The sequence below is a fragment of the Primulina eburnea genome, unplaced genomic scaffold (assembly GCF_022965805.1).
Source record: "Primulina eburnea isolate SZY01 unplaced genomic scaffold, ASM2296580v1 ctg507_ERROPOS390280, whole genome shotgun sequence".
NCBI classification, from domain to species: domain Eukaryota; kingdom Viridiplantae; phylum Streptophyta; class Magnoliopsida; order Lamiales; family Gesneriaceae; genus Primulina; species Primulina eburnea.
The window spans coordinates 260,221-332,073 of NW_027331309.1; the positions used below are offsets into that span (position 1 = coordinate 260,221).

At 33.5% G+C, this 71,853-nt stretch overlaps 9 protein-coding genes across 12 annotated transcripts; 3 read left to right on the plus strand and 6 right to left on the minus strand.

Moving 5' to 3' along the window:
* Positions 1-3,594: 3,594 nt before the first annotated feature.
* On the plus strand, positions 3,595-4,666 carry LOC140821318 (transcription factor MYB44-like). Its single transcript, XM_073181787.1, has one exon. The coding sequence runs from the start codon at positions 3,726-3,728 to the stop codon at positions 4,611-4,613; it is 888 nt and encodes a 295-aa protein (XP_073037888.1). The 5' UTR covers positions 3,595-3,725; the 3' UTR covers positions 4,614-4,666.
* A 17,032-nt stretch (positions 4,667-21,698) lies between these two features.
* Positions 21,699-23,507, minus strand: LOC140821283 (cytochrome P450 81Q32-like). The gene is made up of 2 exons (XM_073181724.1): positions 22,585-23,507; positions 21,699-22,475 (listed from the first exon to the last, which is right to left on the minus strand). Exons 1-2 carry the CDS (start codon positions 23,455-23,457, stop codon positions 21,858-21,860), a joined length of 1,491 nt encoding a protein of 496 aa, XP_073037825.1. The 5' UTR covers positions 23,458-23,507; the 3' UTR covers positions 21,699-21,857.
* Positions 23,508-28,129: 4,622 nt separating this feature from the next.
* On the minus strand, positions 28,130-30,016 carry LOC140821316 (cytochrome P450 81Q32-like). The gene is made up of 2 exons (XM_073181784.1): positions 29,078-30,016; positions 28,130-28,942 (listed from the first exon to the last, which is right to left on the minus strand). Exons 1-2 carry the CDS (start codon positions 30,008-30,010, stop codon positions 28,325-28,327), a joined length of 1,551 nt encoding a protein of 516 aa, XP_073037885.1. The 5' UTR covers positions 30,011-30,016; the 3' UTR covers positions 28,130-28,324.
* A 718-nt stretch (positions 30,017-30,734) lies between these two features.
* On the minus strand, positions 30,735-32,386 carry LOC140821317 (xyloglucan galactosyltransferase XLT2-like). The gene has a single exon (XM_073181786.1). It carries the CDS (start codon positions 32,273-32,275, stop codon positions 30,824-30,826), a length of 1,452 nt encoding a protein of 483 aa, XP_073037887.1. The 5' UTR covers positions 32,276-32,386; the 3' UTR covers positions 30,735-30,823.
* Positions 32,387-38,374: 5,988 nt separating this feature from the next.
* On the plus strand, positions 38,375-40,719 carry LOC140821314 (probable indole-3-acetic acid-amido synthetase GH3.1). Its single transcript, XM_073181782.1, has 3 exons — positions 38,375-38,762; positions 39,121-39,222; positions 39,342-40,719. Exons 1-3 carry the CDS (start codon positions 38,440-38,442, stop codon positions 40,717-40,719), a joined length of 1,803 nt encoding a protein of 600 aa, XP_073037883.1. The 5' UTR covers positions 38,375-38,439.
* A 4,046-nt stretch (positions 40,720-44,765) lies between these two features.
* On the plus strand, positions 44,766-47,836 carry LOC140821315 (metal transporter Nramp3.2-like). The gene is made up of 4 exons (XM_073181783.1): positions 44,766-45,640; positions 46,130-46,266; positions 46,344-46,996; positions 47,274-47,836. Exons 1-4 carry the CDS (start codon positions 45,087-45,089, stop codon positions 47,490-47,492), a joined length of 1,563 nt encoding a protein of 520 aa, XP_073037884.1. The 5' UTR covers positions 44,766-45,086; the 3' UTR covers positions 47,493-47,836.
* Positions 47,837-48,529: 693 nt separating this feature from the next.
* LOC140821307 (protein DWD HYPERSENSITIVE TO UV-B 1-like) lies at positions 48,530-52,826 on the minus strand. Of its 4 annotated transcripts, none has more exons than XM_073181771.1 (7): positions 52,710-52,826; positions 51,006-51,601; positions 50,271-50,708; positions 49,535-49,729; positions 49,300-49,356; positions 48,940-49,002; positions 48,530-48,851 (listed from the first exon to the last, which is right to left on the minus strand). In XM_073181771.1, exons 2-7 carry the CDS (start codon positions 51,555-51,557, stop codon positions 48,765-48,767), a joined length of 1,392 nt encoding a protein of 463 aa, XP_073037872.1. In that variant the 5' UTR covers positions 51,558-51,601; positions 52,710-52,826; the 3' UTR covers positions 48,530-48,764. The 4 variants fall into 4 exon arrangements, with proteins under 4 accessions (XP_073037872.1, XP_073037870.1, XP_073037873.1 ...); XM_073181769.1 differs by having other exon boundaries at positions 52,706-52,797; XM_073181772.1 differs by having other exon boundaries at positions 51,006-51,596; positions 52,706-52,762.
* Positions 52,827-60,713: 7,887 nt separating this feature from the next.
* LOC140821294 (uncharacterized) lies at positions 60,714-63,502 on the minus strand. Its single transcript, XM_073181747.1, has 2 exons — positions 62,489-63,502; positions 60,714-61,085 (listed from the first exon to the last, which is right to left on the minus strand). Exons 1-2 carry the CDS (start codon positions 63,422-63,424, stop codon positions 60,984-60,986), a joined length of 1,038 nt encoding a protein of 345 aa, XP_073037848.1. The 5' UTR covers positions 63,425-63,502; the 3' UTR covers positions 60,714-60,983.
* Positions 63,503-66,815: 3,313 nt separating this feature from the next.
* LOC140821293 (karrikin insensitive 2 receptor CA-like) lies at positions 66,816-68,915 on the minus strand. Its single transcript, XM_073181746.1, has 2 exons — positions 68,466-68,915; positions 66,816-67,418 (listed from the first exon to the last, which is right to left on the minus strand). The coding sequence occupies exons 1-2, from the start codon at positions 68,831-68,833 to the stop codon at positions 66,974-66,976; spliced, it is 813 nt and encodes a 270-aa protein (XP_073037847.1). The 5' UTR covers positions 68,834-68,915; the 3' UTR covers positions 66,816-66,973.
* Between the last annotated feature and the right edge of the window lie 2,938 nt (positions 68,916-71,853).

The following is a 71,853-nucleotide window of genomic DNA, read 5'->3' on the forward strand; positions in this document are numbered from 1 at the left end:
ACTTCGACATATATTTAAGTAAAATGGGATAAGGACAAAACTATAGTTGGGTCCCATGATTAACTTGATTACGTGGCAGTAGAAGAGAGAATTGGACACGTCTGAACTTGACGAAATTGTCTGTGGTTGAAGTGTCATCAGTCCCGTTGAAACTAAAACAATTCACTTTCCCTCTGTACCGCCGACTTATACGACTTTCTCATATTTTACATTTTTTATTATACATGTTATTTTTAAAATAATATAAGATATATTTTCCTAAAAACCAAGAACAAATTTAATCATAATTAACATATGAATTTTTTTAAAAAACTGCAGCACGCTTTATGCCATGTATGTCTGCAGTAACTATTTTCTTTAAATTGTTTACCAGATGATACTTCCAACTCTTACAACAATTCGAGCGAATTATTTTTATGGAGGAGCGATGGACATCGAACGACAGTTATGCAGCGTGGGTTTGTGCAGAGGCGAAGTCAAGATTCACAAGTACATGAGACTGGCTTCATCCTGTGTTAGACTATAATATGTTTAGTTAAAATCGAATTTTCTAAAATTGGATTAACCGAAATTTTTCAATAGATCGAACCGACTGAACTTTACTACGAAAACCTAACAAATCAAATCGAAAAAATCGATTATTTCAGTCAGTAACATATTTAACCGAAATTTTATAATTTTTTTAATACTCATATTTTAAATACAAAAAGTGAAATATAAAAAATTAGATTAAATAAATGTAAATTTATTTATTAAAAAAATAATTTTATTAGAAATTATAATATTTATATCTTTATAAACTTTATTAGAAAAATTTAACAATATTAATTTTATTTATAAAAGTTGAGTTTGTTAGTTAATCAAAGTTTTATATTAAAAACTGAAATCGAATCGAACTATATATATTTTAAAAAATTTAAACAGAACTTCAGAATAATTAATCAAATGTAGGACCAAATAATTGCTATTTTACCAAAAACTATAGCTGGTTGTAATGGTGCAACTCAAATATATTAAGTCGCAGAGCAGCCCAAACGTTATGGTTCGATTGCTTTACATATAGGGACAATTATTGTACCTCAACACTGAAACGAATTTTAAAATTAATTCATTTCATTCTGTTATTTTGGTTGAAACCAATATTTTATTCACTTATAACTGTAATTGATGTTCACTTTTATTTGTTGATATATTCTCTTTTGGTTTAAAAATAACTTGACAGTTTTTATTTTCTTCATTCTCTTAGTTACTTACTAAAAAAATTCAATATTTCCAAAAATTTACAACAAAGAATTATTTTTAAAATTTCATACGTATTCAATTTTCGAATATTATAAATAGACAAATCACAAAAAAACCCAATAACAATTACACAACAATAAATATCCAATAATTCTACTAACTGATTATTATTCCAAAATGTTGCAACAATATATTTTTATAGTAAAAACTAAAATTATAAAATTCATATATAATCACAATTAAATATTCAACATAATTTTAGATTCATTGAATTTTAATCTCAAAGTTACATAATTTCAGAACATACGACAATAAACCAACCTACAGTAATGTAATATTATTTGTGAGAGTTGTTTTATTTTTTATGCTTAAACATTATACTAAAAAAATAAAAAATAAAACCGACAAAAATTTGGTCTACTTTTAATATGGGCTTGAAAATATTTTAAATTTTTAAAAAAATTAAAATTTAGAAATACTAATTTTTTTTAAAAAAAAAAATTATGTTGGACCGGAGCCTACCCTAACTCAATGATGGCTCCGGCCTGGACTTGAGGCATGGCAAGGACGATAGTGTTAAACACTAATCGAATTTATAATAGATTTTATGATTTTGTAATTCTTTTCTCTAATTTTATGGATCGATAAATTTCAAATATATAAATGTTAAATATATTTTTATTATTGTAAAGAAGTAAGTACATAATTTGAAATTTATTATGTTTTGTATAAATAAGTCATATATATATATATATATTTAAAAATCAACATGGCGTTTCATTATTAACAAAAAAAATTATAATTGAAATAAATGAATTTCAATTTTATCTATCAAAATACAATCTAACTTGTTTGTATGGACAAAATTGAAAGTCGTATTCAGATTGTTTGCAAAATAAAATAACAAATCCATCAATCTGTACAATTCTGACATATTTGCAGCACTTAATTGTAGCATTATTGATGTACGTGAGAGGCGGCGAAGTATGATAGAGAAATGGACCGACCAAGTAAATAATGATTGATCGGATTGTTTTGTCTTTGTCTGAGATTATGTGTACTAAATTCTTTTAATGTGGTTTATTTTAAACGAAGAACATGTAATAAATAATATTAGGATTTCCTAATAATTGTGTTGTCGAACCTTCCTATCACATGGGCAGCCGCAGTGAGTCACTCCGTCGTACTTGGAGGTGCCTACACCTACACCTTAGGCAGCCATTATTTTACTAAGGGAATTTTTGTACGTGTGCAGATGGTTTCACTCCGAGGACATTATTATTCATTTATCGTCTACTTTAATTTGATTTCTGGTTTAAGTAATCAAATTTAAACAATATAATTTGTATATAATCCACGGATCGTCATATTTATAAAAGGTCGTAAATAATCACGGCAATAAGATTTTTTAGTATAAATCGACATGCGTGTCCATCTTATTTCATGATTTTAGAGCAATGTTTTTTTTTTATATCTTTTATGAGGATAGGATATAATTGAAATAAAGTTTAAATTAATTAATAATAAGATTTGCTTTTCTAATTAAAAGTAATCATATGAAGTCTATCAATCATAGTAACTATAATAACCCCACCTTTAATAAAATGATGATGTAATTATATGATATTTCATAAAAATTGCGTGCGGTTAAACAATCAATATACACCCGATTTTTTTTTTTTAACGTAAAAGACAATACATATGTATAAATTTGACAATATAATTCAATAATTCATCTACCATTTTGTCGCACGCGAGACAGGAACACGCGTTTATATTTTTTTAAAGCATTCCACAAAATTAGAATTGTTCAATTATTATATATTAATATTAAGTTTTTTAATTTTGTAACTATTTTTTTTATATACAGTACAAATATGATATTGTTCCAAACACAAAAATATAATGTAATTGTTTGTATTATTGATAAGATTTGAACAGAACTTGTTAAGCCGTAATCAACAAGACTCGAATATATGACTAATAAATTTCAAGCCCTCAACTTTAATAATTGAACCAAAGTCTCGACTGTTTTTTTTAACGATTTTTATTAATTAAAAGATGTGTAAGTTAAGGCGCATATTAATTAGACTGAACATTCAAGTTGCCCATACAATTAATTTTTTTATAAAAAAAAACGACAGATAGAGTGAAGCATACGCTAGGAAAAAGGGTGGGAGGTGTGCAGTAATGATGGGTATGCAAATCAGTGAAGATCTGGGAAGTGACGCGTGTCCTTTTGCCAGCTGTTACCCATTCCCAACCGCTTCAACTTTCCCTCAACCGGTCACATACCGTCCTTCCTCTCTCACCGGCTCCCTCGGTCACCCCATTTCCGCTCTCCTATATAATTCCCCTTCTTCCTCTATCGCCGAGGAAGAGATTGACAAAAATCGGAAATTTTAAAAACAAATAGAAATACATTTCAGTAAATGGTCGAATATGTTCTCCATACGATGTTTTATTAAAATCTAAACGTGAAAATGACAGGGATTCCTCGTGATAAGAAAATAGATTCGGATCGTATCAAAGGGCCGTGGAGCCCCGAGGAAGATGAAACTTTGCAGCAGCTGGTGCGGAAGTACGGGCCGAGAAATTGGTCTCTAATCAGCAAATCTGTACCGGGGAGATCCGGGAAGAGTTGCCGGCTGCGGTGGTGCAATCAGCTTTCACCTCAGGTGGAGCATCGGTCGTTTACGCCCGAAGAAGACCAGACAATTATCAGGGCCCATTCGAAGTTCGGTAACAAATGGGCCACCATAGCTCGGCTACTCTCGGGCCGGACCGACAACGCCATCAAGAATCACTGGAACTCCACGCTCAAGCGTAAGTTTGATGATGGCGATCGATTTCCGCCGCCGAGGCCGCTGAAAAGATCCGTTAGCCCTTCGGGTTCTGACGTCAGCGACTGCAGTCTGCCGGTGATGTCAACTTCGTTTTTATGCAAAACCGTGGCCGGTACCGGCGGTATCTCACCTTCTCGACGTGAAGCTGCGTCGTCTACGGATGATCCTCCGACCAGTCTCAGCCTCTCCCTTCCCGGAGTGGAGTCAGAGGAGTCAATGAACCGGAATAAAGAGTCGACTCTGTCGGAAACTAATCACACGCAGCTGCAGTCGATTCATCCAGCGCCATCACCGCCACCGCCGCCCGAGCAGATGCAGAAGCAAGACAAGGAATTACCGCCATTCAGCGCGGACTTGATGGCTGTGATACATGATATGATAAGGGCAGAGGTGCAGAATTACATGATGGGATCACATCAGCGGCAGCTACAGCAACAGATTGGGATGTGCATGCATCAAGCAAATGTGAACGACGGGTTCTGGAATGCAGCCACGAAACACATTGGAATCAGCAGAATAGATTAATTCAAGAGTCGAGCAAAGTCCTCTGTTTCTTGTTTAGTGTGGAAGTGTTTTTTTTTAAAACTCTTTTCATGTTAAAAATAGCCAAAAGATGTGATTTTGGTGCGGATGTACAGCTAGAAGAAAGGAGGGATGTGTCGAAGAGTTCAACCCAAAAAATAAAAAGAAAAGAAATAAACAAGAACATATCATCCAATGAAAGATTGAGGTTCTGGTGTATGTTTCCAAAATCTCTTAAAACTTTGAAATCCTCTGATTTGCCCACCCTCCCCTTATAAATAATCTCTTTGAAATCTGTATGCTTGTGGTTTTTTCCCACCAAGATCCAAATGACATCAATCCACTTTCCTTGACGACCCATCTTCGCAGTGCCTAAAGTGGGTTTTCTTTGTTCTTCAATGAGATACCATATGTGATAATCATCGAATTGAAGAGGCTCCATTTTTTGTCGTTTTTTACCTCTTATAAAAATCACCGATCTAAAGGTTAACACTTTAATTGATACATCAAACCGCAGAAACTTTAAGGTTTTTTACTTTATAATATAGCGTAATAGATAGTGTAGATTAAGTTCATTTTCGTATAATGACTAGGGGTGAGTATTCGGTTAATTCGGTTACAAACCGAACCGAATTAACCGAAAACCGATTTAACCGAAAATTTTTTGACTAACCGAACCGAACCGAACCGAATTTTCACAAAAACCGAATTAACCGAAACGAATTAAAATCGGTTATTTCGGTTGGTAACCGAATTAACCGATTTTTTTTTTAAAAAATAAAAATTTTAAAAATTATATATATAATTAATAATTAATATTCTAAAAAAATTAAAATTTTTAAAATTATATATAAAATTAATAATTAATATTCTATTTTAATCATAAGAAAACACTTTATTCATAAAAAAAATTAATTATAATATACAATATTAAATATAAAAATATTATAAATTATATTTAAAACATAATAAAATAAAATTAAAATTATTTATTTAATAATTCGGTTAATTCGGTTAAACCGATATTTTTTTACAAAAACCGAAACCGAACCAAATTAATCGAATTAACCGATATTTGAAAATTTCGAAACCGAATTAACCGATTTAACCGAACAGAATTTCCGAATTAATTCGGTTCGGTTGGTTAAATCGGTTTAACCTTATTTTTGCTCACCCCTAATAATGACAGAATAATTTTTTTTGTAGCTTTTGTGTGTGGATTCAAGGATTTTGGTTTTAGGGCTATTGAAATGGATGTTTTAAAATGATTTGATGAATTTGAAATCTAAGTCACATTAATGACAAAAATAATTTAATTGAGATTTGAAATTCAAAAAGATTCATTTCAAATTCTTTCTTCAAATATTTCTTAATATCTAAATATTTCAGTTCAAAGGAAATCATAGATTATGCTGGCTTGATGGATTTTAGATAATAAATTTCATATTTTTTGATTTGCATGGACATAAAAAATTGAAGTGAATTTTAAATATTAGGCAATGTATTTTTCAATAATAATTAGGATTAATTTTAAAGAACTAAAATTTATTAATCAAATCACCCGCTCTGAAACAAGTCCATCGATCTAAGCGCAAGTGACTGATAAGGTTATTGAAATGGATAAAATTTGAAAGAGTTTTTGTGTTCATATGTCGTAAAATGTGGCGTGCCTTTCACGGGTGTTTTTGGGAGATAGGAGAAAATATGTGATGATTAAGCAGAAACATGCAGCCACCCAATCCTAGGACGGTGGCTGCATCCGAGTAGTAAAGATCACCAGGTGTAACATAAAATCAGCCACGATCGTTTTCAAGATGTTTTAGATGTCAGAAATGGAAATCAATTCCCTAAATAACGATTTATTTTGCATCCAAACAAGAGGGAGAAATGTTTACTTATTTTCTTGAAAATGTGCATGGGGCGGCACTAAATTTCAAAAGCAATCTAGTCATTTGTGTAAAACCCAGGATTTTGAAGTATCGTGATCTCATCAGAATAATATTAGATTAATAATTTGATGGTGTAATTTTGGATATTAATATTTAAATCAGTCAGAATATAATATATTTTTGGGTTATCAATCTAAAGATTTATTAAGGAATTTCGAAGATTTCGCAGATAATGTCTAAGATTTGAGTTGATATGGAGGTACCGGGATAAAAGATCAAGCAAAAGATGATAAAATCCCTAGAATTCGAAATTAATCAGTGTATATATATATGCATGCATTCGAAATTTGTATGGAATAAAAGATTTAAATTTCGAACAAATCACGGATAGATATATCACAATTCGAGATAAAAGATTTGAGTCAGATTTCAACGCGATATCACTCGATCACGATAGCAGCCAACTCTTATAAATAAGAGAGCCACCTGACTCAAAAATCACACCTAAATTTCGAGAATCTCCCCCTAGTCCCCTTAGGAGTTTTCGAGCACAGCGAAGCGCTATCGCCGTCCAGCCAGGGAAGTAAGAATTTCGAAGAACCCTAGTTTTTCAAGAATTTAAGGTAAGTGGATTGTTTTAAATTTCGATTTTATGCATATTAAATTTTCGGTTTTTAGTTTAAAAATGCGGTCGAGTACCGTCGTTTTGTCTATACGTTTTTACGAAAGTTGGTACGTTTTTTATTGACACTGTGAGAATTCCCTGAAAATGGGTGGAATTCCAACATATGGCCCCTAACAGTGGGATAGAACTGTTTTACGGCCTCGCCCTCTTAGAGGATCAAAACTTAGGGACTGATATGAGTAATCCATAGAAGGTGGAAAAATCGCAATATTATTATGTTATGAATATGATGTTACGATTATGAAAAGCATGCTATGTTATGATTCGAAATTGTTATAAAATGTTATGTGGTATTCAAATTCCCCCAGTTGCTGAGTATTTCTCAAAATACTCACCTCTTACAATCCTCCCCAGATAAATCTGAAGAACAGGTTGAAGAAGAAGAATCTGAACAATTTTGGGGATGGTGAATTTTGTGATTTTAGTTTAGTCGTGTTATTTCTTTTTGAATTTTAGTACTTTTAATTTTATGTAAGACGCTTCCGCATTAGTTATTTCAGTTGTAAAGACATAAGTTTTTGAGAAATTATGAAATAAACTGGTTTTCGGTTTATACTGTGCTACGAGGCTGATTGTTTTTAATTGTGTGATTGATAACAACGCCGGTGTCTACTAACCCCGGTCTTGGGGCGTGACATTTTAGTGGTATCAGAGCCGCCAGGTTCATAATCCGAGTGGGAAAAATCGATTTTAAAAAAAAAATTCGGAAAATTTAGGCCAAACAGGCCCTTAGCACGCTCGCCGCTTCTCCGCCGATTCCGGCCGCTTCCGGTACCCTTCCTTCGATCGGAGACTAGTTCCAGAATTGTCTCGATGAAACGAACAAAAGCCCTCAAACAATTTTAGATTTCGCGTTAGGATGCAACAGGAATTTTAGACCTACGGATTTGGCGTATGAACCCTAAACCGAAAATTATTTTGTCCAATTACCCTACCAATCCTACACCGATTTTCAATTAAAGTTATCCAAACAATATACGATCCATGGGTAACTTTTAACAACGATCGATTTTTGAATCAGATCAACCAATCGGAAATGCCCAAATTCAAGTGAGCTAACCGAGTTTTAGTGAGTTCCGGCCAAATTAAGTAGCTTTCCGACCGATTCTAGCCGTGCCACCACCGGTTCCATGATCCTGACCCCTTCGCCGACATAGGCCTTTGCTCCGACCATAATCCGGCGAGTCAACCCGGCGAGTCAACTCGGTCGAGTCAACGAGTCAAACCGCAAGCTTGTGTCCTTCGATTTTTTCGTAGGAAACTACGAATTCGGTTCCGTCAACTGATCTGAAATCCTCTCGACATACTCTTCAAATTCATATGTCCATCTAGAAGCCACGTGGGAGCTAGAAGAAAGGATGAGAAACCAATACCCATACCTCCTCATAGACCAAGTCAACCTAAGTTTCGAGGACAAAACTTCCCATAAGGAGGGAGGGATGTAAAACCCGGGATTTTGAAGTATCGTGATCTCATCAGAATAATATTAGATTAATAATTTGATGGTGTAATCTTGGATATTAATATTTAAATCAGTCATAATATAATATATTTTTGGGTTATCAATCTAAGGATTTATTAAGGAATTTCGAAGATCCCTAGTTTTTCAAGAATTTAAGGCAAGTGGGCTGTTTTAAATTTCGGTTTTATGCATATTAAATTTTCGGTTTTTGGTTTAAAAATGCGGTTGAGTACCGTCGTTTTGTCTATATGTTTTTACGAAAGTTGGTACGTTTTTGATTGACACTGTGAGAATTCCCTGAAAATGGGTGGAATTCCAACATATGGCCCCTAACAGTGGGATAGAACTGTTTTACGGCCTCGCCCCCTTAGAGGATCAAAATTTAAGGACTGATATCAGTAAACCATAGAAGGTGGAAAAATCGCAGTGTTATTATGTTATGAATATGATGTTACGATTATGAAAAGCATGCTATGTTATGATTCGAAATTGTTATAAAATGTTATGTGGTATTCAAATTCCCCCAGTTGCTGAGTATTTCTCAAAATACTCACCTCTTACAATCCTCCCCAGATAAATCTGAAGAACAGGCTGAAGAAGAAGAATCTAAACAATTTTGGGGATGGTGAATTTTGTGATTTTAGTTTAGTCGTGTTATTTCTTTTTGAATTTTAGTACTTTTAATTTTATGTAAGACGCTTCCGCATTAGTTATTTCAGTTGTAAAGACATAAGTTTTTGAGAAATTATGAAATAAACTGGTTTTCGTTTATACTGTGCTACGAGGCTGATTGTTTTTAATTGTGTGATTGATAACAACGCCGGTGTCTACTAACCCCGGTCTTGGGGCGTGACATTTTAGTGGTATCAGAGCCGCCAGGTTCATAATCCGAGTGGGAAAAATCGATTTTAAAAAAAAAATTCGGAAAATTTAGGCCAAACAGGCCCTTAGCACGCTCGCCGCTTCTCCGCCGATTCCGGCCGCTTCCGGTACCCTTCCTTCGATCGGAGACTAGTTCCAGAATTGTCTCGATGAAACGAACAAAAGCCCTCAAACAATTTTAGATTTCGCGTTAGGATGCAACAGGAATTTTAGACCTACGGATTTGGCGTATGAACCCTAAACCGAAAATTATTTTGTCCAATTACCCTACCAATCCTACTCCGATTTTCAATTAAAGTTATCCAAACAATATACGATCCATGGGTAACTTTTAACAACGATCGATTTTTGAATCAGATCAACCAATCGGAAATGCCCAAATTCAAGTGAGCTAACCGAGTTTTAGTGAGTTCCGGCCAAATTAAGTAGCTTTCCGACCGATTCTAGCCGTGCCACCACCGGTTCCATGATCCTGACCCCTTCGCCGACATAGGCCTTTGCTCCGACCATAATCCGGCGAGTCAACCCGGCGAGTCAACTCGGTCGAGTCAACGAGTCAAACCGCAAGCTTGTGTCCTTCGATTTTTTCGTAGGAAACTACGAATTCGGTTCCGTCAACTGATCTGAAATCCTCTCGACATATTCTTCAAATTCATATGTCCATCTAGAAGCCACGTGGGAGCTAGAAGAAAGGATGAGAAACCAATACCCATACCTCCTCATAGACCAAGTCAACCTAAGTTTCGAGGACAAAACTTCCCATAAGGAGGGAGGGATGTAAAACCCGGGATTTTGAAGTATCGTGATCTCATCAGAATAATATTAGATTAATAATTTGATGGTGTAATCTTGGATATTAATATTTAAATCAGTCATAATATAATATATTTTTGGGTTATCAATCTAAGGATTTATTAAGGAATTTCGAAGATCCCTAGTTTTTCAAGAATTTAAGGCAAGTGGGCTGTTTTAAATTTCGGTTTTATGCATATTAAATTTTCGGTTTTTGGTTTAAAAATGCGGTTGAGTACCGTCGTTTTGTCTATATGTTTTTACGAAAGTTGGTACGTTTTTGATTGACACTGTGAGAATTCCCTGAAAATGGGTGGAATTCCAACATATGGCCCCTAACAGTGGGATAGAACTGTTTTACGGCCTCGCCCCCTTAGAGGATCAAAATTTAAGGACTGATATCAGTAAACCATAGAAGGTGGAAAAATCGCAGTGTTATTATGTTATGAATATGATGTTACGATTATGAAAAGCATGCTATGTTATGATTCGAAATTGTTATAAAATGTTATGTGGTATTCAAATTCCCCCACTTGCTGAGTATTTCCCAAAATACTCACCCCTTACAATCTTCCCCAGATAAATCTGAAGAACAGGTTGAAGAAGAAGAATCTGAACAATTTTGGTGATGGTGAATTTTGTGATTTTAGTTTAGTCCTGTTATTTCTTTTTGAATTTTAGTACTTTTAATTTTATGTAAGACGCTTCCGCATTAGTTATTTCAGTTGTAAAGACATAAGTTTTTGAGAAATTATGAAATAAACTGGTTTTCGGTTTATACTGTGCTACGAGGCTGGTTGTTATGAATTGTGTGATTGATAAACAACGCCGGTGTCTACTAACCCCGGTCTCGGGGCGTGACAATTTGGATTAAAACATCTGGTTCAAAGTGATATCAACTATGACAAAAACTTGTGTGAGACGGTTTCATGGGTCGTATTTTGTGAGACGGGTCTTTTATTTGGGTCATCCATGAAAAAATATTATTTTTTATGCTAAGATTATTACTTTTTATTGTTAATATCAGTAGAGTTGACCCATATCACAGATAAAGATTCGTGAGACCGTCTCACAAGAGACCTGTATACTCCTAAACTATGTACTTCAAATGATATCAATGTTAGTGTATATTGTGGAATCATTTGATTAAATATAAAATGACCCGTAAGGAATTTTCAATCAATTCAATTAAATTTTTCTAAATCTAAATGACTAAATTGCTTTTGAAATCTTAACTCAGTTCAAACACATCCTCGATATGCAATTTGGATGGGCAGATTTCAAATTTAATTATTTGACTCCTCGATCGGGTTACGTTTTATTCAGGTGAATTTAGAATCCACTCCCTATCAACGTCTCAACTATTTTCATTATATATCTCAAATATATATCTATAATTGATACGTGTTGGTTAGAGAGAAAATTCTTCAATTTCAGAAAGTCAAATGTGTATTGTGAAACAAGAATTTTGAACGTTGAAAATTAAAAATTAAATTACATTCATCGTTTTACAAAAAAATTACACAAATATATAAGACCTGTGTGTCACGTATTCCGGAATTCTCTACGTACCATGTACATTCAAAGTGTGAAACTCGAACAAATTTATTTGAATGACAAATGAAAAATTTAAAATAAATTACAATGAAATAAAATAAAATCAAAGAATTGAAATGGTTAAAACAATAAAATAACAATATAATAAATAGGATCGTTTCATTCAATGCATGCAATCTTAACTAGTGTCCATCTCCAGGGCTAGGACCTGAATTTTTAATTCCTCCAAGCGTTTGAGAATCCGTAAATTCATGTCCATCGCCGGGGCTTGGACCGGATTCCTTGATCCCTCCGATAGCGTATGCATTGGTCAATTTGTGTCCATCGCCAGGACTTGGGCCCTCCTTTATGGCATCAAGCGAAAATCGACCAAGTACTGGTGCATGAATGTTTGAGTCGTGGAGACGACGAGCCTCAATTCCGAAGGAAATCGACCCGAGTATGAGAAGGACAACGAAAAGATGTAGGGCTTTTGTTCCTATAATTGCCATTTGAGAGCTAGCAATAGCTGTAAGAAGGTGAAGAGAGATTAAGGGATTTGGATTTGATTTAGAGGGAGAAAGTTTAGTTAGTTGTTGAATTTGAGTTGATTGGTGAGGAATTTATAATGTGTGGATTCTTGACTAGCTATGGAGTTGAAATGGAGGCTAATTGCGCCATAATTCAAAGTTCAAACCAACAGAGTTAGAACATAGAAAACGGGTCGAACGAACTTGCATTGGAACTTCTCAATTTTTGAAATGCAAAAGGAATATTTGTCAAAAATTGCAGGTCTGAGTTGGGTAGCATTCGACCAATTCTATGCGCATATTTTTAAATAGTATATTGAACGACAGTACGTAGTCAAGGGTTTTTGTCGGATCAAACGTTTGTCACTTTACCAAAAGTTATAGTTAGTGGTAACAATGTAATTCAAATCTTTTAAACCGTACAATAACATTAACACCACAATTTTATCGCTCTCTCAACAAAGATAATGATTATACCTCAACAGTTTTTCTTTCACGTTTAATATTTTGTTGTTATTAGTTTGATTTATAGGTGGGTGGAGATAGAGTTAACTAAACATGTACATGGAGAAGGATCGAATCTGACTCGTATACTGCAAGACTACGTTGGAACAAACTGACATATGTAAACCATAATGTCTCAAAAAGCGTAACACCTTACCATATAAATTGTAATCATATTTAACATTATCTGATAGTCTATGACATAGAATTATTTACATGAAATCCCAACATTTGAATAATGATCCAAGATGCCGACGAAATCGAGAAACCCTCTACAAAGTAAAAGTAAAGTCCAACTCGAACCGACGAGTCGAGAGGATTGGAGATAGATTTGAAAGAAGCGAGAATTATCGTTCAAAACACGGTAATAAGAGGCACAAAGTCTTCGTATCCAAAACAAAATTATTTGTTCATGTTTCCATTCTCGTCGGTGTACCCATTGACAAAGTATTCAACTATAGAACTTAACCCTCCCTCCCATAGACTTTGACAAAAAAAAAATATTGAACTCTAGAAATTTACATTTTGTTGAAATATTATTTAAAATGTGAAAAATATTTTTGTTGAAAATGTGAATGTTGAATGTTGAAAAATAGGTGTTGAATATTGAAAATTAGTGTGTGATGATGTAGGTAATGATGTATTTTATTTTTGGATTATGTGTAAAGATTTCCTATAAATAGATCTCTCATTTGTGAAGAAAATCACAATTGAGTAGAGAGAAAAATATTATAAAGTGTGTAGTTTGGTAAATTTTGAGAGTTTGAGATTTTTACTTTTTACCATAAATTTTTACTTTTTCACAACACGTTATCAGCACGAAGCTCTAAAAGTCCTACATACTATTCCAAGCTCCAAACAGAAGAAAAAGGTAACAAAAGTAATAATATTTATTTTACTGTTATTTATTTATTGTGTATTTATTTAATATACAATATAATGTTATTATTAGAAATAATAAAAATAAATTTTTCATAAAACTTGTTATAAATCCTGGGAGGATGTTAAGACGACATCCCACACTCCCGGTAAGGGATACGACAAGTATAAAAGCCTATACGGTTTTTAAACAAAAAGTAATAATATTTATTTTACTGTTATTTATTTATTGTGTATTTATTTAATATACAATATAATGTTATTATTAGAAATAATAAAAATAAATTTTTCATAAACTTGTTATAAATCCTGGGAGGATGTTAAGACGACATCCCACACTCCCGGTAAGGGATACGACAAGTATAAAAGCCTATAAGGTTTTTAAACAAAATAAATTATGACACTCATTATAATATTATGATATGATATACATAATTATTTAAACATGTCTAATATTATATACATCATATTATTACCATAAAATTATATAAATACATACATTTATTTTTTTGTACACCAACGGTCATAAACGGTAACAAACGGCTAGTTTTTGCCCTATAAATATCATCTCACAAACACATTCAATCACTCCAACTTTCTTTTCTTCTCTAAAAATTATTCATCATCAAATTTTTCGAAGAAAAAAGAAGATGGCTTTCTCAAGGATATTTTTAATTATTTTGGTTATCATACTCACGAGTCTTGTATTTATCGGAGAATATCCTCCTCGTGCGTTTTCTTTATTTTTACAAATACTTGTACTTGTTGTTTATCCGTTACTTTGTATTGCAATATTTATTAACTAATAAAATGCATCGTAATTTTTTTTAGTACCACCATGTCAAATTTAACAAAGCTCGAATTTATTGCGCTCGACATCACGGGAAAGAATTATATGCCATGGACTCTAGATGTAGAAATGCATCTTGAGTCATTGGGTCTAAGCGAGACCATTAAAGAAAATGGCATATGCACGTCACAAGAAAAGGCAAGAGCCATGATATTTTTGCGTCGACATCTCGACGATGGATTGAAATGTGAATATCTGACTGAAAAAAATCCCATGGCTTTGTGGAAGGGATTAAAAGAAAGATTTGAACATATAAGGGAAGTTATACTTCCGACCGCCCGGGATGAATGAAACACACTGAGATTCCAAGATTTTAAAAAAGTCAGTGATTACAATTCGGCGATGTATAGAATAATCTCGCAATTAAAATTTTGTGGACATGAGGTCACAGAATCTGAGATGCTTGAAAAAACATTTTCCACATTTCATGCATCAAATATTACTCTACAACAACAATATAGAGTACGTGGATTTGCGAGATATTCTGAGCTCATCGCCTGTCTTCTTGTGGCGGAAAAGAACAACGAGCTATTAATGAGAAATCATCAGTCCCGACCCACTGGATCAACAGCATTTCCAGAAGTAAATGCTGTAAGTAAAAATGAATTTATACCTGGAAACCAAAATCAATTTCAAAGACAAGGTTTTGGTCGAGGTCGAGGTCGAGGTCGAGGTCGTGGACGTGGACGTGGACGTGGACGTGGAATTGGTCGTGGTCGTGGACGCGGCCGTGGTTTTGAAAATAATAGAGATAGTTATAACTCATCTCAAAAGAGCGTCCCAAACCATCCACAGAAAAGACATCATGAGAATACAAGTGTTAATGAGAATCACTCAAAAAGATATGAAAGTTCTTGTTACAGATGTGGTACTCCATGACATTGGTCCAAAGTTTGTCGAGCCCCTGAGCACCTTTGTAAACTTTATAAAGAATCATTAAAGGGGAAAGAAAAGGAGACCAACTTCACTGAACGCAGTGACCGTTTGAGTGATTCAACTCATCTTGATGCTGGTGATTTTATGAATGATTTCTCTGGAAATGATCAACATGTTGGTGGGATAGAAATGAACAATTTTGATGCTGCAGATTTTCTCAATGATTTTTCTGAAAATGAACAATATAGTGGTAGAATATAAATGTACAATAATTTGTTTTCATGTATTCATATAATAATGTTTTATTGTACAATTATGATATGTGTTATATTTATATATGTATTGTCAGTAATTTTATTTCATTGCATATTTTTTTGAAGTTCAAATATGGAAAATGCTATGAGCAAAGCTGAAGTTTGCATACCCGATAGTGGTACAATGCACACTATCCTCCGAGATAAAAGATATTTCTTGGAACTAAAACCAACAAAAACAACGGTGAACACAATATCAGGTCCTGTAGACTTGATTAAAGGATGTGGTAAAGCACAATTTTTGTTACCTAATGGTACAAAATTTTTGATCAATGATGCTTTATATTCACCCCAATCGAAAAGAAATTTGTTGAGTTTTAATGATATATATTCCCATGGGTATGATACTCAAACAATGAATGAAGGGAATGAGAAATATATGTGTCTTATCACATATAAATCAGGAAAGAAATATGTGATTGAAAAACTATCAATGCTCCCTACTGGATTGCATTATACACATATAAGTCCCATTGAATCAAACATGGTAGTTGATAATTCCTCGATATTAACCAATTGGCATGATCGATTGGGACATCTTGGTTCAACAATGATGCGAAGAATTATAGAAAATACACATGGTCATCCACTGAAAGACCAGAAGATCTTTCAGAATAATAAGTTTCAATGTAAAGCATGTTCTCTTGGAAAACTTATTATAAGACCATCACCAGTCAAAATCCAAACTGAATCACCAATGTTTCTTGAACGTATTCAGGGTGATATTTGTGGACCAATCCATCCACCATGTGGACCATTCAGATACTTTATGGTATTGATTGATGCCTCCAGCAGATGGTCACATGTATGTTTATTGTCAACTCGAAATGTTGCATTTGCAAGATTACTTGCTCAAATAATAAAATTGAGGAATCAATTTCCCGATTATACAATCAAGAAAATTAGACTTGATAATGCTGGTGAATTTACTTCCCAGACTTTCAATGATTATTGTATGTCTATGAGAATCATTGTTGAGCATCCTGTTGCTCATGTACATACACAGAATGGATTGGCTGAATCATTGATTAAACGTCTGCAAATGATTGCTAGACCAATGATTATGAAAACAAAGCTCCCTATTTCTATATGGAGACATGCAATTTTACACGCTGCTTCATTAATTCGCATCAGACCAAGTGCATATCATAAATACTCCCCATTGCAGCTTGCATTTGGTAAAGAACCAGACATTTCTCATCTGAGAATTTTTGGATGTATGGTGTATGTGCCTATTGCACCACCACAACGAAAGAAAATGGGACCTCAAAGAAAGGTTGGAATTTATATCGGTTATGATAGTCCATCAATTATTCGATATCTTGAACCTCAGACATGAGATGTGTTCACAGCACGTTTTGCTGATTGTCATTTTAATGAGGAAATCTTCCCAATGTTAGGGGGAGAACAAAAACATACCGAAAAAGAAATTACATTGTATGTATCATCATTGTTACATCTGGATCCCTGAACAAAACAATGTGAAAAAGATGTACAACAAATTATACACTTGCAAAGAATAGCAAATCAAATACCAGATGCATTTGCAGACACAAAAAGGGTAACTAAATCATATATAAATGCTGCAAATGCCCCTGCTCGAATTGAAATTCCAAAGAAACAAATGGAAGATACTCATGATGTCATTAAACGCCTGAAGCGTAGAAGGCCAGTCGGTTCCAAGGATAAAAATCCTCGAAAAAGAAAATTCATAGAGAAACATGATGATCACAAAATAGAGAATGTTGTTCCTGAAGAAACACATGATGATGAAAATGTTCTGTCAGAACCACAAACTGACGAGAATCATGAAATCTCTATCAATTACATTAATACTGAAAAAATATGGAACCGAAAAGATATAGATGAAATTGATGATATATTTTCTTATAATGTGGCAATCGACATCATAAATGATAATGAAGATCATGAACCAAAATCTTTTGGTGAATGTAAAAATCGGCAGGACTGGATAAAATGGAAAGAAGCCATCCAGGTTGAATTGGATTCGCTAAATAAACGTAATGTTTTTGGACCTATAGTCCTTACACCTGAAGGTGTAAAACCTGTTGGATACAAATGGGTTTTTATTCGAAAGCGAAATGAGAAAAATGAAATAGTAAGATATAAAGCTCGACTTGTTGCATAGGGTTTTTCTCAAAGGCCTGGAATTGATTATGAAGAAACGTATTCTCCTGTGATGGATGCAATTACGTTTCGGTATTTGATTAGCTTGGCGGTATCTGAAAATTTAGAAATGCGTCTTATGGATGTTGTTACAGCTTACTTATATGGATCACTTGATAGTAATATATATATGAAAATCCCTGAAGGATTTAAGATGCCTGAAGCACAAAGTTCAAAACCCAGGGAATGTTATTCAGTGAAATTACAAAGATCATTATATGGGTTAAAGCAATCAGGTCGAATGTGGTATAATCGACTAAGTGATCACTTGATGAAAAAGGGATATGTAAATAATTCAATATGCCCTTGTGTTTTCATTAAGAAAACAACATCCGGATGCGTAATTATTGCTGTATATGTTGATGATTTAAACATCATTGGAACGAATAAGGAAATTCAAGAAGTTGTGTCATACTTGAAGGAAGAATTTGAAATGAAGGATCTTGGAAAAACCAAGTATTGTCTGGGTTTACAAATTGAACAAAAAGAATGTGGAATGTTTGTTCACCAGACAAATTATACAGAAAAGATCCTTAAACGTTTTAATATGGATAAAGCAAATCCTTTAAGTACTCCAATGGTTGTTAGATCATTAAACATAGAAAAGGATCCATTCCGTCCATGTGAAGATGATGAAGATATTCTTGGTCCAGAAGTACCATATCTAAGTGCCATCGGTGCCCTTATGTACCTTACAAATTGTACAAGGCCTGATATATCTTTTGCCGTAAATCTGTTGGCAAGATTTAGCACATATCCAACAAAGAGACACTGGAACGGAATTAAACATATATTCCGTTATCTACGAGGAACGACAGACTTGAGACTTTTGTATTCAAAAGATGCTAATTCAAGTATGATTGGTTATGCTGATGCTGGATACTTATCTGATCCACACAAGGCACGTTCCCAAACTGGATATGTATTTACTCGTGGAGGCACTGCAATTTCTTGGCGTTCACAGAAACAAACGCTCGTAACTACTTCATCAAATCATGCTGAGATTATTGCACTACATGAAGCAAGTCGTGAATGTGTGTGGTTAAAATCAATGACCCAACATATCCAAATCTCATGCGGATTATCATTCGATGAGAAACCTGTGATACTATATGAAGATAATGCTGCATGTGTTGCTCAAATGAAAGAAGGATACATAAAAAGCGACAGAACTAAACATATTCCTCCTAAGTTCTTCGCATTCACCAAGGAGCTTGAGAAGAATAAATGTATTGATGTTCGTCACATTCAATCAAGTGAAAACTCATCAGATCTCTTCACAAAGGCACTTCCTACGTCAATATTCAGAAAGCACATATATAATATTGGGATGCGCAATCTACGAAATTTGTGAAGAATTGTTCATGTCAACATCAGGGGGAGTTTACGTGACTGCACTCTTTTTCCCTTACTATGGTTTTTATCCCAATGGGTTTTTCCAAGTAAGGTTTTTAACGAGGCAGTACAAAACACGTAATGAAGACATCATCGTATCATGATCATCATCACAAGGGGGAGTGTTGAAATATTATTTAAAATGTGAAAAATATTTGTGTTGAAAATGTGAATGTTGAATGTTGAAAAATAGGTGTTGAATATTGAAAATTAGTGTGTGATGATGTAGGTAATGATGTATTTTATTTTTGGATTATGTGTAAAGATTTCCTGTAAATAGATCTCTCATTTGTGAAGAAAATCACAATTGAGTAGAGAGAAAAATATTATAAAGTGTGTAGTTTGGTAAATTTTGAGAGTTTGAGATTTTTACTTTTTACCATAAATTTTTACTTTTTCACAACACATTTAATATTTATGAAATAAAATTTTTCGGGGTTTTTACTTTTTCCTAGCAAATTACATCGATGTATATATAAACTTTGAGTAGTTTTTTGTTTTGACAAGTGAATGCATGCGCAATGAAATTTGTTGAATTCAACTCGACTTTATGAATTTGAGCTGATAGACTGCACGTTGGCCCAAGTTGTCAATTTCACCTCGTGGCTACGCCACCCCTCAGAAGGCGTGTCTTAAAATTTAAAAGTCATATATGGAATTTTTTATGAGAAAAATATTTAGAGTAGACATTTTGTGAGATGGTCTCATAAATTTTTATCCGAGAGCTGGTCAATCCTGTCGATATTCACAATAAAAAGTAATATTCTTAGCATAAAAAGTAATATTTTTTCATAGATGATCTAAATAAGATATCTGTCTCATAACATACGACCCGTGAGACCGTCTCACACAAGTTTTTGTTAAATATTTAATGCATATTTTGTAGGGATGTGAAAATTTATTTTGAAGTGAAAAAATCATAAATTCTAAAAAAAAAGAAACCGAACAAAAAACAGATTTTTTAATTATTTTGGATTTAAATGTTAAAAACCAAGTTTGTATGATTTGGTTCGTATTACACATGTCAACCAAAACGATCGGAAAAAACTGAGGTCTAATTATATCGAGATTGTGGAAAAACTCCCACGAATATTAACTCCTCATTTCTTTAAATTTTTACAGTACATGCACTTGAAAACATGTTAATGACTAATTTAATAATTGTCCAAACTGAATAAAACAGAACTGTTTTAGAAATTTAGAGTACCCAATATTTTTTAAAACAAATTCTTCTTTATAAGGTGCTGAAACATCTATCCACATATGAATTTTCGATGCTTTTGTCCCCGATGTTATCTTATCATAACCAGTTAATCACCCCACCCTAAAAAATAAAAATAAAAAATTGAATACGTCTCAATTGAGATAAATTTCATTTTCCATCCAGGTTTCTTGAAACCAAAGCAGTTTTGATCTCTCTTATTTATGTTTTCTTTAGTTTTTAGTGATAAGTTATCATCGGACTAAAAGTGTCTAAAATTTTTATGTCAAGCAATACGATTTTGAGCCAAAATCGCAAGGACGAGCGATATAATTTTGATTTACGCCTCTCTCTAGTGATTTTATTCCGAAGAATTACAAATCAAATCTAATTTTGCATCTGTGAGTCGACATGACTTGCGACCAACCAAGTCCAAATTCTAGCCACACATACCGATATTATTTTTCTCTTTTCAGAATTCTAGATAAACTTTAGAAAATTCTTCTAATTCATTTTCGTGGTGAGTTTATCATAATTCTTAACTAATATTATTCGATTATTTGGCTAAACTGATTTTCACCAATTTAATTCCTGGTCAACATATTGATAGAAAAATTTCAAATGCAGAGAGTGACAGAAATTTGGATAAAATTTCTCCATTCATGCACCTAACACCTATGGACAAATTTTTTGTACATTCCTTTTTTTGCGGCAGAAAAAATTGAACAGTAGGCGAAGAGGATGATATATTTGACTATGAAGCTGAATCTGATGTGTTGATGTCATCGTAAAATTGGCTTTTGTTGGAAGATTTTTTTTTATAGATCGTGAGATCAACTTCGGGCTATGAAGACCCGAATGACGAATATATGGCAACCGGGCAAAGGGCGAACCCTAGTTAGGTCGTGATCATCAGCCATATGTCTCAGAGGAGAGAGTTGGCTCAATTTAAAGAGCTCGCGACCATTCTTGGTACTTGCATCAAGTCATCCAGCCGGCCAGGTAACCAACATCTCATAGATGCATTGGGCTGAGGTGCAAAAATATGATCACATGGCAGGAATGAGGAAATGGATACGTTTGGGGCATCATGTTTCAATTCCATGTACAAAAAATAAGATCCAACATAATATAAACCTCCTGAGAATTATTTCAAATTTATTATTTTATTTTACAAAAACAGACGATCCTAAGTTCAACAGGGCATGCAAATGGAGTAACTTCATGACCTGTAAGAACCCTTTTGGACACCTCAACCACTCATTTCAAGCAGCTGACGAGAAAACATTGTGCAGCACTTCGCGTGCTTTGCATTCCGCCTCAAGCGGTATAGCTTTGGGCATGGATATCCCTATCCCCTCATTCAAATCCACCATTTCCTCGCTTATTCTTTGCCACTCAAGACATTGAACAAGTGACCCTAAGGTCAATCCCACAACCCGTTGCGCCAGACCACTTCCTGGACACGACCTCCGGCCCATCCCAAAAGGCAGCAGTTTCGCGGGTCCAATCTCTTTGCCTTCAAACCTCTCGGGCTTGAAGCTTGCAGGATCATCCCAAGTCATGGGGTCTCTATGGATGGCCCACGCATTTACAAGCAAGATTGTTCCTTTAGGTATGTCGTATCCCCCGATCTTGCAATCGTCGGATGATTCATGTGGTACTAATAATGGTGCTGCGGGGAACAACCGAAATGTCTCGGAGATTATGTTTTGAAGATATGGTAGCTTGGGTACTTCTGATTCATCGATGAGGCGATTACTTCCCACGAAGCTGTCCAATTCAGCTTTAGCTTTCTCTAGCTTTTCTGGATGGTTGAGCAAAGAAGACATAGCCCATTCTATGGTTATTGATGTTGTGTCGGTTCCACCAAGTAGCATCACCTGAAAACGGAAAAAAATCATGAATATTCCTTAACAAGGGTAGATTTACTAGATTTAAATCATTTAATCTCATGTGGTTCCGTTTTAGGGAAATTGAACGCTAGCTCACCAATATAATGCCTTTGATTATTGAATCCGTGTAGTACTCGGGCTGTGACTCTTGCAGATCAAGAAAATGGCCAATCATGGTGGTCTTGATTTTATCACGGCGGTGCCCATCAATCAATCCTTGTAAGAAGGCATCCATTTCCTTACCCATCCTTTGCATACCTTTTACTTTACCGTTATAGTCTATCCATTTCAACACCGGAAAAAAATCGGCAGCATTCGATATACCACCGTACATAAAAGCCTTTTTAATAAGCTCTCGGTACTCCTTCGCCTGTTCATCATCCTCGGATACACCGAAATACCTCTTGCCCGCCACCATTCTCATGATCATATTGAAGGACAACTCAGACAACAGGGACTTGAGTTCCACTCTGCCAAAATCATGATGCGACTTTTGATAGAGCTTCCGCAGAAGAATCTTGATTTCATCTTGTCGTATGGACTGAAAAACGTTCAAGCGGGCCGAGGAGAATATCTCGATTGTAGTGAGGCGCCGGAGATTGCGCCAGTGCTCGCCGTATGGGCAAGTTGTTAGGCCTGTGTAGTTGTAGCCGATGTATTTGCCAATGATTAGCCGAGGCCTGTTGGCTAACACGATGTCGTTCTTGGTGAAGCATTCCTCTGCGGCGGTTGGGGACGAGACCACCACCACGAGGCGGTTTCCAAAGCGAAGGGAGAAGATGGGGCCTAAACTTTCTGAGAATTTATGGTAGATTCGATGCATAGGCGGCCTGAGGAGGTGGAGGTGGCCTATTACAGGAAAAGCAGGCACCGGACTCGGTGGGAGTTTTCGGTTTCTTGATTTTGATGGGAAGATCAGTGCCAAAAGAAGGAAGAGCGGAAGGAGGGCGTAGAACCAGGTTGCATCCATGGCTGATTCGTTTCTCTCCTGTATGAATACCTCCACAATATGCAAGAGTTATCTTTTTTTTTTTTTAATTATAAAGATAAGGAGGTCCCATTATTGTCATTCACGGGCAATTTTATCAAGGACACGTGTCTTTCTTGAAGGCCTTGTCTTTTGTATTTTTTGACAGATTAATTTTAAAAACAAAACACGCAATTATCTAATCTTGATTTTTTTTATAATTATGGTATTAGTTTGATCGAAAAATTGGTCTTCATTCTTCAGTCGTCGATTTTTTTTGTGTTCAGTCTCTGGGTATTTTTTTTATTACCACATTTCCACATGAAGTATACCACATTTTGTATGATATAATACCACAATTTTGTGGGTAAGGAGTGAATCCAAAAAAATATTTTCATTGAAAATTTTTCACCAACTTCCTCTAATTTGATAGACTATATATATAATTAATATATATATGTGTGTGTGAGACTTGAATTTTCATTTGTCTTTTATTAATTGTTTGTTTTAAATGTCTCCATTTATCTAATTATTTGGGCTTAAAATATGTGTGATTATTAGTATATATTTGTTCTTTTTTATGCCTATCAATATTACAATATGTTATTTTTTATCCAATGATTTAATTTTTTTTATTTATCTTTTCATTATGTAAATTAAATTAGTTAAAGTTTAAAAATAATTCATTTTTGAATTATGAATTTTCTTTGATGTCATATTAATTATTTTTTCGTGTCCTCGTTAATTAGTTAATGCATCGTTTATTTGGTTTTTCTTTACACTTTATCTTTATTTTCATTGCTTGTTTTTAAGATAAGGCTCGATTTATGAGTTTAAATGAAATTTATTTGTAACCAACATTTTTTTTTTGGTTTAACTTATAAATTACTTGAATAAAACATGGTAACAAATAATAATTGTGATATGTCTTTTTAAAATGTTGATACTAATATCTTTATTTAACTGAGGACTATTAGCCATAAATTATAAGTTTAAATAAAAGTTATATGACTTTTACATTTATATATTATTTGAATAAAACATGATAAAAATCATTGTGATATGCTTTTTTAGCGTTTATAATTTTCTGCTCTCTTTATTCTACTTGTAGCCTGTTTGATCATTTAACTTTGCTTATAACAAATAATAATTCATTGTATTAGAAAAATACGTCATTTTTCGTGTATTCGTACAGCTACTCAACCGTTCTGTTAAAACCAAAAAAACAAGGCTGACAAAATAATATTTTATGTTACATGTTACAAATTCCTAATAATTTGTTTTATCATATAACTTTCTATTAAATAATAATTTGTCTTTAAACCATGATTTTTTTTTTGCATATATTAAATATAAATAAAATAGACTCGCGCAAAATAATATCTTATATTACATAAAAAAATTTCAAGTAAAAAAATGATTAATAATTTATAAATATAGTTATATGACAAAATAATAAAGGCTAAATTTTTTACAGTCGATTAATGGAATGAAGTTATACAACAATTTCTTCCTATAAGTTATATATTATATAGACATGTATCAATGAATTAATTACTAATTAATTCATTAAATTGAATATAAAGTTTCAGTCAATATTTTTTGAATCAATACGTCAATAATTTTATATGCTGATAGATTGTTATAATAGTATGAACTTTTTATTTTATCAAATATAAGTGTTTAATAAATTAAAGATGACGAATATATTAGAAAAATTCAGTAGCAATGATTATCACTTTACATAAAATAGAATAACAACTAACACCGTTGTAAATAAAAAAATTACAGAGAATTGATTGTTCAAAAAATGTAATAATTGAGGACTATAATAAAATGTATGCATTGTAGAGATAATATATATACAAATAATAAAAGAAAATGATACGATAAAAATAGATCTTACAAAAAATTGAGTGTTCCAGATATTTTTTAAAAAATTGAACAAATTTTTTTTATTTTTTTTTATCTAAATTAGTTGGTATAAGTAATCAACTTGAATTGTCAAAATTTACAATACTATTGTCATTTTCTTTTGTTGAATTAAATAATTTTTTTTTTGAATTCTAATCATCCATCCAACATATGTTTCTGAAACAAGGCGTGACCACGGCTTGTGACTGCTATGCTGCTCTTTATGACTGCATATAGAGCTCGAAAATTATGATAAAAATATCATATTTTAAGAGTCCTAATTGTGATATTTAATTTATTTAAGAGTTTTGGAGAAAAAGCTTTATTAGTGAGATAAAGAAAGATTTGATATAGTTTTATTCCATAAAAACACAAGTAACGATAGATTAAGCATGTTGTTCTCTCATAACATATTTAGTCTAAATAAATCGATGAAATTAGATTTATCAATTGCAATTATCTCGATTGTTGATTTCAGGATTAATTGTTTTCACAAAGCGAAAATGCAAATTTTAATCAATGTTCAATGGTATTGTGTTCATTTAGTTACTGATAAGTTTTGACTCGATTCTAGGTTTAATCAATTAAATTAAGAAAACACAAGGATTTAATGGGTATCCATATATTTCCAAAGTTAATTGCTTGGAATTACATAAATAATTTGTTAGCCAATAATCAGTGTTAAAATTGAATAGTTGAACTCTATTGAATCAGAGAACTCAGTAAGATTGAATTTTTTACTTCGTTAATCATTTCTTTGCTGTTATTTAATTCTTGTTTTGAGTTATTATTATTTTGTATTACTTTCTAATTTTAATTTTATTATTTTATTTTTTCTTATCCAATAAAAAACCATATTATTTATTTTTTCTCGAAAGAAATAATCTTCTGTTCTTTGTGGATTCAACCATACTCATTATTATAATCATTTTGTTTGGAGAATATAAGTTTAAATTTGGAGGATTAACAATAGCACATCAGTACTTTCTTTGTGTAGATTTTTGACATGATGAGAAGAACTCAGGTGACTTGAGTTGAATTATGATTACTCTTGACAAAGTAACATGAGTTCGAGTACCCAGACCTTATATAATATGTACTATGAGATTTCATGATCAAGTAAAATGAGCTCTTTCGAAATTTGTTGGAGTCAAATTACCTCTTTTATTTGTTCGTCTCATTCTCTTTTGTTTTGAAGTATGGACAATTTTTTTTTTTGATTGATCGATCGATCTTGTAATCGAAAATATTTCTCTTTTTCAATAAATTATCAAAGTTTTCATCGTAAAAAAAAAAAAAAAAAAAAAAGAGCTCAGCTGGCCTGATATATATGGCCTATGAGTACTTTGGATTTGGTAGAGGATGAACTCAGGTCATTTGGAATAATCACGACTATTGTTGCCTCATTAGGAAGGAAAATGAGGCCTACACGTTAAGGTAAAGACACACTTGGTGACGAATGCAGTGAGCTAAGCACGGAACCTTCGAAGAAATGACCTCTTTTGCAAAACCTAGATGGTCCTCCGCAGCCCTAAATCCGAAAATCGAACTTCGCCTGTAGACCAGATATGACGTATTACTGTCACGTTACTACATATGATTGTTACTATCATATCATATTTTCAATTTTTTTTACTCATTTTCATCCAAAAAGAAACAAATCTATTTAATATCAACACTTAGCAGTACACATTTGAGTACTAAAAAATAATATATTGATATCAAATCTGAAATAGTTGGTATCTAAAATATCATATCTGTTATATATTTTCAATAAAAGACAAATGAGCCCAAAAAGTGTATAAACATTTTTTGTGATTAAAAACTAGAAACACATATTTTTTCTAATAATAACTTAATACAAACTTAAATTTAAGTTTAAAATTTAGTGCAAATTTACGTAATATATTCTCCCGCTTTCAATTTTTTTATATCTTTTTGTCGCCAGATTCATCGTGTCTGCCATTTATTTGTTTTTTGTTTTTAAATATTTGTATATAATAAATAGTGTTTAATAACCAATGAGTGGCATGTTTTCAAGCTTATCCATCCAGTTGACATGATATTAATATAAGATGCTTTTTCGTCTAACGTTATGCCTAAACTTATGTTGCACATTTGATATTTCTCCCGTGTAGTGTATTAATATGTCACATAAATAATCTAAAATTTGATGAGAAGAACATTACATTTTAAGTTGAGATATATAACATAGCAAGAATATGTTAGATTCAAAATAAAGATTTAAATGTAAACTTAATAAAAATATGTTTCAATAACGTTAGAAAGACAAAAAATTGTCTGATATGGTCTCACGGGTCGTATTTTGTGAGACAAATATTTTATTTGGATAATTAATGAAAAAATATTATTTTTTATTGTGAATATACCAGAGAAATTGTAAAACTAAGATTTACATTAAAACTCTTAACACACAATTATTAATTATTATAAGTATATTTAATATTCACAACGCGATTCAGTTACTAGTGTCCACATACTCAAAACTACCAAGCGAATCATGAGAAAACACAAATCACCGATGTTTTAAACAACAAAAATTAAAAAGGAAAGTGTATTATATATAATCAATTTTTTTTTAATGCAATATAAAAAAAAGTTGTGACATTGAAAACGGAGATCATCTGTTTGTTTGCTTTTCACCATTTTATTCAAATAAACCATACTATTATATTTTTTTATATTTATAATTAGAAGATAAAATTAATTTGAGTAGGAATCTGTTTTTCAACAAGTAAAATTATGTATTTAACAAAATATAATTAAAGTTGAAATATTTTTGGTAAAAAAACAAACCACGCACCTTTTTATTATAATACATGTTTCACAAAGTTTATTATCGATACAAAGAAGAGGGCATCCATAAAGATAATGGAGCAACTTTTCAAGGCTAGTAAGAACCATTTTGGACGTCACATAAAACCATTCCAATATTTCAGGCAGCTGACGAGAAAACATTGTGCAGCACTTCGCGTGCTTTGCATTCCGCCTCAAGCGGTATAGCTTTGGGCATGGATATCCCTGCCCCCTCACCCAGATCCACCATTTCCTCGCTTATTCTTCGCCACTCAAAACACTGAATCAGCGACCCTAAGGCCAAGCCCACGACCCTTTGCGCCAGACCACTTCCTGGACACGATCTCCGGCCCATCCCAAATGGCAGCAGTTTCGGCGGTCCAATTTCTTTACCTTCAAATCTCTCGGGCTTGAAGCTTGCGGGATCATCCCAAGTCATGGGGTCTCTATGGATGGCCCACACATTTACGAGCAGGATTGTTCCTTTAGGTATGTCGTATGCCCCGATCTTGCAATAGTCGGATGATTCATGTGGTACTAATAATGGTGCTGCGGGGAACAACCGAAATGTCTCGGAGATTATGTTTTGAAGATATGCTAGCTTGGGTACTTCTGATTCAACGATGAGGCGATTGCTTCCCACGATGCTGTCCAATTCAGTTTTAGCTTTTTCTAGCATTTCTGGATGGTTGAGCAGAGCAGACATTGCCCATTCTATGGTCACCGATGATGTGTCGGTTCCAGCAAGTATCATCACCTGAAAATTGGAATAGCTCCTGAATTCTTTTTCAAAAGGACTTTAGCTAGTGAATTTTATCGGTCTTGTTCATGTTATACTCAATTCCATTCCCCAGTACGTAAAAGCTGGGAAGAAAGAATTATGCTAACTCACCATTATAATGCCTTTGATTATTGAATCTGTGTAGTACTCCGGCTGCGCCTCTTGCAAACCAAGAAAATGGCCAATCATGGTGGTCTTGATTTTATCACGGCGGTGCTCATCAATCAATCCTTGCAAGAAAGCATCCATTACCTTACTCAGTCTTTGCATACCTTTCTCTTTACCATTGTAGTCTATCCATTTCAACGCCGGAAAAAAATCGGCGGGATTCGATACACCACCATACGTGAAAGCCTCTTTGATCAGCTCTCGGAACTCCTTCGCCTGTTCATTCTCCTCGGTTTCTCCGAAATACCTCTTTCCCGCAACCATTCTCATGATGATATTGAAGGACAACTCAGACAACAGGGACTTGAGTTCCACTCTGCCAAAATCATGATGCGACTTTAGGTAGAGCTTCCGCAGAAGAATCTTTATTTCGTCTTGTCGTATGGACTGAAAAACGTTCAAGCGGGCCGAGGAGAATATCTCGATTGTAGTGAGGCGCCGGAGATTGCGCCAGTGCTCGCCGTATGGGCAACTTGTTAGGCCTGTGTAGTTGTAGCCAATGTATTTGCCAATGATTAGCCGAGGCCTGTTGGCTAACACGATGTCGTTCTTGGTGAAGCATTCCTCTGCGGCGGTTGGGGACGAGACCACCACCACGAGGCGGTTTCCAAAGCGAAGGGAGAAGATGGGGCCTAATTTTTCTGAGAATTTATGGTAAATTCGATGCATAGGAGGCCTGAGGAGGTGGAGATGGCCTATTACAGGAAGTGCAGGCACGGGACTCGGTGGGAGTTTTCGGTTCCTTATGTTTGATGGGAGGATTAGTGCCAAAATAAGAAGGAAGAGTGGAAGGAGAGTGTAGAGAACAAGGTTGTATCCATGGCTGATTCGTTTCTCTCTTGAAAGTATCCGTATGAATACGTCCATAATATTCATGTTTATCCAGTCTCTAATTTATGTGGCCTATCATACTCTGCTGATATAATATATATATCCACTCACATAAGTTTTGATTATTGAAAAATAACATATCAAACTGTTTTATGTCTAATCGTTTTAAATATACTACAGATTTGGGGCCGCAGGACTAGATCAAACCATTCAGACAATGCTTAAGAAGATCAAGCCATTCAAGTCATAGGCGTAGAAGTATCTGAACTCGAGTTGTAAAGTTAATATATGTCAAGATTGGCCAACAGTCTAAATTATTCAAATTGTTTGAAATAAAGTCACATTGTCATCGGTCAGAAAAGAATTAAATCTAAAAAGATACTAGAGTCAATCTGTTCCAGTAGTTGTCTCAGTTGGAAAGATTGCACAATATTCTACCAACTCCGAATGACAGAAAACTATCTAATTCGGACATGATGTCTTAACTTTATGGAACAAAGAACATTAACGAGTATTTAATTATATGAAATGACATATCCATTCTATCACAAAACAGTAAAGATAATCATCGTTGTAAAGTAAATGAAATCTTTCAACTATAAAATACATATTTTAAAAATATGAAATATATCTCAACCAGCTGCAATTATTCTCAAGTCTGCAAATTTCAAAGATTTCGAGCACAATAAATCTTTCGATTTCTAGCTGCTCATTCAGTCACACATGAATCATGATACACTTTAACATAGAGATTTTTCACTTTTTTTTACAATTTGAACGTTACTTATGATATGCCAGACACACGATTTTGAACAATCTTAACGAGATAAATCATCTTGTTCACACCTATTAATTAATCTAGCTTTGAGCATGCTCCACCACTTTTTGCACCTTAAACCTCTTCAGTACTTCGTCAATAACAATATCAAAGGCGTCTTTAGCATACCCTATTTCTTGATCATTACGCATCGAACTATACAAGAAATTTGGTACAAGATTAATAACCATTTCTCTCATCTTTTTTACCTCATCTCTACTGTACCCTTCCAACACCTCCCTTATCGATGTCCCATTTCTTACATCTCTCCAATCTATAAAAATCGTGAATTTCTCCGGTTCATTGCCCAAGAACACCTCGTATTGATCGTATATACTTCTTTTCCAGAAGAAAACGGGAATTGAACCGGCCAACATGCAATCAAACATCGACTTTCTTGTGTATGTGTCACCCCTAGGCTGCAAACAGAAGTCCGAGTCCAAGAACCCTTCAAGAATTTCCGATGTCCCGTCAGAACACCGAGTCCCCGAGCAGTCGACCACACGACAAGACCCTGACTCGTTGTAACAATGATCCATCAACACTGTCCTAAAATCACCCTTTAAATTTCGTTTTGCACCAGCAAATGTGAACAAACTTGTCCTATTACGAGTTCGTACAAAATTAAGCCATTCATCCAATTCTGACCTTGACCTTGGATGAAATCCGGTGGGGTAGGGTACGCCGATCTCTAGCTTGTCCCACGGATCTCTTTCCAGAGACAGACGTAGGATGCGTTTCATCAACGACATGTATACAAAACCAGAACCCCAATCTTCATCAGTGGAACGTCGAAAATCCCAAGTCGGCCTACCGAGCATGATGAAGTGATCCGAACCATTGTATTTCTTGAAATGGGCTTGATTTTTGACCCACCCGAGTAGCTGCTCGCATTGCCGATCACGCTCTTTCGCCGAGTAATTCTTGAAAAAATACTTTGCCACCGCGAGTCCAGCGTAAAAAGGGATGTAGAATGCCGTAGCAGATTCCGGCTCCCTTGTCCTGCACTTGTGCTTCAGTATTCTATCATGGTAAATGACCTCGGCTGCAAACATGTCCGTCCAATACCAAGCCGGAGCAAGATTTTCCGGCACGACACGCGAGAGGCCAAAAGCTCTCGGGCCAAGCCCGGCATTGGAAATCGAACGGCAGCGGGATTGCCATCTGTTTAACTCTTGACAGTTTTCTAGCAACTCTTTGTTAAACATGGCGGGGAGTTCATATACATAAACGTAACCATAGTCGCATTCCTTCACTGGGGGCGGCGATGGCGTAATCTTTTCTTCTGTAATTTGCTGAACGGATATGGATATTGATGGAGCACGAAAAATAAAGTTCAGGATTAAAACCTGGATGACAAGGATTGCGAATAGCAGGAAAATTTTAAACAAGAAATGAACCGCTAATGAACACTTGGATTGCATGTTTCTCGGATAAAATAATTTCTTATCCTTTTTACGGAATTGGGATTCAGAGGATGATGGATCCGACATGGGATTATGAATCGAAGCATGTAATGAATTTTTTTGGAATATGAGATTAATTCGAAGGAGATGGATGTGTTGACTGTTGTATAACTAGGCGGCTGATAAATAAATAATCAAGCTAATTTAGAGATGAAAGCTCCAGCAGTTTGCTTGTAAATCTGGAGAAAGAATATTACATGGCTTTAAACGATAAAAGAAAAATCAACGTACATAAATAATTGATTTTAAGAGAAATTTTTTTTTTTGGTTTGTATTTTTTTTTTATATATTCTATATTATCAAATTTCAGTACTAATTTGATATTTTCTGATTTTTGCAATTTTTCATTTGGAGAATTGATGTGACACTGCACACAAAAATACCACGTCAAATTTATATATGTTACAACGTCAACACCACATCAAAAAATGAATAGAGTTGGAAAAAGGGATCAAAATATAAAAACAAATATACACTACCTAAACTTTCACATCGATTTTATTTATTGAAGCCAGTTTCAGTTTGATTTTTAAAAGTTTGACATGGACAAAGAGGTAATATAAATTATTACCAGCTACTTTTTGTAAGCGACAACTCAACTAATTGTCATGATACTTAAATTTTAAGGGAATGTAGAAATATATATAATATGTGATAGCTATATGTCAACAAATGTTCTCTACAATCAATATAATATAAATTTTTGAAAACTTTGTCGTGAGAATTACTCCACCGTTCAAAAATCTTAAAATAAATATTGTCGGTTGTAAAATTTATATTTTAAATATTATAAGCAATACATAAGTTGTAATAATAAACAAATTTTTTTTTTTTGCAGAAAAATAATAACCAATTTAAATGCACGAAACTGTGGCAATTTACTCCAAGTAATTGAGTACTCGCTTTTGTGTTTGGCTTGAGGAAAACAAAAAATCATTATCTCATGAGTTGTTTTGGTTGGACTTTTTGAGATCCATTTATAATCATCAGGCGTCGTGCAATTCACGGTTTTTGAAGATTAAATTTTCCTATGAGCCTATAATCATCAGGCGTCTTGCCATCTTGAGATTAAATTTTCCCCATGATCTTATCTTGTATTTAGATAGGAAGATTTGGATTTGAAGAAACATTTGTGAGTGAAAATTTGAAATTACTTAATATTGAGATGAATTTGAATACACTATAAGACATAAAAAAAAATAGTTAGTTGAGAATTAAAAATTTATTGTCAAATAGATTTATCGAAACAGACCAATGAATTTGTACATGTGCATTGAGATTAAGTAATTTGAAATAATGAAATTCAAATTCATTATTTATAAAAGCATTATATTTTTTGGCTAAATTTGATCAAGAAGATTTAACATTTACCTTTATGAGCCTATAATTATGTTTATATATCCTCAGTTTGATATTTTCCATTGATTTTAAGCATAAACATGATATAATATTAATTAGACAAACACTTGTGTGAGACGGTCTCACGGGTCGTATTTTGTGAGACGGATATTATTACTTTTTATGCTAATAATATTACTTTTTATTGTGAATATCGGTAGGGTTGACCCGTCTCACAGATAAAGATTCGTGAAACCGTCTCACAAGAGATCTACTCTATTAATTAATATTCATATTGTAAGAGAGTTTATAGGTTCCTCATCTCCTAGGGTTTATCTTGAGAAGGAAATTTACAAAATATGGAAATTAAGAGTTTTATTAAAAATAAACTTTTTCATGTAATCCTTATCATAAATATTATATCAAGACAAAATCTTTAATTCAATATTTCACACAATCTTATCAATAAGAAAATTAAATTTAAGGAAAATATTATTTCAAGGATTAAATTATATCTTGGAAACCAAGATTAATTTTCGTTTCAGCGAGGAACCGTCGGGGTTTTCAGGGACACGAACTATCATGTGATGATATCCTTGCAAGTGCCAATAAAGTAAGGAATATTAGCCATCAAGTGATGCTCATTGGTATTGCTATCAATGGTATACAACATACCGCCCGCAGATGGGATTCTCAAGTTGAACGTTGATGCTTCCATTATTAATTCAAAAAATAGGTTGGAATGGGTTTGGTGGGTGGAGACACAAACGACCACATTTTGTTTGCAGAAGGAAATTGCTTGTATGGGCGTTCCTCTCCTCATTTAGTAGAACTTATGGCAATTAAAGGAGTTTTGAAATCTTTAAACTCAAGCTGGACTACTTGGATTGTAGAATCGGATGCACTCGCCGCCATCCAGGCCATTCGTAAGTCTATCCCTTTCTCCATGTATGCACCGTTAGCGGAGGAACGCCGTCTATGTATGATATTCCAGGAGCTGCACTTTACCATGGTAGAAGGAATTCAAATCAGATGGCACATCTCATGGCTACAAAGGCTTTATGTTTTAGGAACGATATAGTGTACAATGACGTGATTCCTATCTTCTTCAAAGATATTAAATATTGTGATGTAACTCGGGTTTAATATTTCTCAATGAAATTCTGATTCCTCTAAAAAAAAAAAAATTGGAAGTTTACAATATTTTTCTTATTACAACTCTATTAACATAAAATTTTATCTGTTATTAGACACCATATTAGATCAGCCAACTACAACAGATTGTTTACGAATTCGTACCAAAAAAATCATTGTAATTGTACAAGTATAAATTCTGTACGGATGGATTTTCAAGTTTTTTTTTAAAAAAATCTATTTTAAGAAAGGGTATTTGATCGATGTTGAATTTTATATGTACAATAGTATAACACTATTAATGTCATAGAAGTTTCATTGAATTGATTACTTCTGAACAACTGGGATTTAAAAATTAATGGCTGGCCGACGACTTTTAACGTTTGAACTCCCCCCACGAACTATGGAATATCCTGACAATAAACTTGGAGGGAAAACAGTAAAATTGATCCCTAATTTGATCTAATTTTGATTTTTATCCTATAATAAATTTTAGTTTCAGTATAATAACATTTTATTCTTTTAATTTACTTTATGCAAACACACTAACAAAACTTGGCATATTTCTAGCAATGATTTACCGACTCTATGTCAGTAATATTCGGCATGCTTCAATTAGAATCACACAAAGATAGATTTGTTTAAATGTTTTTTCTTTATTCACAGACAATGAGTTTCGATATATTAGGTATATCTATATTTATAGAAGCTTTAATCTTCGTACTTATCTGGATCTTTATGAAATAAGATCATAAACCTTTATATCTTAATGCACCGACCAAGATAGACCAATCTGGTATTTCATAATAAAGTGATATTGTGTCAACATTCTGTAATTTGAATCGATGTATATTTTTTCTAGTAGGTTCAAGAAGTGGCTCGCTTTTGAAATCTAAAGATGGTTTATACATATTCAAAAATGAACTTTTTGTCTTGTAGACAAGAAGTGTCTCCCACACACATGTGCTCGAGCAACAGGCAGTACATAATTTCTTCGATGTAAACGTAAAGAATAACACATTATTGAATTTGAGACGTGATTTGTAACTCAAAATACACAAAAAGAAATTTTCTCCACGGTGCAATTGTACGGTGTGGAATCGATCTAAAGGAAACGAGAAAGAAAAAGAATAAAGAATATTAAGCTGATTCTCATTAACTAGGTAGCCTGTAGAATTAATCAGATTTAATTTAATATACAGGGTAATTAATTAATTAATTAAGCATGTGATTTAGTCTTTATAAGTCGGTTAATGAAGAATAAAATAAAATGATGCGTTAACAGGCATCCCACCAACCAGCTAGCGTTTAGCTGTTATACAAATTGCGAGGCGGCGTAAATTTTTTATTTGCTTTTCGATTTTTAAAGGAAATTTATAATAAACGACATGAACAATTACCTTGTCTTTTTTGTAATTTTGGTGTTCAATATTATTAAATTTAAGTTTCATTTGTTATTTTTTTCGATTTTAATGTCATACTGATGTAGTTCAACATCGTTATTTTCGATGAGAATGGGCTAAAATTGCCAAAGATACAGTATTAAAACTGAAATATGGCAACATAAAATACCAAATCGTAAAGATGTATATATACTGGACAAAAAATGCAATTGTAGGGGAAAAATATTTCGATTAAATTTTTCTTAGATATTGTATTATTACTAATATATTTTATTTTATTTTTTGGAAATAGAAGACGCGGAATCCTAGCCGGCTTAAGTTGGAGAAGGCAGCTTTTCGTCTCGAGTTTGTTCGTAGGTGATTTCGAAAATTTTACTTTTCGAAAAGGTAAAAGAACTGCAATCATTTCTTTTGGGCTTCTTTGTTTCTGGATTTTATGTCGTTAATTGGGATTTTTGTCGACTTTTGTCTATGTGCACATTAAATTTTACAATTTTGTTGGACCTTATTTGTCCATCGTTACGCTAATTTGCTATTTGACCTAGTTTTGTCGCCTAAAATGTCGAACAATGAGAGTAGGTGGGATTTGTCTTTGATCGAAATATTGTCCCCAGATTTTAAATGAAAACTTGATCGGTTCTTGAACTCGAAACTTCATCTCTTATTATTATGCACCGGATCAATGAAAACTTGTTTGCATAGCTTAGAAACTAGAAAGGATGAGAGATTTTTACTAAATTTTTTTCAAAATAAAAAACTCCGGAATTTTCGAAAATAAAATCAATCGCAGCACTAGAACTTTAACAAAATAATGATGCGCATAACTATATATTTTAAATGACACTTATTCTTGCTAATTTGTTGCATATCTAAAACTAATGTCTTACATTACCTTGGGGCACATACTCAGCTCATAACTCTCCCTCTTTTTTACGATCTTATTAATATTTTTTCATTTTTTTAGAATCTCTAAATCTCATCAAATTTCAATGGATGCAATAATTTTTCCGGCTGATAGTGCAATCGAATTGTGATACTTAAACTGTTTTATGATTTAAAATTTATAATTATTATTAATTATAATTTTTAATAAAACGATATACATACTCTCTAACACTAAACTAATTTTTTTTCATAATAAAAACTAGTATATCTATATTATTAGTGATAAAATCAAGGGATTAATTTAATTGGCGATGAAAACTAAGCAAATCAGGAAATCATGAGGCAATTGCCGGATAGCAATCTACCCGACATGGGAATATAAGCATGAATTGGACGTTTAGTGTCATTACAAAAACAAAAATCCTAACACCAACGTAAATTACCAAACTAAGGATGTCCACGCCATAACTGCATAATTAATATTTTAATTAACAATAATTAACCCTGATTAAATTATCTAAATATGTTTGGTTCAAGGTAGACAAGGTGACGTCACGTGGTCCCCGGGTGTCACCTCCTCGTGGTACATTACCTTGGGGCAGATATGTTTCTTACAAAAAAGAAAGTGAAGAGGGATATCCAGTCCGGCTGCCCGATGTTTAAAATAATCCTAGTATTATCCAATTATACTAGTGAGAAAATTAATTAATTAATAAGATTATATATGGTGTATAACCTCCAATATTTATAGTTAATTTTCATATGTTTTATTCTATATATGAAAGTCCTATAATATAAAAATATTTATTTATTTTCGATTATAGAGATATTTGAAACGAAGGTTTCATTCAATTCTAATTTAATGTCATCTTGAAATGGTCAATTTATCAATTTAAGAGATTCATAAAGTATTTATTTGAAAATTTATTAAAGAATATATTATATAATAAGATTTACAAATAAATTATGTGACCAAAAGACTAAAAAAGGATTATAATTAAATTTCAACTTTATGCTATAGTAAATACAATACTTAAAACAAACGAGGAATATAGAATATAAGATGACATAATTTGTAAGGCAAAAACTTATGTGAGACGGTCTCACGGGTTTTATTTGTAAGACGGATCTCTTATTTGGGTCATTCATAAAAAAGTATTACTTTTTATGCTAAGAGTTTTACTTTTTTTGTTAATATCGGTAGGATTGACCCGTCTCACATATTAAGATCCGTGAGACGGTCTCAAATGAGATCCACTCAATTTGTAATACATAACTTCCCATAAAATAGGTGAAAAGGACAAATCTTGCTTCCTATATAAAAACCATCGGTTGTTCCTCAAAATTTGCACCACAAACACAATCTTGAAACTCAATTCTCATCAAAGTCTACTACTCCTCAGCTTTCTTTCTTACTTACTTTCTCCGATCATGGCGGTTGATTCTTCGCTCTCTCCGGCGGCTGTGAGCCACCCGCCGAACGAGAAGTTCGCCAAGGCACTTCAGTTTATCGAAGAGATGACAAAAAACACGGATTCTGTACAAGCAAGGGTGTTGGCTGAGATTCTGAGCCAAAATGCTGAAACTGAGTACCTCCAGAGGTTCGATCTCGGTGGTGCTACTGATCGGGATTTGTTCAAGTCTAGGATCCCGGTGGTGACGTACGAGGATCTTCAGCCAGAGATTCAGCGTATCGCTGGCGGGGATTTCTCTCCAATTATTTGCTCTCACCCCATCTCTGAGTTTCTTACCAGGTAAATATATTGGAAAGGAAAGCGATAAATTTGTATATATTTCTTTCTTGTTGTAGCTAATTCTGATTCTGCGTAGTCTCGAGAAAAGGTGTTTTGCATGTCCCAGAAAGGGAAAAAATATTTTCTGAGATCCAATTTTATGCATATTAATGAACAAAATGAAATTAAATTAGTTTGAAAACAAGAAAATATATGTTTTATTACACAATTAAGTTATAAATATAATTAGTTTTAGAATGAAAACCTTGTAACTAGTAAAGAAATATTTGCCAAAAGATTCAGAAAATTCAATTTTATAAAATAAATGACTACTGTTTTCTTTAGGGTTTTCTTACCACTTTATTGACTGAATATGCAGTTCTGGAACATCGGCTGGTGAAAGAAAGCTTATGCCGACAATAAAGGAAGAAATGGACCGCCGACAATTGTTGTATTCTCTTCTTAACCCTGTAATGAGCCTGTAAGAATATTCTAACATTATTATTGACTCATAAATGCAATATTATTATGAATAATTCCCACATAAAACATGATTTGCTAGATTGTAACGAATATTCTTCTGTTAATTGTGATCACCAGATACGTTCCAGGTCTTGACAAGGGAAAAGGGTTATACTTTCTTTTTGTGAAGGCCGAAGCGAAAACTCCGGGCGGGTTGGTTGCACGCCCGGTGCTCACCAGCTACTACAAGAGTGATCAATTCAAGACCCGACCCTATGACCCGTATAACGTGTACACGAGCCCGGACGAAGCGATTCTCTGCTGTGATTCATTCCAAAGCATGTACACTCAGATGCTTTGTGGCCTTCTCATGCGTGAAGAGGTTCTCCGAGTTGGGGCCGTTTTTGCCTCCGGTCTTCTGCGAGCCATCCGGTTTCTCCAACTCAACTGGAGACAACTTGTGCATGATATCTCCACGGGTTCCTTAAACCCTAGAATTACAGACAGTTCTATTCGAGAATGCGTGGCTAAGATTCTTAAACCAAACACAGATCTTGCTGATTTTATTGTCAATGAATGTGAAGGCGAAAACTGGGATAGTATAATCCCAAGAATATGGCCGAATACAAAATATCTTGACGTTATTGTTACTGGCGCCATGGCACAATATATACCGCTTCTTGATTTCTACAGCGGAGGTCTGCCGCAAGCTTGCACCATGTACGCTTCCTCCGAGTGCTATTTCGGGCTTAATTTGAAGCCGATGACGAAACCTTCAGAGGTTTCCTACACCATCATGCCTAACATGGGATACTTTGAGTTTATTCCTCACGACCCGAATAATCCGATAACTCTCTCCCGGGATTCACCCCCACGGCTTGTGGATTTGGCGGATTTGGAGGTGGGAAAGGAGTACGAACTTGTGGTCTCCACCTATTCAGGTCTATGCCGATACCGAGTAGGCGACATCCTCCGAGTAACTGGTTTTCACAACTCCGCGCCGCAGTTCAAGTTCATAAGGAGGAAGAATGTTTTGTTGAGCATTGATTCTGATAAGACAGACGAATCTGAGCTACAAAAGGCAGTCGAGAACGCTTCGGTTTTGCTACGCCAGCACGATACTACCGTGGTGGAGTACACTAGCTATGCTGATACAAGTTCAATTCCAGGACATTATGTGATCTACTGGGAACTGCTCATCAAAGATCCAACTAATCCCCCTAGCGACGATGTCTTAGCCAACTGCTGCCTAGTTATGGAAGAAGCTATGAACACAGTTTACAGACAATGCCGAGTCGCAGATAATTCGGTCGGGCCTCTAGAAATCCGGGTTGTGAAAATGGGGACATTCGAAGAGCTGATGGATTATGCGATATCAAGAGGCGCGTCGATTAATCAGTACAAAGCCCCGAGATGCGTGAGCTTCACTCCTATCGTTGAACTACTGAATGCTCGAGTTCTATCCGTCCATTTCAGCCCTGCAGCTCCCCAATGGAGGCCAGAGCGGCGCGTTTGATCGCAGGAAGATTTTCGAGCAATGCTACCCAAAACAAACATGATCTGGAGACTGTCGACCAAAAGAATTCTTCTTTGAATGTGGACTATGTTTAAAGCTTTAGAAGTTTGTTGGGTTTCAAGTTTTGTTTTTGAATTTGATTGTATGCTTTTGTGTGTAAGATTCAAATAACGTGCACTTCGTGATTGTCATGTAATGTCTGAAAGTTGGGGGAAAGCTAGCTGTCTATAGTTGTAAAGTGTGATGTTGTAGGGTTGAACATATCTTTGTTTCGCATTGCAAGTAATTAATTATTCATCGTTGGTTAATTATCGATTATTTCGGAAATCCAATTGTGCATGATCTTCTCACATATTGAAGTCCTCGAATTCGCCTTTAGGGCACCATTGTTTCCTTTGCCTGTATATTGTTAGGCATAGTTTGGTACATAGAATAAGAGATGGATTGATAAATAATCCTCTTTATCTCATGTTTGGTACATTTTTAAAAAGCTCGTGATATTATCATGGGCCCTTGATAAATAATTTTTTAAAATGATAAAATGTCCCTTCTATTAGGCGTGATAATTTTTATTTAATGATAAAATACATTACAAATGAATTAATTACCCTCAATTTATAGATTTTTATAAATCTATGCTATTAGGTAGAAATTAAAAGCAAATAAATATTTTTATTTATTTTTATATATTATATAATATGATAATGATATAAATGAATTCAAGATAATTATATAAATAATTTTTATAAATCTCTATAAAATTATTAGTATCACTCGGTTAAGCTTAAAAATTGATATTTGACTTGACTCACAAAATCAAAAGCTCAATTATCATATTATATAATATATAAAATTAGGTGCAAGCACTATCGGTGCATGAACAGATAAAAAATATGAACTTAAGCAACAACTTTGAAATTATAAAATTTATTATGATAAGGTTAATTTTGTCATTACAATCTACTATATAAATTTAATCACTTTTATTAAAATCATACCAAACATTAGATATAATATCCTACATCTTATATATCATTAACATATCTTTATATTATATATCACGTGTTTATCCTATCATGTGTACCAAATTATGCCTTACAATACTCTTTTTCATAAATTTAAACTAGCTTCTAGAGGGCATTACCCCATAATTAAATATTCTTTCTAAATAATGTTAACTTCACTCAACTTTAATTTTCTATATTAAAATATAATATGAACAAGTCTATCCAATGAAATTTAAAAATTTTCATAAATTTCAAATAAATGCTACCAAATTCTTATATATTTAATTTACTAGCAAATTTTTAAGAATTTTTTTTTTATTTTTCTTTTACTTGTTTCAGTTACTCCATGATTAAAAATTTTGTCCTTATTTTATTTCAGAAGGAAATATTTGTAAGTAGAATTTTTCAAGTAACAAGTCCAATTTGATGAAAAAAAACAAGTAACAAGTCCAATTTTCTGATTTCATGTGAGTTTTAGTGTTATGTCGGTGTTTTTCAGAAGTTAACATTCTGGTAAAAATGACGAAAAATAAATTTCAAAAATACAAGTTAGTATGCTATAACTTTCAATTGACTAATAACATTATCAAAAATGAAAAATGTGCAAGTTAAATGACCATTAACTATATAATTTTCTTCTTTTTTTTATAAAATTTACATATAGCTATGCATCTAACTATATATGCTTCATATTTTCCAATATACCATAACCATCCCTTTTTTAAATTGAGGATATAGTTGTATTTTTTTTCCAGACAAGCTTTTGGGGAATATTTATTTGTGTAAATATATGAATATGTTTTTTGTAAGACGATCTATGTATCTATTTATATATTTCTGTGAGATGAGTCAATATGATCTATATTTAAAACGAAACTAAAAAGTAATATCTTTAATATAAAAAGTACTATTTTTTTAAGAATCAGGTCAGGTTGGAGGTCAAGTTCATAAAATTGACCAGTGAGTCTTTATCGTTTTAGCACAATTTACTTTTGTTTTCTTTTGGGATTCTCAAAAAAAGTAAGATAAAGTGTTGGATTATATTTAAAATGATATGTAATGCACCAGTGACGTACAACTTATATGGTGTGTTGGACTGGGCTTTAGTTCGGTCTAAGTCTCGATCCATATATGCTGTATACATATATATTCTTTTGGGTTTAAATGTCATATTTATAATGTTTAAATAGGTTAGAGAATATTTATAATTATATCATTATGTAGATTGGTGGTTATGAAATTATATTATAAATATATACCCTATCTTTAATTAAGAACCGGCCATTCACCTCTCCACATTTGGGGATTAGCCTACAAATAAAGCAAATTGAAATTATTTAAAATTCTAGTTTAATTGGTCCATTAATTATTTGTACATTTTTATGATATATATTGATTTCGATTTGATTGATTCATTAATCATTCGAGAGACTCACATGAATTAATGATTATCTAGAACATATGATGACGATCATCTCATACCATATAGCATGTGTTCATTTTGATTCATCGGATCTACCGGTGACGTTACTCATATTTGATAAGCAACAGAAAACAGACAATAACACCGATTGGAGAAGATTATTCTAAATACATTAACCAACGCAAACCAAATTTATATCTAAAATCTGCCTGTGTTAAAACCTAATCCACGCAGTATGTTAGGAGTGGTGATATAAAATTAAAATACACAGGCATGGCTGCAATAATATTCCGAGGTTGTTAATTGAATTTGCTGACATCTCCTGACTTTATCTGAAACCCGGGGAGTGGAAGAGATTCTCTTCCAAAAGAGCTTTGTCGTGAAACCCAACGAGAGGTGGGAAGCACATGGTAGTGACACACGAAAGCCCGTCGAGTCACGAACCAATATTAAATGCCATATGCGAACATACGAAGCTTCATGGCTGCTTGCTTTGGCTGACATTTGAGAGAGACGTGTGCCATTCTTGTGGTCCCACGAGAATGTTTGAGGTAAAAAGTAAAATCTTATAAAATAATAAATAACAATTGGGGTTCACGTGAGATTTTAAATAAATAAGATATTCTTCACTTTATTTTTTTGTTTTACTTTTATTTGTAACATACTAAATAAAAATCTTTTGATGTAAACGATGTTTAACCGTGATATTTTACGATGAATCTGTTACTCTTGGCTCATGTTTAGTCTAAATAAAAGACAGGTTCAGCACGTGTCAATGTATTTTCTTATAAATATCAGGTTCAGATGTATAATTGAGATATTCTATATATTATTATCCAGCAGCACCTTTAGTTGCTCCCCTTATATCCTCAGTCTAAGACCTTACATTTCATCATAGTTAAGCATCTTAAATATAAGGTTTATAAAAACTTATTCTTCAATTTTTATCTTAATATAAAAAAATAAAATTAAAAAGTTTCCTCTGATAATACGTTCTTTAGATCCAAAAGTTTTTGTTTCTGAACTCATCCCAAATAGTTGGTTTATGCTCTAAATAGTTCAAACATAATCGTCAAAATCTATTCAATGAAACACTACACGTTTAAACTTAAAGCCTGATCCATTCTCAAGGTTAATGGGTTTCAAATGATTATGTTTATAATATTGTTGATATTTTTAATCATTAATAAATAATATTTATATCACAGATCGAATAAAAAGAGTTTAAATGTCTGTTTTTTTTATGTCTTGTGATCTTGTCCAATAGTGTTTTCGATTTTTTTGTCCGAATTGTGGGTCATCCTTCGTTCTAAAACCTAAATTAAGACAATATCAAGAAAAATATAAACAAGTGAGGTGCTTTCCAAAATTGACACACTTTTTTTTGTTTCCTTATGATCAAGTGAAATCAACCCCACCATAAAACTCGTGCTTCATCTTCTTGGGAAACATCATACATAAATGGTGGAAATAATCCACCAATTGCCACAAATTCTGATTTAAAAAAATTTCCTGTAAGATCTCGATAATTTGGTATTTTTGCATGTTTTATGAAACTTGAAATGTTTAAAATTTTGTGACCCGTATCTAAATGACCCTATACGAAACATATAACCTACTTACACCTTTTTTTTCTTCCAAATTTAGAATAAAAATTGAATCTTTACAATAATAGCAATTGGCGTGGAATCTGTTTTATGACTTTATGACTCCCCCACAAGCTTTGTTTCATCTTTTATGCCTACAGGCACTCTGCAAAAAAGTTCGAGATTAATTAATATTAAAATTAGCGAGGAAGCCGATGACCCTAGCTTTGCGATCATTACATAAATGCACCCTCAAACTGTCCTCTCCAAGTCACTTTCCCAGAACTATTTCCTGTTAACCAGCATTAGCGTGAATTTTGGTCGTTCTTCGGTGATTTTTGTTCAAGAAACATGCCTTCACTCGAAGAAGACCAGCAGCAACCGTTGCTAACGAATCGGCCAACCGATTTATCCGATGAAGACGAAGAAGAACGAGCCTATGTCGCATCGGAGAAAATCCACGTCATTGGAGTGGACGAAGGGGCTGACACCGACGAGTATTCCACCAAGACGCCGCCTTTTTCGTGGCGGAAGCTATGGCTATTTACGGGTCCGGGATTCTTGATGAGTATAGCCTTCCTGGATCCGGGTAACCTTGAAGGGGATCTCCAGGCGGGGGCGATTGCGGGTTATTCTCTTCTGTGGCTGCTTTTGTGGGCCACCGCCATGGGCCTGTTGGTTCAGCTGCTGGCGGCTCGTCTCGGCGTGGCAACGGGGCGTCACTTGGCGGAATTTTGCAGAGAGGAGTATCCTAACTGGGCTAGACTGTTGCTTTGGATCATGACAGAGCTGGCCCTGATTGGGTCTGACATTCAGGAAGTGATTGGCAGTGCTATTGCTATCAGGATTTTGAGCGCTGGTTTCATTCCTCTCTGGGTTGGAGTCATTATCACTGCTCTTGACTGGTACATAATTGCACGTGAATATCTTTGGTTTTATCACTTGATGAGTTTGGCTACTTGTTGAAAATAACACTACCTTGAATGGTTGCTAAATTTATTTAGTCATTTTCTGTTTTTAATGTGTGTAAATTGGTGGGTGACAAATACCATTGATTGAGGTTGAATTGGTGAATGGTGATAGGTTCGATCAAATTCTTTACTTGGATTTGGACAAGCGAGTTTGAAGTATTTATTGCTTTTGGGTTTGTTTTATTATTCCTCATAAGTATTTGAAATAAGTAATCAGCGTAAATGAAGTTTCACTTTTGTATACGGTGTGTTTTCTGATGTCTGCCGTGGTTGAGATTTCATGATATTAAATTCCTAAAATTTGAGGATGTTTTTCATTTGTTTCTTTTTCAAATAACGTAATGTCCAGTAACGACTCGGACACTGGTTCAACATTTATATTTGACATCTGAACTGTTCAGTTTTGACACCTTCTTGATGCAGTTTCATCTTCTTGTTTTTGGAGAACTATGGTGTGAGAAAATTGGAAGCACTTTTTGCCGTCCTTATAGCAACAATGGCCGCCTCATTTGCATGGATGTTTGGTGAGACAAAGCCTAGTGGCCGTGAACTTTTACTCGGTGAGATTTTTTCTCCAACTGAATCGATAGAAGTGAACTTCTGGATAACATTTCTTTAATTTGATCTGTGAATATAGGCATTTTGGTTCCAAAACTCAGCTCCAAAACTATACAGCAGGCAGTAGGAGTTGTCGGGTGTATTATAATGCCTCACAATGTATATTTACATTCCGCCCTAGTACAATCTAGAGATATCGACAAAAACAAGATAGGCCGAGTTCGAGAAGCCCTCAAGTACTACTCGATCGAGTCTGGCCTGGCTTTATCAATCTCTTTCATGATAAATCTGTTTGTCATGGCTGTTTTTGCCAAGGCATTTTATGGTACAGAACAAGCCAACAATATTGGCCTCGGAAATGCAGGGCAGTATCTTCATGAAAAGTATGGAGGAGGAATATTTCCAATATATTATATTTGGGCTATTGGTTTGCTAGCAGCTGGCCAGAGTAGTACTATAACTGGCACTTATGCTGGCCAATTTATTATGGGTGGATTTCTAAATTTACGGTTGAGAAAGTGGATAAGGGCACTTATAACAAGAAGCTTCGCTATTATCCCGACACTTATTGTTGCTCTTGTTTTTGATACATCGGAGGACTCGTTGGATGTCCTAAATGAATGGCTTAACGTGCTTCAGTCTGTTCAGATACCATTTGCTCTCATTCCCCTGCTTTGCCTGGTATCAAAAGAGAGAGTAATGGGCATTTTCAAAATTGGCACTGCTCTGCAGGTATTTTCGTGTTCATAAATGTTCAGATTCCATATATATGCATCAATTGTTCCTTTGTTATGTGTAAAACGGGAGAGATTTTCTGTTTGGATTGGTTGGTCATTCTACGTAATGAACAAACTCTGCACTTCATATGTTTTGGAGGCTCTTGTTTATTCCGTTAGAAATACACTAGTTGTTTATGCACATATCTGAAGATATTGAATTCGCCCAGTTTTTCTTGTTCAGAAACAAGAAAAGAGACAAACTAAAACGTTCGTGTCCTTTTGGTTTGTAGATAGTTTCATGGCTTGTGGCTTCCCTGCTGATGGCTATCAATGGCTATCTTTTGGTTGATTTTTTCTCCGGCAAAGGGAAGAGTGGTGCTTTCTTCATTTCTGTGGTTTCCACATGTGCAGCTGCGTACATTTGTTTCATAATATATCTTGTTGCAAGGGAACTCAACTTTTCCTGTTTGTTTGTAAAAGCCAATAGGATGAAAAAATCAGAAACCTGATGGAAAATCGTTTGCACATTAATGCAAGAAACTTCATTCTTGGCAAAAAGGATTATTTTGCATGGAGGTTGCAAATGTCTCTTGCCGGTGAGGAAGAAGACTGACTCTTGATTTTTGTGCGGTATTTTAAACCACGCACCAGAGAACAAACGAAAAATGGCTGTGAAAATCAGCTTCTCAAGGATGTTAGAATTTGCTCCCCCCTTGAGGGCTGAACCCACGCCTGTATCAGTTTAACGCTTAATTATGATGTCCTGATAGGTAGTCAAGCGGGGTACTTGCCCTTTCTTGGGGGAATTGTATTAGGAACATTGTGAAATTATTCAAATGCTTCGTATTGTGCCTATTTATTCATGTGGATAATGTTCACCACGCCACTTTTCTTAAGCCTCCGAACTGCATTACAGATAGTTGCCAAGAATATTTATTAGAACCAGAATACAAAGATTCACTTATTTTGCAGATGTATTGTCGATCAATTTCAACTGCAAATCTCACTATTCAACCAGGGAACGAAGATTACAGTCACTGTAACCATATTGTTGACTTGTTGTAACGTCCCATACGTCCCTAATGCACGAAGTTGCACACTTGATGCAGCAAATGCAACGCTACTTCAAGCAACAGTAAAAATATTCCTGCCTTTGCACACCTCGAATTAAAGAACTAGCACAAATCAAGAGCTGTTAGAAAGAAATGTGGCTGAGAGGCAACAAACCACAAGCATTAAACGGAATTTTTTAAGCATTGAACGATTGTTCGATGAATATCGTAGAGAGAATGGGTGTCTTGTAGTTCGGTAGTGACGGTCAAGCCATAGTGTTCCTCGACTAACAAAACATACATTTACACATTGAAATGGAGTGTTTGCACACCCCAATGTCAGACAGAAATGGCCAACGGAGATCGAAAACCACCTTAGATTGATGGAGGTGATAGTTTCATTCTTCATCAGTGTATCATTAAACAAATATCCTAAATTTGAAATGTCTGTACTAGAGTATTTATGCACAAGCACATGAAATGCAATGAAAGAATAGAACACACAAAAAGCTTACTACAGTGATCTATAGCTCAACAAAATAAGTACAAGGTGAATCACTGTGTACCACTCATTTTTATCTTAACTTAATTAATATTTTACACATACAAATTCTTTAAAAAAATTGTTCAATGTCAAAAAATGGGGTAGCATATACAATTCAAATGACAGACTGACTATAGCGCTGAATAATTTCTTCACTCGATGTAAAAATTCAGATGCACGAGATCTCAGCCTCCCTTGCCGTAGGAAGGGCAGCGCACGTTTGGGCCGGCGCTATGTTCCTCGGCACAACGGCTTGTTGAAAGTAAGTTGACCTGTGCATACCACCAACACACCCAAACTATAACAACAATACTAACAATAGTAATAACAATAACTAAAATAGTGCTGATAAGAAACCACCTTGATAATTTCATTCTTGGCTTTTCGCCCAGAGTAGGCAGCAAGGACAGCCATGTGAAAATGCTGCATTCAAAAAGGTTTATGTAAAAACAATTTATGTTAAAGTAAAAATCAAGCTCGATCATAAGTTCTCGAAATATTAATTAGCCTAAAATAAGTAGGCCAATTTCATGCAATCCTATTTTTCTTGTAAAATTAAATATAATTGATTCAAGATATTAGAAGTATATAGTAAGGACAAAAGCTTTTCCAAAAACCGATGTTAAGTCCTAACAACACATAATGTTGAATGTAGATATATGAAAATCAATCAGCCGAAATATGATCACAGTATATGTAGATAGAAAATAAAGAACTTACTCTAAAAGGATCGCTTCTCAATGACTGCACAAAAATTGAGCTCCCCACTCCTGTATCCTGTCACAAGAACAACATCAAAATTTTCAGCATTTTATTGAAACGATAGTTAACTTCACAGAGAGTTGAGAAAAGAGCGATATAATATATATATATATATATATATATATATATATATATATATATATATATATATATATATATATATATATATATATAAATCTTGTTTGCTATCCACCTCCAAAGAAATATCTTTCAGCCGCCTTCCGGTTTGGGCACAACATACACGAATGGCAGGTTCTTCACAACTTCCACTGATAATGTAATCTCTTCCGTTCATATAATATGAACGAGTATAGTTATAAGCACTTCCAGTCGAAACAATCCCAAAATCCGTGTGAAGCCTCCCATCCACAGCTAAAAGTTGTTTCACCTGAAATATTTTCGTAAACCCATCATAAAACAGATCCTGTCCGCCAGGATACGTGAATATATATTTAAATGAGCCCTATGCTTAACGGTTCCGGGGTTTCGGATCCACCAGTGCCGGAACCAGTTAGAACCGGTCCAAAACCGGTTCCAGTTAACCAATCCGATCCACTACTCGAACTGGTAGTGGATGCACCAGTTCCGGGCCAGTTCCAACCAGTTCTGAGCCTTTTTTTTTAAATTAATAATGGCAAAATTATTTGAATCTAATACTTTGAGTTGAGAAAATACATTATACAAAATGATAAATATAAATGAAACAATGATATCTACATTAAACAAAATTCATCATGATTTTCTAAGATATATTTGGAAAACTCCGGATCTTACTCGGAACCTGAGCATGCAAATTTTCTAATAAGACCCAACTAGTTTAGTATATGGACCAAATATAATAACCATTATATAATCACTCAAAATGATGTAAGCTCCTAACAACATTTACGACATCAATAAGAAAATTGAATTTCAGGTTAAATCTGTACCTCGTTATCTACAGCCGAGACGAGTAGATAAAGATCGTCATGAGAGAAACAAACCATCACATTTCCTCTCGAGCTTGAAGCTGTATAGCAAGGTCGCATGGGATCCTGTCTTAGGTCCCACATCTTCACATCACGATCAAATGAAGAAGTTGCTAGGAGATTAGGGGAATGATTTGAAAACTTAGCCACATTTATTGGTTCACGATGCATGTCTGTGAACAATTGTAGGCGCTGTCCAGTGCATACATCATATATGGCAACTTTCTTGGAGTAACCACTTGTCAGGCACCAATCATCTGTTGAGTTTACGTGAACTGATGTCAACTGCTCAAAGTCATCAAAGGTGACTGCAGCAATCGAATATCCATCTTCTAGTTTTGAAGTAACATTGTTGATGTCATATAATCTTAAAGCATCATTATCTGAGCCCACCAGGAGCTAGATTGGCAAAATGAAATACAATTCTATCAGCAAAAGCTCAGGTTCATCAAAGATACATAAATGTAAGTTGATCAAATATCAAGCAATAGAGATTCAAAAACAAATACTCAAGCTAACAAGATGAAAAATAAAGAAGATTGTAAATTAGTGTTTTTGAAATGATGATCACACGATTGTCTCATAAACCACTTAGTCAGACAACTCAAAACTTATTGGATTGTTGGAGGATGGAGGTGAAACAGTGATTAATAATCACCTTTATGAAAGAATGTGTAAATATTTTTGACAACTTACCTTTGAGGGTTGTTTTTTAAGCCAGCAGAGGCCAAGAATACCACTGATTTGCTGGTAAGGTGAGATATACTTAATAATATTTCCTGTTTCATGGTTCAGAATCACGACTTCTCCATCGAGGGTTCCAACCGCCATTAGACTTTGGTCAGACGGGTGATACTCAAACTGCCTCGGGCGAAGCCTTTCGTCGATTTCTTCTGCTGCCTGGCCTACATTAGTAATAGGATATTGAAGTGCCTGAACAGAGGACACAAACTTTGCTGCACAAAGGGATCTTGTATAGAAGCACTGATTCCTTTTATGAGATGATGAAGGTTTCGTCCTCGATGGATTTTGACTGTAAGTCATACAACTTGTTCCCATTTCACGAAAATGCAAGACATTGACGACACTCTCCTTGTGAATGCGGTTATATGGCAAGTACTCGTAGTATTTGGAGAGGAGCGTTTTTGTTATTTCGACATTCGGTTGCTTTTCCGATAAATTATCTGTCATATCTATATCAATCCTCCAAGCAGAAGGATGCGAGGTAATTTGTGACTCCATCTTCATGTCCTGTGAAGTATACTTGGAGGAGTCCTATTCAACATCCTATTCTAAAAGAGAACATGAAATTCAATCAATCTATAGCGACAGTCCATTACTTAATAACCAAAATTCAAGATCTTTAGCACCAAACACTTATAAAACAAGAAATAACTGCTGATATCTTCATGAAATAAAAATAAATAATGCAAACCATTTCTAAAATAAAAAGAAAAAAAAAACAAGGTTGAATAATGCATTTAGACTTTTCATATAAGCAATAGGTCGAATAAGCTTTCTTGATGGGGTAGAACAAATCGAGAAATACCACTAAACATTAAACAAAAAGTAAACCATAATTATTGTGTCCCAACCAGACATCAACAGTTGACTGAAACATCATCATGTGATGGATAAATTACATTTTACACCCTTGTGAAACTACACGATAAAATTTATCCCGATTGATAAAAAAAAAAGTAATTTGCAATTTCAAAAGAAGAAAAAATGCCAAATTTTGTTGGGGTCTAAATGAATTACCAGTATACTAATTATTGACAAGGGATTGTGAATAATGTTAAGTTTGACTGAACAAATCCGCCACACCAACTAGAAAACTTAGGTGGAATAAGAGGACATGCAGACTTGAGAATAACTTCTTGTTTTCAAAATATTTGAAATCTTCCTAGCACCAAATCATGCAAAGGAAAAAAGATTAATATGAATCTAATTGAAATTATCTGATTCGGTTTTTATTAATTTCCAAAAATACTTTATTGCACAAAATATATAAAAAGTTAATTTTATTCCCCCAAAAGAATACCAAACGATCCAAGATCATTCTGTCTAAATCATTTCTCCAAAAGAGGCCAAAGAAATCATCTACATTATATATGTAGTCTCCCCTGTTTTCTCCTCACTACCATTGTTATTTAAAATATAAATCAGCTGACCATAAAGATTCCATTAAAGCTTCAAAATCAAGAAAATTTACTCAACCTTTCACAGCTCGCAAAGTAATCATAAATCTCGCGCTGTTTTATCCTAAAACCATGGAAAAAAATAACAGAAGAATCCCAGAAACAGTAGTTTCTTACCCGTGATTCATCTTCACAACTAAGCCGTAAAATTTTTATAAAAAGAGCAAAAAAGGAACATAAAAACAAGAGAGAAACCTGCCCGGAGCTGCTGCAACTTTCTGAATGAGAAGTGGACAGGAGAGAAAATAACAGGAAGAGAAAAATTCTATGACAAAATCATGAATAAGGTTTCGTTAACTGTAACAATTATATAAAAAAAAACAAATAAATTTAAAAATAACCACCACCTTCCTAACTTTTTTAGCATCTTACGTGCTATCCTTCCATTAAAAAATTCAATAAAAATATATTATAAGCCAAAAAAACTCCACAACATTCCATTTTACACTTTTGAGATATCAAATTTTATTTCACTTGATTTTAATTTCGTAATATTAATGTCGATCGATTAAATCATATATAATCAAATTTGAACAATGAAAAACATTACGATTTCATATGTTCAAATTAATTTAAAAAAACTACATAAATAAGAATAAAAAATTTCTTACAATTTCATATATTAGAATAAAAATATTACACAATGTAAAATCAAATACACCCTTGCAATTTTACTTTATATTCTAATTTGATTGTATAAAAATATAATCGACAAATTTATTACACTAATAAAATTAAGTGAATCAAATTCGATATAAATTTGAAATCAAAATTTTAAACTACTTAAAAATGAGTAGGTTTTTATGAGAAGTTTTCACATATTTATATCCGTTAGATGAGTCGACCTGGTCCATAACTAAAATAATATTTTTTATAAGTCGTATCGAGTATAAGAGATTCGTCTCACAAAATTGAGCCGTGATACATTCTCCTCGTAAATTTTTGTGTTCTAAAAGTAAACGGAATAGAGAAAACAAATTTAATTTCAGAAAGAAAAATCCAGCATCGTTGCTCTTGTAAAAAAATGTCTTTTTCATGTATGAAAAAATATCTCAGAGTTAATATATATTAATCAAATCTAGCAATATATATTAAAAAAATATATTTTCTAATAAATATCTTCTAGAAAGGAGGAAAGGAAAATCCGCCCGTAGCTTATAGTTTTTCCTCTGTAAACAATAAGCTCCGTACAATGTTTGAAAATTGAATAAACTAAGTAATAATGGAGAGAGAAAACATACCTTATCGATTTAAAAGTGATTGGAGAGTTATAACGCCGGAGCAAAATTTTAGTTAAATGACGAATTTGTCAAATTTCAATTTTAGTTATATATTCACATTTTTTTCGATTTTAATAATTCTTCATCGAATGGTCGAAGTAGCGCTTAAAAAATGACATATTATTGAAAAAATACTGTCGTGCTACCAAAAATTGTTGATGTAACAACATATATTGAAATTTGATATCACGTCAATTCTCTAGTGAAAAATGACTCAAAGTGAAGAAAAAAGAATTAAGTTGCTTGACTTAGGTTGTGAATTGGCCCATAATATGATAAAAATAATAAAAATATACAAATTTAACGAAAAAAAATGTAATTATTTGTTTCTTATGCTCAACAAAGGTAGCTTGTGTTGAAAAATAATTTAAAATGTGTGTATTGAATATTTGAATGTTGAAAATAAGAGTTGTAAATATTGAAAATTAGTGTGTGATGATGTAGGTGATGATGAATTTTATTTTTGGATTATGTGTAAAGAAGCTCTATAAATAGATCTCTCATTTGTGAAGAAAATCACAATTGAGTAGAGAGAAAAATATTATAAAGTGTGTAGTTTGGTAAATTTTGTGAGTTTGAGATTTTTACTTTTTACCATAAATTTTTACTTTTTCACAACACTTTATCAGCACGAAGCTCTAAAAGTCCTTCATACTTTTCCAATCTCCAAACAGAAGAAAAAGATAACAAAATAATTATATTTATTTTCTGTTATTTATTTATTGTGTATTTATTTAATATACAATATAATGTTATTATTAGAAATAATAAAAATAAATTTTTCATAAACTTGTTATAAATCCAGGGAGGATGTTAAGACGACATCCCACACTCCCGGTTAGGGATACGACAAGTATAAAAGCCTATAAGGTTTTTAAACAAAATAAATTATGACACTCATTATAATATTATGATATGATATATATAATTATTTAAACATGTCTAATATTATATACATCATATTATTACCATAAAATTATACAAATACATACATTTATTTTTTTTGTACACCAACGGTCATAAATGGTAAAAAAAGGCTAGTTTTTGCCCTATAAATATGATCTCACAAACACATTCAATCACTACAACTTTCTCTTCTTCTCTAAAAATTATTCTTCATCAAATTTTTCGAAGAAAAAAGAAGATGGCTTTCTCAAAGTTATTTTTAATTATTTTGGTTATCATACTCACGAGTCTTGTATTTATCGGAGAATATCCTCCTCGTGCGTTTTCTTTATTTTTACAAATGCTTGTACTTGTTGTTTATCCGTTACTTTGTATTGCAATATTTATTAACTAATAAAATGCATCGTAATTTTTTAGTACCACCATGTCAAATTTAACAAAGCTCGAATTTGTTGCGCTCGACATCACGGGAAAGAATTATATGCCATGGACTCTAGATGTAGAAATGCATCTTGAGTCATTGGGTCTAAGCGAGACCATTAAAGAAAATGGCATATGCACGTCACAAGAAAAGGCAAGAGCCATGATATTTTTGCGTCGACATCTCGACGATGGATTGAAATGTGAATATCTGACTGAAAAAAATCTCATGGCTTTGTGGAAGGGATTAAAAGAAAGATTCGAACATATAAGAGAAGTTATACTTCCAACCGCCCGGGATAAATGGAATACATTGAGATTCCAAGACTTTTAAAAAGTCAGTGATTACAATTCGGCGATGTATAGAATAATCTCGCAATTAAAATTTTGTGGACATGAGGTCACAGAATCTGAGATGCTTGAAAAAACATTTTCCACGTTTTATGCATCAAATATTACTCTACAGCAACAATATAGAGTACGTGGATTCGCGAGATATTCTGAACTCATCGCCTGTCTTCTTGTGGCGGAAAAAAACAACGAGCTATTAATGAGAAATCATCAGTCCCGACCCACTGGATCAACAGCATTTCCAGAAGTAAATGCTGTAAGTAAAAATGAATTTAAACCTGGAAACCAAAATCAATTTCAAAGACAAAGTTTTGGTCGAGGTCGAGGTCGAGGTCGTGGACGTGGACGTGGACGTGGACGTGGACGTGGAATTGGTCGTGGTCGTGGACGCGGCCGTGGTTTTGAAAATAATAGAGATAGTTATTTTTATAACTCATCTCAAAAGAGCGTCCCAAACCATCCACTGAAAAGGCATCATGAGAATACAAGTGTTAATGAGAATCACTCAAAAGATATGAAAGTTCTTGTTACAGATGTGGTATTCCAGGACATTGGTCCAAAGTTTGTCGAGCCCCTGAGCACCTTTGTAAACTTTATAAAGAATCATTAAAGCGGAAAGAAAAGGAGACCAACTTCACTGAACGCAGTGACCGTTTGAGTGATTCAACTCATTTGATGCTGGTGATTTTATGAATGATTTCTCTGGAAATGATCAATGTGTTGGTGGGATAGAAATGAACAATATTGATGCTGCAGATTTTCTCAACGATTTCTCTGCAAATGAACAATATAATGGTAGAATATAAATGTACAATAATTTATTTTTCATGTATTCATAGAATAATGTTTTATTGTATAATTATGATATGTGTTATATTTAAATATATATTGCCAGTAATTTATTTCATTGCATATTTTTTTGAAGTTCAAATATGGAAAATGCTATGAGCAAAGATAAAGTTTGCATACCCGATAGTGGTACAACGCACACTATCCTCCGAGATAAAAGATATTTCTTGGAACTAAAACCAACAAAAATAACGGTGAATACAATATCAGGTCCTGTAGACTTGATTAAAGGATGTGGTAAAGCACAATTTTTGTTGCCTAATGGTACAAAATTTTTGATCAATGATGCTTTATATTCACCACAATCGAAAAGAAATTTGTTGAGTTTTAATGATATATATTCCCATGGGTATGATACTCAAACAATGAATGAAAGGAATGAGAAATATATGTGTCTTATCACATATAAATCAGGAAAGAAATATGTGATTGAAAAACTACCAATGCTCCCTACTGGATTGCATTATACACATATAAGTCCCATTGAATCAAACATGGTAGTTGATAATTCTTAACCAATTGACATGATCGATTGGGACATCCTGGTTCAACAATGATGCGAAGAATTATAGAAAATACACATGGTCATCCACTGAAAGACCAGAAGATCTTTCAGAATAATAAGTTTCAATGTAAAGCATGTTCTCTTGGAAAACTTATTATAAGAACATCACCAGTCAAAATCCAAACTGAATCACCAATGTTTCTTGAACGTATTCAGGGTGATATTTGTGGACCAATCCATCCACCATGTGGACCATTCAGATATTTTATGGTATTGATTGATGCCTCCAGCAGATGGTCACATGTATGTTTATTGTCAACTCGAAATGTTGCATTTGCAAGATTACTTGCTCAAATAATAAAATTGAGGAATCAGTTTCCCGATTATACAATCAAGAAAATTAGACTTGATAATGCTGGTGAATTTACTTCCCAGACTTTCAATGATTATTGTATGTCTATGGGAATCATTGTTGAGCATCTTGTTGCTCATGTACATACACAGAATGGATTGGCTGAATCATTGATTAAACGTCTGCAAATTATTGCTAGACCAATGATTATGAAAACAAAGCTCCCTATTTCTATATGGAGACATGCAATTTTACATCCTGCTTCATTAATTCGCATCAGACCAAGTGCATATCATAAATACTCCCCATTACAGCTTGCATTTGGTAAAGAACCAGACATTTCTCATCTGAGAATTTTTGGATGTATGGTGTATGTGCCTATTGCACCACCACAACGAAAGAAAATGGGACCTCAAAGAAAGGTTGGAATTTATATCGATTATGATAGTCCATCAATCATTCGATATCTTGAACCTCAGATAGGCGACGTGTCCACAGCACGTTTTGCTGATTGTCATTTTAATGAGGAAATCTTCCCAATGTTAGGTTGAGAACAGAAACATACCGAAAAAGAAATTACATGGTATGTATCATCATTGTTACATCTGGATCCAAAAACACAACAATGTGAAAAAGATGTACATCAAATTGTGCACTTGCAAAGAATAGCCAATCAAATACCAGATGCATTTACAGATGCAAAAGGGGTAACTAAATCATATATACATGTTGTAAATGCTCCTGCTCGAATTGTAATTCCAAAGAAACAAATTGAACAAAGCCATGATGTCGTAAAACGCCTGAAGCGTGGAAGGCCAGTCGGTTCCAAGGATAAAAATCCTCGAAAAAGAAAATTCATCGAGAAACACGATGATCACAAAATAGAGAATGATGTTCCTGAAGAAACACATGATGATCACAAAATAGAGAATGGTGTTCCTGAAGAAACACATGATGATGAAAATGTTCTGTCAGAACCACAAACTGACGAGAATCATGAAATCTCTATCAATTATATTAATACTGGAAAAATATGGAACCGAAAAGATATAGAAGAACTCGACGATATATTTTCTTATAATGTGGCAATCGACATCATAAATGATAATGAAGATCATGAACCAAAATCTTTTGGTGAATGTAAAAATCGGCAGGATTGGATAAAATGGAAAGAAGCCATCCAGGTTGGATTGGATTCGCTAAATAAACGTAATGTTTTTGGACCTATAGTCCTTACACCTGAAGGTGTAAAACCTGTTGGATACAAATGGGTTTTTATTCGAAAGCGAAATGAGAAAAATGAAATAGTAAGATATAAAGCTCGACTTGTTGCACAAGGTTTTTCTCAAAGACCTGGAATTGATTATGAAGAAACGTATTCTCCCGTGATGGATGCAATTACGTTTCGGTATTTGATTAGCTTGGCAGTATCTAAAAATTTAGAAACGCGTCTTATGGATGTTGTTACAGCTTAATTATATGGATCACTTGATAGTAATATATATATGAAAATCCCTGAAGGATTTAAGATGCCTGAAGCACAAAGTTCAAAACCCAGATAATGTTATTCTGTGAAATTACAAAGATCGTTATATGGGTTAAAGCAATCAGGTCGAGTGTGGTATAATCGACTAAGTGATCACTTGATGAAAAATGGATATGTAAATAATTCAATGTGCCCTTGTGTTTTCATTAAGAAAACAACATCCGGATGTGTAATTATTGCTGTATATGTTGATGATTTAAACATCATTGGAACGAAAAAGGAAATTCAAGAAGTTGTGTCATACTTGAAGGAAGAATTTGAAATGAAGGATCTTGGAAAAACCAAGTATTGTCTAGGTTTACAAATTGAATAAAAAGAATGCGGAATGTTTGTTCATCAGACAAATTATACAGAAAAGATCCTTAAACGTTTTAATATGGATAAATCAAATCCTTTAAGTACTCCAATGGTTGTTAGATCATTAAACATAGAAAATGATCCATTCCGTCCATGTGAAGATGATGAAGATATTCTTGGTCCAGAAGTACCATATCTAAGTGTCATCGGTGCCCTTATGTACCTTACAAATTGTACAAGGCCTGATATATCTTTTGCCGTGAATCTGTTGCCAAGATTTAGCAGATATCCAACAAAGAGACACTGGAACGGAATTAAACATATATTCCGTTATCTACGAGGAACGACAGACTTGGGACTTTTGTATTCAAAAGATGCTAATCCAAGTATAATTGGTTATGCTGATGCTGGATACTTATCTGATCCACACAAGGCACGTTCCCAAACTGGATATGTATTTACTCGTGGAGGCACTGCAATATCTTGGCGTTCACAGAAACAAACGCTCGTAACAACTTCATCAAATCATGCCGAGATTATTGCACTACATGAAGCAAGTCGTGAATGTGTGTGGTTAAAATCATTGACCCAACATATCCAAATTTCATGCGGATTATCATTCGATGAGAAGCCTGTGATACTATATGAAGATAATGCTGCATGTGTTGCTTAAATGAAAGAAGGATACATAAAAAGCGACATAACTAAACATATTCCTCCTAAGTTCTTCGCATTCACCAAAGAGCTTGAGAAGAATAAATGTATTGATGTTCGTCACATTCAATCAAGTGAAAACTCATCAAATCTCTTCACAAAGGCACTTCCTACGTCAATATTCAGAAAGCACATATATAATATTGGAATGCGCAATCAACGAAAATTGTGAAGAATTGTTCGTGTCAACATGAGGGGGAGTTTACGTGACTGCACTCTTTTTCCCTTACTATGGTTTTTATCCCAATGGGTTTTTCCTAGTAAGGTTTTTAACGAGGCAGTATAAAAACACGTAATGAAGACATCATCGTATCATGATCATCATCACAAGGGGGAGTGTTGAAAAATAATTTAAAATGTGTGTATTGAATATTTGAATGTTGAAAATAAGAGTTGTAAATATTGAAAATTAGTGTGTGATGATGTAGGTGATGATGAATTTTATTTTTGGATTATGTGTAAAGAAACTCTATAAATAGATCTCTCATTTGTGAAGAAAATCACAATTGAGTAGAGTGAAAAATATTATAAAGTGTGTAGTTTGGTAAATTTTGTGAGTTTGAGATTTTTACTTTTTATCATAAATTTTTACTTTTTCACAACAGCTTGAATATAGTCGTTTATGTCAAATTAAAATTTTGAATATATCAGTAATTACAGTTTATCTGATGTCAATATCTCAAATTTAGAACGAAATCACTCTTCCTCACAACAAGAAGGGAAAAAAAACATTTGGATGTCATCAATTAAGCCTATGGCCTATAAAATTTTGTCCAAAACCCATAATTTCTTCGTGTTTCCGCCATAGAGTAGAGGTCAAAACCCGAACTAACTCTATTTATTTTGCCATTTGAGAAAAAAAAAAAAAAAAACAGATTGTATCCCTTCGAACGAATCAAGTGGCACATTTATCTGTAAATCTTAGGTCGGTACGTAGCATTCCATTAATTTATCCCTCTCAACCAATCCAGGTATTGGGATCGTCTGCAAAGGTTGATTTATCCAATTCAATGGAATTCATGTTTAACCCCCCCAAAAAAAAACTATAAGCGAGAAAACTATATAAAATTATTAACAAAATAAGGATAATAATTAGAAGATACAAAATGCGAAATATACCAACCCACCCACATCCAAATTTAATTTAAGCCCACGAGCCCAAGATATGTGAAGTTGTGAAATATAAGTTAACATTCGTGGGTCTCTTTTTTATCCTTTGGTGGTAGGGGACAAAAACATCGCACCAACTAAAATTAATGCCCCTGGAGGAAGATAAGCCAGACCAAAACGGCCCCTCCACCAGTAACCAAACTCCCCAGCGCCTTCTGCAGATTCAACAGCTTCTCCACCCCACTCTGCAAAGCAACATGAATGGTTCGTAACATTTGTTTGATAGTTAAGGTTTGCTTGATCCTACCTTTAGGGTAATTTCATAAGGGTACATCCAATGACATACGATGAAAACCACGTCGAATTTTTCATGTAATATTCATGTGTTGGACATATAAAAAAATCATATGTAGCTCATTGTAATTTGTATGCTATCATATCAAATCTTAGGATAATATCCTGATGTTTGGATTGCATAAATCGATATTTAAAGTGGCGTGATGTTTTTCAAAATTTCAGACAGAAATTTACTCTACATTTATGGCTCTCGTGCTTTTAAAACAAAAATGTTAATACATGATCAGATGAGGTACATAGTGAGCAGCGATACATGAATATTAATAAATGTTGACCGTTGACCTTTTCAAACAATATAAGTGAATACTTTAATATGATAAAAAAAATTGTTAGAAAAATTATTAGAAGTAGTTAATTTATTTAATGATTAGGGTAAATTGGTAAAATAATAGAGAAAATTATATTTTATATAAAATTTTAATTATATATTTGAGATAGATAAAAAAAAAAAAAAAAAGAGTAACATTTATACGTGAGACACGTACGGTATAAGTAGATTTATCAATAGCGCACGTACATAATGATTTGACCTAATCATTGTGTAACCTCGTGTGTTACGCCAGAAATCTAGCTAGAATTAATTTATCATATCCTAGGATAATTCCCACTCTTAGGCCCTTTGAGTTAGCCTTACGTCTCAGATTCAGGAGGCTGAAATTAGCATTTATTTTTGTTGCTTTGTAAATTAAGATTTAATTGTCCTTTACAAAACTAAAACAAAAAAAAATAATAGAGTGAATGGCTTAAAAAACAATTTATTTATTTTGTGAATAAATTACAGTTTTAATTTATTTATTTAGCTGAAATTACTATTGGTCTTCATGGTTCTACCAATGTCAGCAAAAACTGAGACGATTTACTGTGCTACTGCTATCCTAGGTTTCTCATGCACGAGGACAGATTGATCATTGACGTGGTTGCGTAAAAAGCGCCAAAAAATAAGAATCTTCTAACATATTTGTCAAAGATTCATCATATTCTACTTCGCGACAACCTAAATGCTCTCGTAAGAAGGAAGCCTCGAAGAAAATACATCCAAAGATCACCGCCATCCGCCATTAATGGAAGCGTGAAATAAGAAGGTGTCGCTGGTGAACACCGAACTAGAACCCGGATCCGGCTGGAGTTTTTTTCGAATTTCACGATTTACATGTTAAGTAGTCATAGACTCATTATTCATAGTGGTTTTCAAAAGCATCAAGTTTTGTATGATTTAAAGTTAATAGATCAAGCTAAGATTTATGTGTCAGGGAACTAAAAGATACCGAGTACACGAAAATCCAATGCGTACCTGATCATCGGCGGGAGCGGGAGAAATGAAGTCCGAGTTTGGCCCAGGAGATTCAATTGGTGGCGCTGGTGGGCTGAATGGCTTAGGCGCTGGAGCTGGAGCTGGAGCTGGCGCCTTCTTGCCCTTCCTTTTGCTATGAGCTCGCGCCTTCACCGGGGGTTTGGTCGTCGATGGTGCAGTAGCTGGAGCAGGAGCCGGAACTAGAGACCCCAAGGGAGTGGCTGCTTCAGGCGCTGGAGATTGTGGGGACTGAACTGGAGAAATAGCTGTTGGAGAACTTACTGGTACCGTAGCAGATGGCGAGTTTACTGGAGCCGGACTCGGAGAAGGATTCACAGGGAATGAAACCAGAGGACTTGAAACTGGAGCCGAAGCAGGAGGCATCGAAACTGGAGAAGCCACTGTAATAGGTGACATAGCAGGTGGACTGGAAATGAAACTGGCGGATGGAGGATTTGAAACTGGAGCAGAAGCAGGAAGCATTGAAACTGGAGAAGCCGCAGGCGGACTGGAGATAAAATTGGCTCCACTAGGTGCATCGGCGGGTGGAAGACTGGAAACCGGAGCTGAAGCAGGAGGCATCGAAACTGAAGAAGCCACTGCAATAGGTGACATAGCAGGTGGACTGGAAATGAAACTGGCGGATGGAGGATTTGAAACTGGAGCAGAAGCAGGAAGCATTGAAACTGGAGAAGCCGCAGGCGGACTGGAAATAAAATTGGTTCCACTAGGTGCATCGGCAGGTGGAAGACTTGAAACCGGAGCCGGGGGCGTCGATACTGGAGAAGCCGCTGTAATTGGTGACGCAGCAGGTGGCCATGAAATAAAATTGGCTCCATTAGGCGCATTGGCAGGTGCAGCCGCCGGAGACCGAGCCCCGACAGTAGCCACTGCGATGCAGATAAAAGCGAGTAGAAATCCCCTTTTTCGTTGCATGGTCCTGGATTCTATGGAAATAAGAGAAATGCAGAAAAAGAAATGACAGGAAAGTGAATGGAAGAATGGATATAAATAAACTGAACAAAAAAAATTTCTTTGGTACTAAATTGAAATAATTATGGTGATTCAATAAACAATGGGAGAATAGATGGAAGTTGGACATTTGGTCGGGCCATGCAAGAGCAGACAAAATAATGTGGCGAGTAAATACTCCGGGCTGGGCCTGAATTCATGCGTTTCGGTTTGGAGTCGCCACGTCACTGACGCTTCTTTAGCGTTGTGACAATTAAATCGTCTTAATATTCCAAATTACATCCAGACAAACAGATTTAACCGAATGCTTCTTTGATAGTAATTCTACAGAAATGTCGTTAATTAGATATAAAAATATCTATTATTTTGATTTGGTTATATTTTTAAATTGGATTTGAAGTACTAACAATATTTATCATTCGAGAAAGCACGAAAAATTACCGTAGGACAATACGCATCCAAGGTTAGACTTTATATTTATACGTGAGGCATAATGAAAAATCAGTTTTCTGTGAAATTTGTTGTAATAAAGTCACAACTCTCCATCTTGGAATTCGGTTCACCTCCTTGTGCTTCTCACTCGATATTTATTGTATAATATTAGAAAAAGTATCTTAACAAGGTTTTGAATCTGACCAATTCATAAGACAGCATTAGAAATTAGATTTTATATATATATATATATATATATATATATATATATATATATATATATATATATATATATATATATATATATTATATATATATATATATATAGATAGATATTGTTGAATCAATTATACTCATGTAACTATGTTACAATGATAAGTTTAATATTCTCCTCTAAATCGTATAATTAAATGATTAATATCTTTTTAATATATTTATAATTATGGGGTCAAAAGTACGTATGTACATCAATGTAAATGTGAAAATTTTATAATGTTATTAGTAATTTAATTACACTATTTTAATCAAAATGACGAAAATTGATATACTTAGCATACTTATATATTTATAATTTATTCATCGCACATGCATATTTTATTTTCAATGATAGCAACACTCTCGGGCTATCATTAGATCAGACCAAGAGAGTTTTATTCTTGAGAATTAGAATTTTAATAAAGGCTTTTCAGTGCGATCAAATAGAATTGTAAATGGTTTTTTTAATACCATAAATTGAAGTGATTTCTATTCAGTGGCACAAACTGGTGAACCCTTCCGATGAGAGAAGAGTGGAAAAAATATTCAACTAGATACACATAGGGGTCAGGGGTGGAGAAAAATATCGAATTTTCGATATGTTGAAGTTACATACCGAAAAATAATGAATTTACCAAATTTTTTAATATACCGAAATTTTCGGTACGGTATGATATCGATACCGAAATATTTGTTACGATAACGGTATGAAATTTGAAATTATACTGAAATACCGAAATAATATATATAAATTAAAAAATATATAATATTTTTAAATAATTGAGTTAACTTTTTAAAAATATAAAGTATTTTTTTGGTATAAAACGATGTATCTCGATACCGTATGAAAAAAAAAAAAAAAAATTCTTTTACGACTCATCATATTGGAATAGTCCAAATCAAAGTTCAGTAAACCAACTCGACTCATAGTTGAGAATTTAAATTGTTGAGAAGTCTTATATCTGTCGCACGCCTAACCTTACAGCTAGCTAAAGGACTGGATGCTGACTATTGACTTGTTAAAAAGCTAACAGGCTTCAGAAATCACAGGACCTCAGACATTGTTGCAAAGATAGCGGATGAAGAATTTGCACATGTTGCGATTGAAGTTTATTGATATTTATTGATGTCTCAAATCTCCAGAAACATGTTACGGTTGATGTTTATTGGTTTTGCATATATATATATATATATATATATATATATATATATATATATATATATATATATATATATATATATATATATATATATATAGTGTGTGTGTGATTTCTACACCAAATACAATATTCATCTCTAACTCATTTACTTCAAATTTTACACACAAAAAAAATATTCTCGAAATATTTGTTTTATTTTACATATATTAAATATTATATTTTATTTAATATATTTTTAATTATGACTAATGTTTTATTATTAATAAATTTAAATAATAATATTTAAGTTTATAATTTAATCATATAACATAAATTAATTTATATATAATATGAATTAATATACAAACATTATTTAAATTGAAAAATATGAATACAAATTCAAACACAATACAGATACAATTTCAAATATGTGTTTGCATTTGTATTTGAATTATGTGTTTCAGGTTGCATTTGTATTTCATTATCTTTTTTAATTTAATTATGAATTGTATTGTTATATTAATTTTTTGTATTTATATTAAATCATAATGATTTAAAATCATAAAAACCAATTAGTGTTTAAATATTAATAATTAACATAAATATTTTAAAAATCAACAATTATTATTTTTTAATTTTCATGATTAAATATCTAATTATTAAAATAATAAAATAAATAATATACTATTAAATTTATAATTTTAAATATAAATATTTATAATAAATATAAATAAAAAAACTTATAAAAATTACTAAAAAAAACCCTGCGCCAAAATGGTGTAAGCCTTGGAGATGGCCTTACATTAACGTATTTTCTTGTTACAAAATTTTATATATGTGTCAGTTTTTTTTTTAACATGGAAAGTTACATTTTAGGTTGAGTAACTTACATATTTTTTCCCGTCAAAAAAAAAAACTTACATATTTTTTATTGGCAAAAACTTGTGTAAGACGGTCTCACGGATCGTATTTATGAGACGAATTTTTTATTTGGGTTATCAATGAAAAAATATTATTTTTTATACTAAGAGGATTACTTTTTATTATGAATATGAGTAGGGTTGACCCGTCTCACAGATTAAGATCCGTGAGACGGTCTCACAAGAGACCTACTCTTGTTTTTTTTGGGGTCATATTATCAATTTACACTCTTAATCTATGAATTTATATTTTTTTTCGATTTTAGTCATTTTTATCGGAGTGTCAACGTGTCACCAAAAACGATGACAAGCCACCAGAAATTGATGGTGTGCCGATGATACTAATGTATTAGATGCCTCTTCAGCACTCTGGCGAAGGACTCAAAGTTTTGAAAAAGTGTAAGTTAGCGGACTATGGTCATGAATTTATCGATAACATTATAAAAAAATGAAAAAATTATAAGGTATAAAACTAAAAATATAATTTTCCCTAACATTATACGGTAAAAATATATGTTAATTAACCAACTACAAATCTACAAGTTATTAATTTTGACTTAATGTATTTTTTCCCTTGGCCATTATATCTAGGGAGATATTAAATGCTATCAAAGTGATTGAGAACACTTTAACAGGATTCATCGTTAAACAATAGATTACACGACAAAAATAATAAAAAATAAATGATGTCCAAATGGACCAATAAATTTATAACAACGCCAAAGAACTCCAAAGAGAACACAAGCTAAGTACCAAAGTCAACCAAATCAAACAGCAATATTACTGCGAATATGCCTAAGAATCACCGGAACCACCACGTCCGGTGAGCTCAGCTGGGGCAAGTGCCCGTCGGTGCACATGACCTCGACTATTGTCTCACTGCCGATGTTCTGGTGGAGGAACTCAGAAACCACAACCGGCACGGCCAAATCCTTCATGCTCTGAATGATATGACAGGGGACTGTTACAAGCTTTAGAAGAGGTCTAACATCGCTGTAAAATATAGTTTGTGCCACAATTAATGCTATATCTGGTCTCATGTTGAATAAAGTCCTACTGAATTCTTGGACCACCGCCGATTCCATATCGCCCCCGACTACCAACGGCGCGAACCCGCAGCACCATGCCTTGTAATTTGATTTCATTGCTTCCAATAATTTTTGGACTTCTTCTAGCTCGAATCCTCCGAAGTAGTCTGGGTCATTAAGGTACCTGATTCATTGAAATGGTTGAATGAGAGGATATATCAACAAATTAGGGATTGTTTACAGAACTTAATTATTTCAAGTGTTTCTTAGCTTCTACATACAATCTAAATATTTCATTGATGAGAAACTTGAAAGCACTTAAAATAAATTCTTGTAAACACTATATTAGTCCACTGGTGGAGTTGATTTTTCAATTTAAACAATTAGTTTCAGTGCATGCGTGTCAAGAAACACAAAATTGAAAATCGAAAATTTTACGTCGTTTGCATGTCACGCTTACATGATATATCTAGTGCTAAAGAGCGAAATGAAATAATAATGATTTCCTAATTACTGTTGAAAGTGATGTCTAGTTAGAAAACAGTTTGCGGCATAATTTTTTTTTGGGAAACTGGTGGTCCAACAACGGGGTGAGCAATATTTGAAATTGTCGAATTCAAACCCAAATTAATTATTCAATAGTTTACGCCATAGTTTTTGTCGAGAGATTGGTGGTCCAACAATGTCAATTTAATTAACTCGACGTGATAGCTATATATATCATACTTTAATCTGAGTCTTGGGAACATGGTATGTGGTCGCTTTATTATAAACTATTTTGTGCAAACTGCATTAACCGGTATTTAGGAAGTCTCAAACAATAAAAGAATTAGTAAGAAAAATAGGTATAAGCACTTAAAACATATCAAGAATAGGAAAAACAAAAATAATATATATTGAGAATGATATGTAGGAATACGGAATTTAGTTATTATAATACAAATACCGCTATAGAATTTAGGGTTAGATCTGAATTAAAATCAAATAAATAATTAAATTAACTTCAACTTTCCTATATATGTATAGGTGTGTATATATTTGTCAGGCAAGAACGTTGCTTCTTGAAATTTTGTTATATTATTGGTAGAAAATTACTAAAAAATTCAATAAGCGTAGAGGGAGTATCGGCCATCATTGTCTCTGACCTTGTAGTAATTGTATTATTTTTTTGTAAACAATATATTATTTCACTTAAGTTCAACCCTAATTCATTAACAAAGAACTAACCAACCTTGGGGAAGCAGAAATGGTGATGAGTTTGGTGAAAAGATCGGGCCGCGTGATGGAGGCGATGACTCCGATCATGGCCGAAACAGAATGCCCTACGTATATGCATGACTGCACCTCCAGTTCTTCCAAGATCGCAATCACATCGTAAGCGTAACCCTCAAGGGTCGTGTACCTTTCGAAGTCGAAGTAGTCGGGATTCGTGGTTCCGGCACCCATGTTGTCGTACACGATGACCCGATACTCGTCGACGAGATGTGGGATGAGGTGTTTCCAAACGGATTGGTCGGTTCCGAATCCGTGTGCTAGGACTATGGTCCGGTCTCCGGACCCCAATATTCTAGCATTATGAGCATCTTCGGCGACTCCCATGTTTTTTGTCTCTTGATGTATGGTGATGAGTAGTAATGTTTGTTTAATGTGTTTGATGATGGGAAATGAGTGTGACTTATTAGGTTCTTAAATAGACCAAGTTTGTCTTAATTATAATATCAAAGAGATTAAGCATATATTATGGTTGAGTTGGAACAGCCCTATTCTTCCTTATTACTATAATTATCACAGAGAAAATTATAGTCAATTGATCTATTGCATTTTCTGTACATGTTTTTAGAAATATAGTCTTCCCATATTGAAATACAAAGGATATTACTCTTTTTTGGAAGGGAAAAAAACACACAATAGGAACTTTTAAATATTGCCCCGGTCCTTATAATATAATATATATTTATTTATAGTCATAATTTTTTTAACGCAAGTGGTTTTTGTGAATACTATTTGTGAAATTAAATATATACTTTATTTAATCAGGGTAATTTTTTATCACAAAAACTAATATGAGACGGTCTCAAGGATCAATTTTAAATGTAGAAAATATTTTAAATGTAGAAAATATTTTCAATCGAATAAAGTTGACGATGCAGAACCGCTTGAGGTTGGATCAATATTGTTGATGATAATATTAATTTTGTCGGAAAGATTCTAACAATTTAATAATGTGACATTATTAATTAGGTTGACATATACTTCTCAGCTACTTAATTTATTTTTATGTAATCTTTCTTGTGATATAGATATAATTGATTCCAAGGCTGCATCCCGACGCTTATCCTTCTTGGCCGTTTCCTTAAATATTAATATTAATCAAGATAACAAATATTATCGAATAACGTGATTTTCCGATTACTATATTTATTTGGAGGTTTACTCAATACACATAAAAAATAATGATAGCAAGTTTCACTATAATAAATAAACAAACAAACATATATATATATATATATATATATATATATATATATATATATATATATATATATATATATATATATATATATATATATATATATATATATATATATATATTAATCACGATAATATGATTGACTAATTAACGGTCCCCCTGACTTTTCATTATTATTCTAATAATGTCCTCTCTTATGTAAATTTTCTTTAGCCTCAAATTCGATCGATTATCTAACTCAATACTTGAATAATAATTAGTAGTGTTAGGTTTATGAAATTTAGGGTAAATTTCTACGAAGTGCAACAATTCTTGCATCGTTTTTTTATTTTCTTACAAACATTTTTTTCCGGATAAATTATCGATTCTCGTTGTAATAAATGAGAATCGAGTTCTTACCGTTTTACTAATATTAAATTTGTAGTAACGAATGCTTACCACTTTACCAAAAGTTTTATCTGGTAGTAAATGTACAACCCAAATATTTTAAATCGTATAGTAGCTCAAACACCACTTTTCGATTTATTTACTCAGCTGAGAGAATTATTGCACCCAACAATCTCTCTCCCAATAATCGATTCTCCTTTGAATAAATAAGAATCGAACATGTAATCTTCGCTCTAATACCACTTGTAAGACCGAGTGTTTTTCGTCTTACCAAAGTTATAGATTGTAGTAACGATGCAACTCAAATATTTTAAATCATACAATAGTTCAAACGCCATGTTTCAATTGATACTAGTGTAATTAATTTGGACTATATTTACATTAAGATCAAAATATAATTATAAAAAATAGTGAGAGACTATATTGTAATTTTGATATATGAATTAAAAACATAAATAGAAAAAAACTCAAGTAGGAACTGAACCTATAATTTGTTGCTTAGAATTCAAAGGCTCTATTCACCAAGCTATATTTAGGAGAAAGTGTTGGATTCAAGATCCAATTAACAAATTTCTATCTAATTTGGAAGAAAAAAAAACTATGACTGATGCACATATGAAAATATTTAATTTTGCCAACTGTAAAGTATGAAATGAGAAAATTAAATCACGACGAATTTGATAGTTTTGGTGGATCTGCAGGATCCTCTGATCAGATAGAAGGTTTTTTTTTGGTATTAAATGGAAGTGAATCAAATATCGGACACATAACTTTTGATACGACAGCTTCGCATTTTGTTTACTAAAATCATCTTGCATGAATTACGAGGTTGCGTAGTTGCATTGTTTGAGATGAGATTCTGCCCAAAGGATGCCGAATCGGGTAGGGGACCATGTATCCGAATCTCCAAATCACATGCTCGAGATTCAACTCTTGAATAACAAATTAATTAAGTAGGCATTGATATTAAGAATTAATGGATGGAATAGACCAAAAATATGCGAGTAAATATGATCTCGCAATCGTGGGCTCACAACTCGCCCAACTAGGTTCGGACAGCGTTGACCATGGTCCGGAATAGCATAGTCATGTTTTCGACGAACCATCCCAATTAGTCGCAACATATATTCTTTCAGCCCAACAATCTTATAGATGATTCAGAGTTCAGACAGTGTGTCATGAACTGGTCATTTTAGTTTTCTCAATTGTTGTATGGTAGAATTTATATTGAGAACATGTTGATAACTTAAGGTTTTTGTTCTAGTTGGTTATATCTTAAGGAGTGTTCACAATCACTAAAAATAAGTGATTCTTCAACTTCCACTTCCAAAAATCTTTTTTTGGTGTTTTTAACTTCATATTTTACTTCTACTTGTGCTTAATTAAATTAAAATATCAACTTTTAGTGTCATGCTCATTTTGATTATTCAAAAATGATTATAATATTTTGGTAAATACATAAAAATTATCTTGACACTCTTAATTACACCCCCAATATTTTTGTCTAATAAATGAGTAGATATATTATGAGAGCCGAGAATTTTGCCAATAAAGCCCTGATTTACAAACTAAGCACCAAGTCTTATGGGTAGATGGAAATTATGGAGGAAATATCCTTGGAATCAAATCAGTCTTGTGATCTCGAAATTATGGAAGGAGATCAACCGGTTTATGGTAAGTTTTACACCACTCCACTTATAAATATACACTTTGGCTTAACAATGAAACTACACAAAAAATCATTAGAAACCTTATCATATTT

Bases quoted from the DNA above. Each gene is read 5' to 3' on its own strand.
- LOC140821318 (XM_073181787.1), top strand. From the start codon at position 3,726: ATGACAGGGATTCCTCGTGATAAGAAAATAGATTCGGATCGTATCAAA.
- LOC140821283 (XM_073181724.1), bottom strand. From the start codon at position 23,457: ATGGATGCAACCTGGTTCTACGCCCTCCTTCCGCTCTTCCTTCTTTTG. The intron at 22,476-22,584 runs GTGAGCTAGCGT...TTCCGTTTTCAG, and splicing joins TAATCAAAGGCATTATATTG to GTGATGCTACTTGGTGGAAC.
- LOC140821316 (XM_073181784.1), bottom strand. From the start codon at position 30,010: ATGAATATTATGGACGTATTCATACGGATACTTTCAAGAGAGAAACGA. The intron at 28,943-29,077 runs GTGAGTTAGCAT...TCCAATTTTCAG, and splicing joins TAATCAAAGGCATTATAATG to GTGATGATACTTGCTGGAAC.
- LOC140821317 (XM_073181786.1), bottom strand. From the start codon at position 32,275: ATGTCGGATCCATCATCCTCTGAATCCCAATTCCGTAAAAAGGATAAG.
- LOC140821314 (XM_073181782.1), top strand. From the start codon at position 38,440: ATGGCGGTTGATTCTTCGCTCTCTCCGGCGGCTGTGAGCCACCCGCCG. The intron at 38,763-39,120 runs GTAAATATATTG...CTGAATATGCAG, and splicing joins ATCTCTGAGTTTCTTACCAG to TTCTGGAACATCGGCTGGTG. The intron at 39,223-39,341 runs GTAAGAATATTC...TGTGATCACCAG, and splicing joins CTTAACCCTGTAATGAGCCT to ATACGTTCCAGGTCTTGACA.
- LOC140821315 (XM_073181783.1), top strand. From the start codon at position 45,087: ATGCCTTCACTCGAAGAAGACCAGCAGCAACCGTTGCTAACGAATCGG. The intron at 45,641-46,129 runs GTACATAATTGC...TTCTTGATGCAG, and splicing joins ATTATCACTGCTCTTGACTG to TTTCATCTTCTTGTTTTTGG. The intron at 46,997-47,273 runs GTATTTTCGTGT...TTTGGTTTGTAG, and splicing joins AAATTGGCACTGCTCTGCAG to ATAGTTTCATGGCTTGTGGC.
- LOC140821307 (XM_073181771.1), bottom strand. From the start codon at position 51,557: ATGAAGATGGAGTCACAAATTACCTCGCATCCTTCTGCTTGGAGGATT. The intron at 49,730-50,270 runs GTACAGATTTAA...AAAATATTTCAG, and splicing joins TCTCGGCTGTAGATAACGAG to GTGAAACAACTTTTAGCTGT. The intron at 48,852-48,939 runs GTGGTTTCTTAT...TGGTATGCACAG, and splicing joins CCAAGAATGAAATTATCAAG to GTCAACTTACTTTCAACAAG.
- LOC140821294 (XM_073181747.1), bottom strand. From the start codon at position 63,424: ATGCAACGAAAAAGGGGATTTCTACTCGCTTTTATCTGCATCGCAGTG. The intron at 61,086-62,488 runs GTACGCATTGGA...GTTGCTTTGCAG, and splicing joins CCGCTCCCGCCGATGATCAG to AGTGGGGTGGAGAAGCTGTT.
- LOC140821293 (XM_073181746.1), bottom strand. From the start codon at position 68,833: ATGGGAGTCGCCGAAGATGCTCATAATGCTAGAATATTGGGGTCCGGA. The intron at 67,419-68,465 runs GTTGGTTAGTTC...TCAATGAATCAG, and splicing joins ACCATTTCTGCTTCCCCAAG to GTACCTTAATGACCCAGACT.